The following is a 72,089-nucleotide window of genomic DNA, read 5'->3' on the forward strand; positions in this document are numbered from 1 at the left end:
CTTTTCGACATCATCTTCATCATCGTCATTAACTTCATCTTTCCTTAGATCGAGACATTCTAACCGTTCTTTTTCAGATTCAGGACATAATTGAGCCCAAGCATCTTCCAAATCACCTACTTGCTCCAAAAGCTCTTGTGCTTCATCAATTTGGTCACTTTCTTTTTCATAAAGACATCTGTTGGTCTCAACAATTGATTTTACCGTCTGTAAATCACCGTCAGCATTTCTTACTGAAGCGAGATTATAAAAATCTTCAAATGATTCAAAAGGTGGAGGTTTTAACTGTGAATCTTCACGATATGGCAAGAAAAGTTGCAGAATAGACTCGTAGTATTTTTCTGGATCTTTTGTCGGAGAGAATCTTGGATACCTCACCACTGCGGCTTGTGTTTGGATCCGTTTTTTCACACGTCCCAAATTGTTGTTTAGTTCAAATGTAGATGTAGATTGCTCTGATTTGGACAGCACTCTGTATTCTGAAGTAAATGTGGCAAGACATAAATGTTCAAAATCTTGAGTTTCTGGTCTGCTTTTATATCTGTCTGCAAGACTAATCATCCATATGCTTGAGTCATCATTGGTGTCCTGTGATATTTGGTTCTGCAATACTTTCAAAGGTTTAGTCATTCTAACTGCATCTCCAATAGGAATAAATTGAACTTTACGAGAACATTCCTTCAAATGCATGTTTGTTAGTCTATACACAGCCTCTTGGGCACTAACTTCTCTATTGTGAAGATAAACAGCTCCAAGTTTTTGAAAAGCCTCTTTAGCATTGACATTTCCATCCAGACTTTCTTTTTGTGTTTTATCAAGCAACATTCCCATGTTACGTTCAGATTTTGATATGTAGGTGATTATGTATACAACAACTGCGTATGCATCAGTAATGAATTGAAGGTCCATATTAGCGTTCCAGCTAGATAACAAGTCTCTGTTGTATTGATTTACCCAAGTTCCATTAGGTGAACGTTTCAAAACAACACTCGTCTTGTGAGAAACTCTATTGTATGCCAATTCAAATATTTCTTGATTTATACCAACGTCATCAAATAACTCTTCTGTTGATTCATATTTAGTGTCAGGATTTGATAATGCCGTTTTCACCTTTTCAAGAATATTTAAAGCTTCATCTCTTTTCAAGACAAACTCCTCATCTTTTTTGTGTGAATCATCATTATTATCATCAACATCTTTTTGAACATCCTCTTTGTCACTTTTCTTTTTCTTTGGTCGGCTAATGAATGTTTGACAAGAAATTGGCCTAGGAAAATTAAATCGGCATGTAGTTTTGTTTTTTCTGCACGTCTTTGAATGTCTAGTGCTATGCTTTTGAACACTGTTAACAACCTCATACAATTTTTCATCATTCTCGTCTGGCATCTCACATGTTACATATTTGTCCACAAATGCAACAACGTCTTCATCTGAATCTTTATCTATTTGTGGAGCATCTTTAACCCACAACAAACCATGAACATGTGCACTTCCCCGTTGTTGAAATTCCACACGATAAAAATGATCAGTTACATGTCCAATAGGTGCAGCGGTAGATAATACAACATTCTTTAAATACTCGTGCCATCGATGGTCAAACATTCTTGCTGCTGTGACTGGGTTACGTTTTAGTAAGCCACATTTTTCTAACCAATTAAGTTGTTCCACATCAATCTGCTTTCCTTCTTGAAGCATAAGTGCTTTCAACATTTCTGGCCATCTCATATCTGCAGAACTAAATGAGCAAAACCAGGTAGGAAGACCAAGCTGTCTTAGCATTGCAAAAAGATCTTTTTGTACACACTGCCAAAATGGTGGACTTCCACGAATATTCCGGAGATACTTGTACCCTTCATTGTGATGCAAGATTCTCCTTAATGATTCAGTATCTTTTAACATATCAGCTGTGATATGCACTGGAACCTTTTTGCCATCTCCCTTTCTCATAGCTATAGATACACTAGACACAACTTGTTCCAGTTCTGATATGTATTGAGCGTAAAATATATAATCTACACTATTTGCAAATCTTCCATCAGCATTTAAGATTCTGTTGTTTAGGTACTTTGAAAGTGTTATTCTCATTAGTCTGTCATCATGAAATGTAGGAGCACCTTTTGGAAACAAAACTGGAAAACATTTAGCTTCATTTGTTTTATCCATCAATAGTCTGACGGGATTGTTGCCTTCTGCAGGAGCCACCGATATTACACTGTCAAAGTGCTGATCTAGAATATCTTGTGCCAAGTCAACAGGCTGAAGACAAGTATCAAAACACGCTCCATTCTGTTGTTCTGTATAGGTTAAATCTTCATCATGTTCCGTTTCATCTACATTGCTTGCGTCATCTGCATTTTCAATTGTTTGTTCTCCTTCCTCAATAACATCAGTGTCATTACTTTGACTTAAAGGGTTTATCCAATCTGTATTGATTTCTGTGTCAGCATAGAAGGGATTGTGTTTAATCAGGTATCGCAAGGCATTTTTTACATGATCTGTATGAACATATTCATAATTATAATGTCCTTTATATGTAATTTTGCGTTTCAGTTTTACTCGTATCATCATGTCATCACAATCGTTTCTTGGTAGAACATTTGTCACATGGCTTAAGTTAGAAGGTACACAAACTACTGGTCCATGACATCCGTTTTGACCTCCTTTGGGTAATGCAACTACTTTGAGAAATGGAATATGTTTAGCCGTCAGATGAGTTTCCAAACTATTAAGACATTTTAATTCTGGTGCTATTGGTTCTAGATGTAGATTGTTTAATACACTTTGTTCTGGCATTTTACCCTTTAATATCTTTCTATTGCACGTATGACAAATCCATAGTTTAGCAGCTGATCCTTGTGACATTACACAATTAGGTAAACAGTTACCATTGCATTCATGCAAATATGTGTGAGTAATGCATTTGTCTGCTAAGAATCTGATATCGTCTTTCTCCTCATAGGAATCTTTCTTACACTCAAGGACCTGCTTTCGGAAAAGTTGACGATGGCAGACAGAGCAAACAAATTGAGGGCCTGTACGAATGTTTTTGTGGAATGTTTTAATAGCAACATCAATGTCAGTTTGCTCCAACGTATTTTTTATATAGTTCTCGTGTGCTCTCATATTTACATCTGCTTTGAACTCTGGTTCAGTAGCATATTTGATTTTGATGTTTTTAATTTTGTTAGTAGAATAGACTTCATCATTGTGGTATCGGAAATGATCATCATCAATTTTTGCTTTTTTATGCACTTGATCCGTTTCATATCTGTGTTGTTTATGGTCTAGAATTCTTTGTTTATGCACTTCATCGGTGTCATATCTGTGTTGTTCATAGTCTATTTTAACACTTTTATGCACATCATCTGTTTCATATCTGTGTTGTTTAGAGTCTAGAATTCTTTGTTTATGCACTTCATCTGTGTCATATCTGTGTTGTTCATAGTCTATTTTTGTTTTTTTATGCACTTCATCTGTGTCATATCTGTGGTGTTCATAGTCTATTTTTGTTTTTTTATGCACTTCATCTGTGTCATATCTGTGTTGTTCATAGTCTATTTTTGTTTTTTTATGCACTTCATCTGTGTCATATCTGTGGTGTTCATAGTCTATTTTTGTTTTTTTATGCACTTGATCTGTGTCATATCTGTGTTGTTCATAGTCTATTTTTGTTTTTTTATGCACTTCATCTGTTTCATATCTGTTTTGTTCATAGTCTATTTTTGATTTTTTGAACACTTGATCCTTTTCATATCTGTCTCTTTCTTTCTCGGATTTTGATTTCTTGAAACTTGTGTCATGTGGTCTTTTTCTTAGTTGCACTGTACTTTTTTCGTCTGTATTTGTACATATACCTGCACAACAAATGTGATCATCCTTACTTTTAACACATGTTACAACATCATAATGATTTCCATTAGTGTTGTTTAAATATATTGCTTGAGATCTCTGATTGAGTACGTCAACACTTCTACTTGCATGACAACTGGGGAAAATATTCCATATAACACTATTAAATGTCATAATAGTGGTTTGCAAGAAGTCTGCAGCTGCAAAGATTTCAAGTTCAGTAGCCCATGTTCCTGAATAATTCATTCGTGATTTAGTCAGGTATTGCTGCATCGATCCATAACCTTCTCTCAGATACTGTTGAAATGTTGATGGATTGTTGGAAATATGTTTAAATATAGCATGACGGATTTTTAAATGTTTATTTTCATTACCACAGATCACAAAGGACAATGCTCTGAAGAAGCAGTTCCCGTCACTTTTGATTCCTTTATTCTCACAAGGATTACCCATTGGTGTGAAGTCCATGCTTTGTTCTACAGTTTTCAAACTTTCATTGCTGATATTTAATTGAGAACACAAGATGTCCTGATCCACAGATCCAAGTGGTTTAAAAGACAATTTAGGTGTTACGGCATCAGTAATGACAACATCATCTGTTATTTCACCACTGTCAACATCATGTATGGTAGTAGTATTGTGGTATTGGGAATTATCTTCCATCTTTTGTTCTTTAAATACTTGATCGTTTTCATACCCATCTCTATCATTTTCACATTTTGACTTATTGGGTCTGTTCTGCTTGAAACTTGTGTTGTATGACATTTTATTTTGTTGCATTGTACCATTTTCTCCTGCTGTGTTTTTACATATGCCTGCACAGCTAATTTGATCATGCTTACTTTTAACACATGTTACAACATCATAATGATTTCCATTAGTGTTGTTTAAATATACTGCTTGACAATTGTGAGAAAGTATCACATTTCTTGCATGACAACTGGGGAAAATATTCCATATACCATTATTAAATGTCATAATAGTGGTTCGCAAAAAGTCTGCAGCTGCAAAGATTTCAAGTTCGGTAACCCATGTTCCTGAATAATTCATTCGTGATTTAGTCAGGTATTGCTGCATAGATTCATAACCTTCTCTCAGATACTGTTGAAATGTTGATGGATTGTTGGAAAGATGTTTAAATATAGCATGACGGATTTTTAAATGTTTATTCTCATTACCACAGATCACAAAGGACAATGCTCTGAAGAAGCAGTTCCCGTCACCTTTGATTTCTTTATTCTCACAAGGATTACCCATTGGTGTGAAGTCCATGCTTTGTTCTACAGTTTCAAGACTTTCATTACTGATTTTGAATTGAGAACACAAGACGTTCTGATGCACAGACCTAAGTGGCTTAAAAGACAATTTAGGTGTTATGGTATCAGTAATTATAACATCATCTGTTATTTCACTGTCATCATACATTGTACTAGTAGATGGCTCAATTATCAAATGAGGCTTTGGGGTATTAACCGTTGTACGTGTACTTTTCAACACAGTACTGTAGAGTGGTTGAGTAGTAGAGACACATGTGTTCATAAATGGCTCATGTTCAAAGTATTGTTCTGTGTTGTCATGCATCACAATTGTTTTCACTCCAGTCACTTCAAATGGCTCATAATCTGCCTTTAAGGATTGTGCAACTTGCCAGATGTTTCCAATCAATTCTACAATGTTAGAATGATATACTAAAACACTTTTTCCATTTTCATCAAAAAGCCCTTCACAACTACGTGCATGAGAGTCAATTACAGCATACCAGCCATTCTTTCTGACAATTGCACAAGTAAAGCCCTTCAAGGTTAATAAACATGCATCAAAATCTGAAAAAACTCTTTGTATTGCCTCATCCAATGGAAACAGTACGTCCTGCCATTCTTTATCATATTGGTCAATACCAACACAACCACCAAAGACCTTACCATACTCTATTGATATGGGCATATTCCACAGTACATGTTTCTTAGGCAATTCATCAATTGCAACATACCCACTTTTAGATGAAATTCTACATGCTTGACTCATTGAATCATACAGTGCATTCCCATGACATAGAATGTCATCAAGGTCCTTTGGTTTCCAGGTAAAGATATCTGTAATCTTACTCATGATTATTGCAGTCAGACTGTTTGGAACACATTGCTTTCCAGCATATAGACCAAATTGTTGATGACCTTGATGGAATGAACCATGAACATAAGGTACTTGGGGGGAATCAATGATAGTGCTTTGTAACAACGTACAATCTAAGGAGTCATGATCAGGAGTATAGCCAGAGAGTTGGTCAGGAGTATAGCCAGAGAGTTTGTCAGAGTTTCTATCAGAGTCTTTTCCACAGTTTGTCATCATATCTGGTCCGATATGTAAAGTTGATACATTTTGAGTATGTACAAACTCGGTAACCTGTTTTATCAAGCACGGTTTTGGGACATGAGCTGTTGTACATGTACTTTTCAACATAGCACTGTAGAGTGGTCGACTAGTAGAGGCACTTGTGCTTGCACATGGCTTTTGTTCACAATGTTGTTGTTGTTGTTCTGTGTCATCCATCACACTTGCTTTGACTCCAGTCACTTCAAATGCCTTACCATCTGCACGCAAAGATTGTGCAAGTTTTGAGATGTTTCCAATCAATTCCACAAGGTTAGAATGATATACTAAAACACTTTTTCCATTTCCATCAACAAGCCCTTTATAACTACGTGCATGGGAATCAAATACAGCATACCAGCCATTCCTTCTGACAATTGCACAAGTATAGCCATTCAAGGTTAATAAACATGCATCAAAATCTGAAAAAACTCTTTGGATCGCCTCATCCAATGGAAACTGTACGTCCTGCCATTCTTTATCATATTGGTCAATACCAACCGAACCACAAAAGATCTTACCATACTCGATTGATATGGGCATATTACACAGTACATGTTTCTTAGGCAATTCCTCAATTGCAACATATCCACGTGTACATGAAATTCTACATGCTTGACTCATTGAACCATACAGTGCATTCCCATGACATAGAATCTCATCAAGATCCTTTGGTTTCCAGGTAAAGACATTTCTAATTTCACTCATGATTATTGCAGTCAGACTGTTTGGGACACATTGCTTGCCACCATATGAACCAAATTGTTGATGAGCTTGATGGAATGAACCACAAACATAATGTACTTGAGGATTACTTACTTGAGGATTACTTACTTGAGAATTACTTACTTGACAGTTTTCACCAGAGTTCTTTCCAAAGTTTTCATCAGAGTTTTTCAAGTTTTTCAAGTTTTTCTCAGAGTTTTCATAGTTTTTCATAGTGTTTTCATAGGTTTTTGGTTTTTTTTCTGCGGGTAGCTGCGAACCACTGTGAACCTCGTGAAATTGGTTGTCATGTTTTTTACGCGGTTGGCTAACCTCGTGAACTTTTTGAGGAAGTTCAACCTCAGTCTTGCTAAAGTCAGTAGTCTTCGATGGTTCAATTTTGCGAGGATGCAAATCAACTTTATCAGAAGATGGAACCTCACTAATTGCGGCATCTTTAGTCAGTAAGTCAGTGTCCAAGTCTGTGTCAAAAGAAGAAAAAGAACAAAGATTACGCAATGCTGGAATTGTACAAGGATGCACAACCTCGTGAATATGGTCACGAGGATGAACCTCATTCACAGCATCCTCAGTCAGAGACGTAACGATCAGACTTTTTTGAGATTCACAGTGGAACTTATGAATGTGGTTGTCATGTTTTTTACGCGGTTGGCTAACCTCGTGAACTTGTTGAGGAAGTTCAACCTCAGTCGTGTTAAAGTCAGTAGTCTTCGATGGTTCAATTTCGCGAGGATGCAAATCAACTTTATCAGAAGATGGAACCTCACTAATTGCCGCATCTTTAGTCAGTAAGTCAGTGTCCAGGTCAGTGTCAAAAGAAGAAAGATTACGCAATGCTGGAATTGGACAAGGATGCACAACCTCGTGAATATGGTCACGAGGATGAACCTCATTATTCACAGCATCCTCAGTCAATGGGCAGTCGGCCCCTTTTTTCTTTATCGCATCATACCGCCACTTACCTTTCTTTCTAGGCATCTCTCACTCGCTCTCTCTCGCTCTCTCACTCGCGCTCTCTCTCGCTCTCTCTCTCGCTCTCTCTCGCTCTCTCTCTCGCTCTCTCTCGCTCTCTCTCTCTCGCTCTCTCTCGCTCTCTCTCTCGCTCTCTCTCTCGCTCTCTCTCTCGCTCTGTTGTCTGAAAAACACAAATATAGATTGTTATTTTATCAATTACCTAAATGCATCATACTGAATGTAATTCAGAGTTGAAGGCACTTAAGCACAACTGGCAGGGAGGTGAGGGCATTTGAACATGGGGCCAAATATGTATTTTTTATAGAATTTTAGAGCGATTTAAAAAAATATTTACTATCGTTCTACTACACCCAATGACATTACATCTGGCCACAAAAGATCACAGAATCTACTGAATGTGAAGGAGAAGTCAAACTGACATATTGAGCCTATGGCATCCCCCTATTGTACCCCCTTCACATTCAGTAGATCCTGTGATCTTGTGGCCAGATGTAATTTCCTGGGGTCTAGTAGGAATATAGTAAATAAATAAAAATCGCTATACAATTTTGTAAAATAATTCATATTTATTCCCATGTTTGAATGCCCCCACCCCCTGTAAAAAATTGCTAAAATGAAAGAAAGCAAGAAATGAAAATAAAATAACTGATCTTTTACTTTCTCTAATAACTTAAAACATGAACCTTGGTTGGAAAAAAAAACGTTGTCCTTTAAGTGGCATGCTGGAAAAAAAGCAAATGAAAACCTTCCAACGGCACAGACCTAAATACTAGCTGATGAATCTGAAACGTGATTTGGCCTTTAATTCAGCCTGGAAAATGAGCCGCTGATTATATAGGCCAATACAAAAAATAATCTTATTTTATTTATTTATCTTCCTAAAACGGGCAGCCTGTTTTGGCCTGGATTGGCTGTTCAGGAGTTGTCCTAGATTTCCCATTATTCTGTTAGATTTTATTTAAATCTTAAACTTGAGATATTTCATTCAAATAAATAATAACTTGACATTTTATCATCTACTCAGGCTTATGTGAACACCCCAGACTAACATTGGAAAAATCATAGAATCAAAGTCTCCTTTGATATGCCCATGGTGCACATGGGTCTACTGCAGCTTCAAGTTTGTTTTCATGTGATAAGATCAAACCTGTCCCAAGCCACAGCCCCTGGACTGCATACATGTTTTAATGATGAATGTCATTGGTATGCATTGTGCAACTTTCTTTCCAGCCTTACATGGCAGTACATAAACATCTTTGTTGGAATTAACTCATAGATTAGCAAACACTGCCATCTAGTATTCAAATTTGGACATACATTTGATAGTATTAGTGTTTGGATTTTTTTTACCCATTACACATCATTGGCAAGAAAGGAGTTAAAGGCATAGTTCAGATTTTTTGAACTTAAGATGTATGAAATACTTGCCATTAATATAGTGGTTGCAACTGTATTAATTTATTGCCCGAGTCCCATGGTGGGAGTTCTGCTCTGGTTTTGGTCAATATTAAGTAGTTCCGGTCATTTTGTGGGGGGCACTGGGGCCACGCAGTAAAAGTAAATTAATCCACAAAACGAACGTAATTTGTATTGTTGACCTATTTCTAAAATATTAGCGCGACTTTCGTTCAACTTTGACCCCTCTATCACATGGAACTATTTTTTGGGCGTAGTGATATGGACACAAAAAACATAGTTCTGTGTGATAGAGGGGTAAAAAAAGAACGGAAGTTGCACTAATATTTTAGAAATAGGTCAACAATACAAATGACGTTAGTTTTGTGGATTAATTTACTTTTACTGCGTGGCCCCAGTGCCCCCCACAAAATGACCGGAACTACTTGATATTTCACCAAAACCAGAGCAGAACTCCCACCACGGGACTCGGGCAATCAATGAATACAGTTGCAACCACTATATTAATGGCAAGTATTTCATACAACTTAAGTTCAACAAATCTGAACTATCCCTTTAAGACAAAATGATCATTTCTACAACATCCACAATTGTGGATGTTATGTTGCTTACAAACAAGAACCAACAAAATGATAATTTATACAAGAACCAATTTACACGGTCAAAATCTGTCATAGTTTTAATTTGCAACAATGTAAATTATATAAATTAAGCATAAAATAATCTGGTTTACTACAGTGTGTTTGTATGAAGTGTTACTCAGAGTGTATCTCATCTTATTTTTTTCATTCAACACGGGCAGCTTGAGTCTGAACCACCCTTTTATCTTCAAAATTCAAATATAGCAATAGCCAAATAAATTATGGCAATTTCAATGCTTCAAAACAAGAGCCTACACATCAATGTTACAATTACTGTTACTATGTGATTCATAAAATTAACAACTTCAGGCTGCACTCACATATTTTGTCCATGTTCTGGGTTCTGTCTGTGTTTGATGGCAACATGAATGCATTCCAAAGGAAGTTGTGGTTTGACCAAACATTTGTTTGATGGAGGGAGGGGGGCAGAACACAGCCATCAAGCAAAACAAAAATGTTTGGTGAAGCCATGCTAGTTCCATTGGAAAAGCATTGGGGTGGCTATCAAACACATACAAGACACGACAAAACACATGTTCTTAATCTACTTTTAACATTATAGCTTGAAAGTAGTTAATTCCACAATTCATAGGTGATACTTTACACACATTTGTTCCTACCAAACATATCACTTGTTAGTAGGAGCCAACAGCAAACTTACCTATTCATGCAAAGAATAGCCCTAGTGGTGAGGGGCCTACACTGTAGGCTAAATGGGTATTTGGTGAAATCAAAGACATTATATAACAAGAGAGGATCTCCCATTAGGTCCCATAGTAACAACCAGCTCCCAGTGCCTCCGCCATTTTGGAGTGATGAGGAAACTTCCAGTGTCTTATTTACTTGTTTATTTCTCATATTTATGAACAGATCAAATCAGACATTGGTAACATATTCATTCAAAATGTCAGCATTATGTGCGTGTTTGAGGCATTGCATTAACATTAATTCAGATTATCAGTATGTGCTTATACTGCCATCTTGGAGTGATGCACAATCTAGTGGTGATTCCAAAAGGAATTTCTTGTCTTTGTTATATACTCTCTTTGGTGAACCCATGTGTGAAAGACCCATGTAGCTACCCTTAGCAAAGCCTGAACAAAAGGAACAATTCATGCCGTATGCTGCATGTGGAATGGTATCCAAAAACAAGTAACTTATTTTAAGTTAGTGTCAGTAAAGAATATTGTAATGTTTCTATCTATTAATGAAGAAACTTGGGTTCTTGCAATGTCACTTTATTTGGCAGCATCGAGGTCATATCTAAGGACCTGGAACTGTTTGTAGGTGTGGTCTGGGATATAGCTGTGGCATAGTCATCATTGCCATCTAGTGGCTGTTATAAATCACATCACATCACATCACTCCAAATATTTTTCAAAACAAAGTTATGGAGAATATATGATCAGTCTTGTTTGTAGTGTGAAACTATGCTTACCTCTAGACAAGCAGAATTATCATAGCTGAATGGATAGAGGGGCCACCTGGATATACAAAGGGTCCCAGGTTCAATTCCTGATCACCACATCAAGGTGTTAATGTGGAAGCTCATTTATCCATGTTCATAAATAAATAATGTGAGCTTGTTTCAAGCCAAAACATAACAGTGTAAAAAGTACAAATTCAGTTTATCTGTCTGTGGGTGTAGACTTACCTCTTGTTCATCAGATGATGGGAGCAACTGTTATGGTGATTGAAATGTAAATTTGAGCATCAACATATACTTTGAGCACCAAAGCACAAGTACTCAAACATATAGAAATTAGCAGATCTACATCACAGATGGGCTTTGTATACACCAGACTTTAAAGTTATTGATCTCACTGATATAGCCCACAGGGCGTTCAACAGCCCTCATCAGGCTGACTATACAGTGTCTTCAGATAATTTCAAGATGTAGTTGTTAGGCTGACTTCTACAGTAATTTGTGTAGGCAGTGAAAAAAAATTAGACTTATTACACTATTACACTAAATACACTTATTACACGATTTCAGTTACTAGTATCTCTATTATTGTGATGCCATGTCCTAGTGCCTGATGGGTCAAATGTAATCTACTTCAATATTTATATAGTTGAGTCATCACAAATCTTGCAGCACACAATGGATACACTGAGTTGTCTTTACCGGGATTTGAACACACAACCTTGTGGTCCAACGGCGAGAGCTCTACCAACTGAGCTATGCAGACACAGTCAGTTGACTCATTCTAAACAGTAACATCATTCAGTATAAACTTTAGTGTGTGTGTGTGTGTGTGTGTGCGTGCGCGCGCAATTTTCATTGGCTCATAAAAACTTCATTTTTTCACTTAGAAAAAATGTGCTACGAATATTTGTCCGTATAGGTCCAAAGTTCACGTGTAGAAGTTTTCGTGCATTTTGTGCAAAGATTCTGGGAGGAGTTACATTTGAACTGTTTTTCATATAATTCAAAATGGCGGGTGATCTAAAGGTCAGAGGTCAAAAGTCAGAACACGAAAGTTGTTCGGCATGTGGAGACACATATGTGTACCAAAGTGTCATTGCCAACAGTCAAACGGTTCATGAGATATGCACGTTCAAAGTTTGCAAGTTTGCAAGTTTTGCATCAATTGAGTGCTATAGCGCCACCATTAGGCCAATCGTGATGGGCTTCGCATAGTTAAGTGACATAAGCATATGTGTGTATTAGAGGCAGAAGAAAAAAATTCACAAAACAGCAATTTTCATTGCTTCATAAAAACTGAATCTTTTCACTTAGAAAAAATGTGTTACGATTATTTGTCCGTATAGGTCCAAAGTTCACGTGTAGAAGTTTTCGTGCATTTTGAGCAAAGATTCTGGGAGGAGTTACATTTGAACTGTTTTTCAAATAATTCAAAATGGCGGGTGATCTAAAGGTCAGAGGTCAAAAGTCAGAACTCGGAAGTTGTTCGGCATGAGGAGACACATATGTGTATCAAAGTGTCATTGCCAACGGTCAAACGGTTCATGAGATATGCACGTTCAAAGTTTGCAAGTTTTGCAAGTTTTGCATCAATTGAGTGCTATAGCGCCACCATTTGGCCAATCATGATGGGCTTCACATAGTCACCGTTTGGCATGGTCCTCTATCATGTTGACAAGTTTTGCGCAAACCGACTGCACGGTTCAGTCAGAACAGCTATTTTTGGCAGAAGGAGAATAAAATAAAGTACTGATCATATAATTCAAAATGGCGGGTGATCTAAAGGTCAGAGGTCAAAAGTCAGAACACGAAAGTTGTTCAGCACGAGGAGACGCATATGGGTATCAAAGTGTCATTGCCAACGGTCAAACGGTTCATGAGCTATGCACGTTCAAAGTTAGCATTTTAAATTGAGCGCTATAGCGCCACCATTTGGCCAATCGTCTTGGGCGTCGCATATTCACCGTTTGGCATGGCCCTCTACCAGATTACCGCGTTTCGCGAAAACCGACTGCACCATTCAGTCAGAACAGCTATTTTTGGCGGAAGAAGAAGAAGAAGAAGGAGAAGGAGAAGAAAAATAAACACAAAAACAAAGAGTGACCAAAGTCACTGCGTGACTTCTTGGTCCCTAAATATAGCTGCAAGCAGCGATAAAGCGGGACCAAGATAGAAGAAGAACAATGCGCAATAAGAACAACATGCACAAATGAGACTGACGAGCCGAGTTGTCGGTACCGGGATTTGAACTCACAACCTTGTGGACCGAAGGCGGGAGCTCTACTGACTGACCTACACAGAGACAATCAGTGACTATATTGTAAACAGTAAAACCATGCAGTGATTTGGTAACAAGAAGGGTGTTCTCATTTTAGGCATGTCTTGTGTGTGTGTGCGTGCGTGCGTGCGTGCGTGCGTGCGTGCCTGCCTGCCTGCCTGCCTGCCTGCCTGCCTGCCTGCCTGCCCCTGCCTGCCTGCCTGCCTGCGTGCCTGCCTGCCTGCCTGCCTGCCTGCCTGCCTGCCCCTGCCTGCCTGCCTGCCTGCCTGCCTGCGTGCGTGCGTGCGTGCGTGCGTGCGTGCGTGCGTGCGTGCGTGCGTGCGTGCGTGCGTGGCTGCATGCGTGTGTGTGTTAGGCAGACAATCGTTCATAACCATGGATTTGGATTGAAGATCATCTCTTTAGTTTTTGTGGAGTTTAACATAAGGTGGCTATTATCACACCAGTCTTTAAAGTTATTGATCTCACTGATATGGCCCACAGGGCGTTCAACAATATGCACAAATGAGACTCACAGGCTGAGTTGTTGGTACCTGGATTTGAACCAACAACCTTGCGGTCCAAGGGCAAGAGCTCGACTGACTGAGCTACACGGAGACAATCAGTTACTCCATTGTTAACAGGAAAATCATTCAGTGTTAGTTCAGCATAAGTACTCAGACTTTTAGAAATTAGCAGATCTACATGCTCATAACATGTCCCGGTACGGTACGGTACGGTACAGTACGGTACAGTATGGTACAGTATGGTACAGTACAGTACAGTACAGTACAGTATGGTGCAGTACAGTACAGTACAGTACAGTACAGTACAGTACAGTACAGTACAGTACAGTACCATATGGTACAATACGGTACAGCACAGTATGGTACAGTACAGTACGGTATTACACATTGCACTTATTACACTATTACACTACTATTACACTATTACACTATTACACTAAATACACTTATTACACTATTAAAAAATTTGACTCAATACACTATTTCAATATTACACAATTACACTATTACACTTATTACACTATGAGACTTATTACACTATTTCAGTTACTAGTATCTCTATTATTGTGATGCCATGTCCTAGTGCCTGATGGGTCAAATGTAATCTACTTCAATATTTATATAGTTGAGTCATCACAAATCTTGCAGCACACAATGGATACACTGAGTTGTCTTTACCGGGATTTGAACACACAACCTTGTGGTCCAACGGCGAGAGCTCTACCAACTGAGCTATGCAGACACAGTCAGTTGACTCATTCTAAACAGTAACATCATTCAGTATAAACTTTAGTGTGTGTGTGTGTGTGTGTGCGTGCGCGCGCAATTTTCATTGGCTCATAAAAACTTCATTTTTTCACTTAGAAAAAATGTGCTACGATTATTTGTCCGTATATGTCCAAAGTTCACGTGTAGAAGTTTTCGTGCATTTTGAGCAAAGATTCTGGGAGACGTTACATTTTAACTGTTTTTCATATAATTCAAAATGGCGGGTGATCTAAAGGTCAGAGGTCAAAAGTCAGAACACGAAAGTTGTTCGGCATGAGGAGACACATATGTGTATCAAAGTGTCATTGCCAACGGTCAAACGGTTCATGAGATATGCACGTTCAAAGTTTGCAAGTTTGCAAGTTTTGCATCAATTGAGTGTTATAGCGCCACCATTTGGCCAATCATGATGGGATTCGCATAGTAAAGTGACATAAGCATGTGTGTGTATTAGAGGCAGAAGAATAATTTTCACAAAACAGCAATTTTCATTGGCTCATAAAAACTTAATCTTTTCACTTAGAAAAAATGTGTTACGATTATTTGTCCGTATAGGTCCAAAGTTCACGTGTAGAAGTTTTCGTGCATTTTGAGCAAAGATTCTGGGAGGAGTTACATTTGAACTGTTTTTCATATAATTCAAAATGGCGGGTGATCTAAAGGTCAGAGGTCAAAAGTCAGAACACAAGAGTTGTTCGGCATGAGGTGACACATATGTGTATCAAAGTGTCATAGCCAACGGTCAAACGGTTCATGAGATATGCACGTTCAAAGTTTGCAAGTTTTGCACGTTTTGCATCAATTGAGTGCTATAGCGCCACCATTTGGCCAATCGTCATGGGCTTCGCATAGTCACCGTTTGGCATGGTCCTCTATCATGTTGACAAGTTTTGCGCAAACCGACTGCACGGTTCAGTCAGAACAGCTATTTTTGGCAGAAGGAGAATAAAATAAAGTACTGATCATATAATTCAAAATGGCGGGTGATCTAAAGGTCAGAGGTCAAAAGTCAGAACACGAAAGTTGTTCAGCACGAGGATACGCATATGGGTATCAAAGTGTCATTGCCAACGGTCAAACGGTTCATGAGCTATGCACGTTCAAAGTTAGCATTTTCAATTGAGCGCTATAGCGCCACCATTTGGCCAATCGTCTTGGGCGTCGCATATTCACCGTTTGGCATGGCCCTCTACCAGATTACCGCGTTTCGCGAAAACCGACTGCACCATTCAGTCAGAACAGCTATTTTTGGCGGAAGAAGGAGAAGAAGGAGAAGAAGGAGAAGAAAAATAAACACAAAAACAAGTAGTGACCAAAGTCACTGCGTGACTTCTTGGTCCCTAAATATAGCTGCAAGCAGCGATAAAGCGGGACCAAGATAGAAGAAGAACAATGCGCAATAAGAACAACACGCACAAATGAGACCGACGAGCTGAGTTGTCGGTACCGGGATTTGAACTCACAACCTTGTGGACCGAAGGCGGGAGCTCTACTGACTGACCTACACAGAGACAATCAGTGAATACATTGTAAACTGTAAAACCATTTACTGATTTGGTTACAAGAAGGTGTGTCCTCATTTTGGGCATGTCTTTATCCATTACTACAGTGTGTTTTCACGCACAGTTAAAGTGTGTGTGTGTGTGTGTGTGTGCGTGCCTGCCTGCCTGCCTGCCTGCCTGCCTGCCTGCCTGCCTGCCTGCGTGCGTGCGTGCGTGCGTGCGTGCGTGCGTGCGTACAAACTTCTCTTTGTGTGTGTGTGTGTGTGTGCGCGTGCGTGCGTGCGTGCGTGCGTGCGTGCGTGCGTGCGTGCGTGCGTGCGTGCAAACTTCTCTTTGTGTGTGTGTGTGTGTGCGTGCGTGCGTGCGTGCGTGCGTGCGTGCGTGCGTGCGTGCGTGCGTGCGTGCGTGCGTGCGTGCGTGCGTGCGTGCGTGCGTGCGTGGCTGCATGCGTGTGTGTGTTAGGCAGACATTCGTTCATAACCATGGATTTGGATTGAAGATCATCTCTTTAGTTTTTGTGGTGTTTAACATAAGGTGGCAATTATCACACCAGTCTTTAAAGTTATTGATCTCACTGATATAGCCCACAACAATATGTACAAATAAGACTGACAAGCTGAGTTGTCAGTAGCTGGATTTGAACACACAACCTTGCGGTCCAAGGGCAAGAGCTCGACTGACTGAGCTACACGGAGACAATCAGTTACTCCATTGTTAACAGGAAAATCATTCAGTGTTAGTTCAGCATAAGTACTCAGACTTTTAGAAATTAGCAGATCTACATGCTCATAACATGTCCCGGTACGGTACGGTACGGTACAGTACGGTACAGTATGGTACAGTATGGTACAGTACAGTACAGTACAGTACAGTATGGTTCAGTACAGTACAGTACGGTGCAGTACAGTACAGTACAGTACAGTACAGCACAGTATGGTACAGTACAGTACCATATGGTACAATACGGTACAGCACAGTATGGTACAGTACAGTACGGTATTACACATTGCACTTATTACACTATTACACTACTATTACACTATTACACTATTACACTAAATACACTTATTACACTATTAAAAAATTTGACTCAATACACTATTTCAATATTACACAATTACACTATGAGACTTATTACACTATTTCAGTTACTAGTATCTCTATTATTGTGATGCCATGTCCTAGTGCCTGATGGGTCAAATGTAATCTACTTCAATATTTATATAGTTGAGTCATCACAAATCTTGCAGCACACAATGGATACACTGAGTTGTCTTTACCGGGATTTGAACACACAACCTTGTGGTCCAACGGCGAGAGCTCTACCAACTGAGCTATGCAGACACAGTCAGTTGACTCATTCTAAACAGTAACATCATTCAGTATAAACTTTAGTGTGTGTGTGTGTGTGTGCGTGCGCGCGCAATTTTCATTGGCTCATAAAAACTTAATTTTTTCACTTAGAAAAAATGTGCTACGATTATTTGTCCGTATAGGTCCAAAGTTCACGTGTAGAAGTTTTCGTGCATTTTGAGCAAAGATTCTGGGAGGAGTTACATTTGAACTGTTTTTCATATAATTCAAAATGGCGGGTGATCTAAAGGTCAGAGGTCAAAAGTCAGAACAGGAAAGTTGTTGGGCATGAGGAGACACATATGTGTATCAAAGTTCATTGCCAACGGTCAAACGGTTCATGAGATATGCACGTTCAAAGTTTGCAAGTTTTGCAAGTTTTGCATCAATTGAGTGCTATAGCGCCACCATTTGGCCAATCGTGATGGGCTTCGCATAGTAAAGTGACATAAGCATGTGTGTGTATTAGAGGCAGAAGAATAATTTTCACAAAACAGCAATTTTCATTGGCTCATAAAAACTTCATTTTTTCACTTAACAAAAATGTGCTACGATTTTTTGTCCGTATAGGTCCAAAGTTCACGTGTAGAAGTTTTCGTGCATTTTGAGCAAAGATTCTGGGAGGAGTTACATTTGAACTGTTTTTCAAATAATTCAAAATGGCGGGTGATCTAAAGGTCAGAGGTCAAAAGTCAGAACTCGGAAGTTGTTCGGCATGAGGAGACACATATGTGTATCAAAGTGTCATTGCCAACGGTCAAACGGTTCATGAGATATGCACGTTCAAAGTTTGCAAGTTTTGCAAGTTTTGCATCAATTGAGTGCTATAGCGCCACCATTTGGCCAATCATGATGGGCTTCACATAGTCACCGTTTGGCATGGTCCTCTATCATGTTGACAAGTTTTGCGCAAACCGACTGCACGGTTCAGTCAGAACAGCTATTTTTGGCAGAAGGAGAATAAAATAAAGTACTGATCATATAATTCAAAATGGCGGGTGATCTAAAGGTCAGAGGTCAAAAGTCAGAACACGAAAGTTGTTCAGCATGAGGAGACGCATATGGGTATCAAAGTGTCATTGCCAACGGTCAAACGGTTCATGAGCTATGCACGTTCAAAGTTAGCATTTTAAATTGAGCGCTATAGCGCCACCATTTGGCCAATCGTCTTGGGCTTCGCATATTCACCGTTTGGCATGGCCCTCTACCAGATTACAGCGTTTCGCGAAAACCGACTGCACCATTCAGTCAGAACAGCTATTTTTGGCGGAAGGAGAAGAAGGAGAAGGAGAAGAAGAAGAAAAATAAACACAAAAACAAGTAGTGACCAAAGTCACTGCGTGACTTCTTGGTCCCTAAATATAGCTGCAAGCAGCGATAAAGCGGGACCAAGATAGAAGAAGAACAATGCGCAATAAGAACAACATGCACAAATGAGACTGACGAGCCGAGTTGTCGGTACCGGGATTTGAACTCACAACCTTGTGGACCGAAGGCGGGAGCTCTACTGACTGACCTACACAGAGACAATCAGTGACTATATTGTAAACAGTAAAACCATGCAGTGATTTGGTAACAAGAAGGGTGTTCTCATTTTAGGCATGTCTTGTGTGTGTGTGCGTGCGTGCGTGCGTGCGTGCGTGCGTGCCTGCCTGCCTGCCTGCCTGCCTGCCTGCCTGCCTGCCTGCCCCTGCCTGCCTGCCTGCCTGCGTGCCTGCCTGCCTGCCTGCCTGCCTGCCTGCCTGCCCCTGCCTGCCTGCCTGCCTGCCTGCCTGCGTGCGTGCGTGCGTGCGTGCGTGCGTGCGTGCGTGCGTGCGTGCGTGCGTGCGTGCGTGCGTGCGTGCGTGCGTGGCTGCATGCGTGTGTGTGTTAGGCAGACAATCGTTCATAACCATGGATTTGGATTGAAGATCATCTCTTTAGTTTTTGTGGAGTTTAACATAAGGTGGCTATTATCACACCAGTCTTTAAAGTTATTGATCTCACTGATATGGCCCACAGGGCGTTCAACAATATGCACAAATGAGACTCACAGGCTGAGTTGTTGGTACCTGGATTTGAACCAACAACCTTGCGGTCCAAGGGCAAGAGCTCGACTGACTGAGCTACACGGAGACAATCAGTTACTCCATTGTTAACAGGAAAATCATTCAGTGTTAGTTCAGCATAAGTACTCAGACTTTTAGAAATTAGCAGATCTACATGCTCATAACATGTCCCGGTACGGTACGGTACGGTACAGTACGGTACAGTATGGTACAGTATGGTACAGTACAGTACAGTACAGTACAGTATGGTGCAGTACAGTACAGTACAGTACAGTACAGTACAGTACAGTACAGTACAGTACAGTACCATATGGTACAATACGGTACAGCACAGTATGGTACAGTACAGTACGGTATTACACATTGCACTTATTACACTATTACACTACTATTACACTATTACACTATTACACTAAATACACTTATTACACTATTAAAAAATTTGACTCAATACACTATTTCAATATTACACAATTACACTATTACACTTATTACACTATGAGACTTATTACACTATTTCAGTTACTAGTATCTCTATTATTGTGATGCCATGTCCTAGTGCCTGATGGGTCAAATGTAATCTACTTCAATATTTATATAGTTGAGTCATCACAAATCTTGCAGCACACAATGGATACACTGAGTTGTCTTTACCGGGATTTGAACACACAACCTTGTGGTCCAACGGCGAGAGCTCTACCAACTGAGCTATGCAGACACAGTCAGTTGACTCATTCTAAACAGTAACATCATTCAGTATAAACTTTAGTGTGTGTGTGTGTGTGTGTGCGTGCGCGCGCAATTTTCATTGGCTCATAAAAACTTCATTTTTTCACTTAGAAAAAATGTGCTACGATTATTTGTCCGTATATGTCCAAAGTTCACGTGTAGAAGTTTTCGTGCATTTTGAGCAAAGATTCTGGGAGACGTTACATTTTAACTGTTTTTCATATAATTCAAAATGGCGGGTGATCTAAAGGTCAGAGGTCAAAAGTCAGAACACGAAAGTTGTTCGGCATGAGGAGACACATATGTGTATCAAAGTGTCATTGCCAACGGTCAAACGGTTCATGAGATATGCACGTTCAAAGTTTGCAAGTTTGCAAGTTTTGCATCAATTGAGTGTTATAGCGCCACCATTTGGCCAATCATGATGGGATTCGCATAGTAAAGTGACATAAGCATGTGTGTGTATTAGAGGCAGAAGAATAATTTTCACAAAACAGCAATTTTCATTGGCTCATAAAAACTTAATCTTTTCACTTAGAAAAAATGTGTTACGATTATTTGTCCGTATAGGTCCAAAGTTCACGTGTAGAAGTTTTCGTGCATTTTGAGCAAAGATTCTGGGAGGAGTTACATTTGAACTGTTTTTCATATAATTCAAAATGGCGGGTGATCTAAAGGTCAGAGGTCAAAAGTCAGAACACAAGAGTTGTTCGGCATGAGGTGACACATATGTGTATCAAAGTGTCATAGCCAACGGTCAAACGGTTCATGAGATATGCACGTTCAAAGTTTGCAAGTTTTGCACGTTTTGCATCAATTGAGTGCTATAGCGCCACCATTTGGCCAATCGTCATGGGCTTCGCATAGTCACCGTTTGGCATGGTCCTCTATCATGTTGACAAGTTTTGCGCAAACCGACTGCACGGTTCAGTCAGAACAGCTATTTTTGGCAGAAGGAGAATAAAATAAAGTACTGATCATATAATTCAAAATGGCGGGTGATCTAAAGGTCAGAGGTCAAAAGTCAGAACACGAAAGTTGTTCAGCACGAGGATACGCATATGGGTATCAAAGTGTCATTGCCAACGGTCAAACGGTTCATGAGCTATGCACGTTCAAAGTTAGCATTTTCAATTGAGCGCTATAGCGCCACCATTTGGCCAATCGTCTTGGGCGTCGCATATTCACCGTTTGGCATGGCCCTCTACCAGATTACCGCGTTTCGCGAAAACCGACTGCACCATTCAGTCAGAACAGCTATTTTTGGCGGAAGAAGGAGAAGAAGGAGAAGAAGGAGAAGAAAAATAAACACAAAAACAAGTAGTGACCAAAGTCACTGCGTGACTTCTTGGTCCCTAAATATAGCTGCAAGCAGCGATAAAGCGGGACCAAGATAGAAGAAGAACAATGCGCAATAAGAACAATACGCACAAATGAGACCGACGAGCCGAGTTGTCGGTACCGGGATTTGAACTCACAACCTTGTGGACCGAAGGCGGGAGCTCTACTGACTGAGCTACACAGAGACAATCAGTGATTACATTGTAAACAGTAAAACCATTCAATGATTTGCTAACAAGAAGGTGTGTCCTCATTTTGGGCATGTCTTTATCCATTACTACAGTGTGTTTTCACGCACAGTTAAAGAGTGTGTGCGTGCGAGCGTGCGTGCGTGCGTGCCTGCCTGCCTGCCTGCCTGCCTGCCTGCCTGCCTGCCTGCCTGCCTGCCTGCTTGCCTGCCTGCCTGCCTGCCTGCCTGCCCCTGCTTGCCTGCCCCTGCTTGCCTGCCTGCCTGCGTGCGTGCGTGCGTGCGTGCGTGCGTGCGTGCGTGCGTGCGTGCGTGCGTGCGTGGCTGCATGCGTGTGTGTGTTAGGCAGACAATCGTTCATAACCATGGATTTGGATTGAAGATCATCTCTTTAGTTTTTGTGGTGTTTAACATAAGGTGGCTATTATCACACCAGTCTTTAAAGTTATTGATCTCACTGATATAGCCCACAGGGCGTTCAACAATATGTACAAATAAGACTGACAAGCTGAGTTGTCAGTAGCTGGATTTGAACACACAACCTTGCGGTCCAAGGGCAAGAGCTCGACTGACTGAGCTACACGGAGACAATCAGATACTCCATTGTTAACAGGAAAATCATTCAGTGTTAGTTCAGCATAAGTACTCAAACTTTGGTGTGTGTGTGTGTGTGTGTGTGTGCGTGCGCGCGCAATTTTCATTGGCTCATAAAAACTTCATTTTTTCACTTAGAAAAAATGTGCTACGATTATTTGTCCGTATAGGTCCAAAGTTCACGTGTAGAAGTTTTCGTGCATTTTGAGCAAAGATTCTGGGAGGAGTTACATTTGAACTGTTTTTCATATAATTCAAAATGGCGGGTGATCTAAAGGTCAGAGGTCAAAAGTCAGAACAGGAAAGTTGTTGGGCATGAGGAGACACATATGTGTATCAAAGTGTCATTGCCAACGGTCAAACGGTTCATGAGATATGCACGTTCAAAGTTTGCAAGTTTGCAAGTTTTGCATCAATTGAGTGCTATAGCGCCACCATTTGGCCAATCGTGATGGGCTTCGCATAGTAAAGTGACATAAGCATGTGTGTGTATTAGAGGCAGAAGAATAATTTTCACAAAACAGCAATTTTCATTGGCTCATAAAAACTTCATTTTTTCACTTAACAAAAATGTGCTACGATTTTTTGTCCGTATAGGTCCAAAGTTCACGTGTAGAAGTTTTCGTGCATTTTGAGCAAAGATTCTGGGAGGAGTTACATTTGAACTGTTTTTCAAATAATTCAAAATGGCGGGTGATCTAAAGGTCAGAGGTCAAAAGTCAGAACTCGGAAGTTGTTCGGCATGAGGAGACACATATGTGTATCAAAGTGTCATTGCCAACGGTCAAACGGTTCATGAGATATGCACGTTCAAAGTTTGCAAGTTTTGCAAGTTTTGCATCAATTGAGTGCTATAGCGCCACCATTTGGCCAATCATGATGGGCTTCACATAGTCACCGTTTGGCATGGTCCTCTATCATGTTGACAAGTTTTGCGCAAACCGACTGCACGGTTCAGTCAGAACAGCTATTTTTGGCAGAAGGAGAATAAAATAAAGTACTGATCATATAATTCAAAATGGCGGGTGATCTAAAGGTCAGAGGTCAAAAGTCAGAACACGAAAGTTGTTCAGCATGAGGAGACGCATATGGTTATCAAAGTGTCATTGCCAACGGTCAAACGGTTCATGAGCTATGCACGTTCAAAGTTAGCATTTTAAATTGAGCGCTATAGCGCCACCATTTGGCCAATCGTCTTGGGCTTCGCATATTCACCGTTTGGCATGGCCCTCTACCAGATTACAGCGTTTCGCGAAAACCGACTGCACCATTCAGTCAGAACAGCTATTTTTGGCGGAAGGAGAAGAAGGAGAAGGAGAAGAAGAAGAAAAATAAACACAAAAACAAGTAGTGACCAAAGTCACTGCGTGACTTCTTGGTCCCTAAATATAGCTGCAAGCAGCGATAAAGCGGGACCAAGATAGAAGAAGAACAATGCGCAATAAGAACAACACGCACAAATGAGACTGACGAGCCGAGTTGTCGCTACCGGGATTTGAACTCACAACCTTGTGGACCGAAGGCGGGAGCTCTACTGACTGAGCTACACAGAGACAATCAGTGACTACATTGTAAACAGTAAAACCATTCAGTGATTTGCTAACAAGAAGGTGTGTCCTCATTTTGGGCATGTCTTTATCCATTACTACAGTGTGTTTTCACGCACAGTTAAAGTGTGCGTGCGTGCGTGCGTGCGTGCGTGCATGCATGCGTGCCTGCGTGCCTGCCTGCCTGCCTGCCTGCCTGCCTGCCTGCCTGCCTGCATGCATGCGTGCGTGCGTGCGTACAAACTTCTCTTTGTGTGTGTGTGTGTGTGTGTGTGTGTGCGCGTGCGTGCGTGCGTGCGTGCGTGCTTGCGTGCGTGCGTGCGTGCGTGCGTGCGTGCGTGCGTGCGTGCGTGCGTGCGTGCGTACAAACTTCTCTTTGTGTGTGTGTGTGTGTGTGTGTGTGTGTGTGTGCGTGCGTGCGTGCCTGCCTGCCTGCCTGCCTGCCTGCCTGCCTGCCTGCCTGCCTGCCTGCCTGCCTGCCTGCCGGCCTGCGTGCGTGCGTGCGTGCGTGCGTGCGTGCGTGCGTGCGTGCGTGGCTGCATGCGTGTGGGTGTTAGGCAGACAATCGTTCATAACCATGGATTTGGATTGAAGATCATCTCTTTAGTTTTTGTGGTGTTTAACATAAGGTGGCTATTATCACACCAGTCTTTAAAGTTATTGATCTCACTGATATAGCCCACAGGGCGTTCAACAATATGTACAAATAAGACTGACAAGCTGAGTTGTCAGTAGCTGGATTTGAACACACAACCTTGCTGTCCAAGGGCAAGAGCTCGACTGACTGAGCTACACGGAGACAATCAGTTACTCCATTGTTAACAGGAAAATCATTCAGTGTTAGTTCAGCAAAAGTACTCAAACTTTAGTGTGTGTGTGCATGCGCGCCCGCGCAATTTTCATTGGCTCATAAAAACTTCATTTTTTCACTTAACAAAAATGTGCTACGATTATTTGTCCGTATAGGTCCAAAGTTCACGTGTAGAAGTTTTCGTGCATTTTGAGCAAAGCTTCTGGGAGGAGTTACATTTGAACTGTTTTTCATATAATTCAAAATGGCGGGTGATCTAAAGGTCAGAGGTCAAAAGTCAGAACACAAAAGTTGTTCGGCATGAGGAGACACATATGTGTATCAAAGTGTCATTGCCAACGGTCAAACGGTTCATGAGATATGCACGTTCAAAGTTTGCAAGTTTGCAAGTTTTGCATCAATTGAGTGCTATAGCGCCACCATTTGGCCAATCATGATGGGCTTCGCATAGTCACCGTTTGGCATGGTCCTCTATCATGTTGACAAGTTTTGCGAAAACCGACAGCACGGTTCAGTCAGAACAGCTATTTTTGGCGGAAGGAGAAGGAGAAGAAGTACTGATCATATAATTCAACATGGCGGGTGATCTAAAGGTCAGAGGTCAAAAGTCAGAACACGAAAGTTGTTCAGCATGAGGAGACGCATATGGGTATCAAAGTGTCATTGCCAACTGTCAAACGGTTCATGAGCTATGCACGTTCAAAGTTAGCATTTTCAATTGAGCGCTATAGCGCCACCATTTGGCCAATCGTCTTGGGCTTCGCATATTCACCGTTTGGCATGGCCCTCTACCAGATTACCGCGTTTCGCGAAAACCGACTGCACCATTCAGTCAGAACAGCTATTTTTGGCGGAAGAAGGAGAAGAAGGAGAAGAAAAATAAACACAAAAACAAAGAGTGACCAAAGTCACTGCGTGACTTCTTGGTCCCTAAATATAGCTGCAAGCAGCGATAAAGCGGGACCAAGATGGAAGAAGAACAATGCGCAATAAGAACAATATGCAAAAATGAGACTGACGAGCTGAGTTGTCTGTACCCGGGTTTGAAACAACAACCTTGCGGTCCAAGGGCAAGAGCTCTACTGACTATAGGCTACACGGAGACAATCAGTTACTTGTTCAGCAGTACTCAAACTTTTAGAAATTAGCAGATCTACATGCTCATAACATGTCCCGGTACAGTACAGTACAGTACAGTACAGTACAGTACAGTACAGTACCATATGGTACAGTACGGTACAGCACAGTGTGGTACAGTACAGTACGGTATTACACATTGCACTTATTAAACTATTACACTACTATTACACTATTACACTTATTACACCTATTATACTATTACACTACTATTACACTAATACACTAAATACACTTATTACACTATTACAACATTTGACTCAATACACTATTTCAATATTACACTATTACACTTATTACACTATTACACTACTATTACACTACTATTATACTATTACACTACTATTACACTATTACACTTATTACACTATTACACTATTACACTATTACACTAAACACACTTATTACACTATTACAAAATTAGACTTATTACACTATTACACTAAATACACTTATTACACTATTTCAGTTACTAGTATCTCTATTATTGTGATGCCATGTCCTAGTGCCTGATGGGTCAAATGTAATCTACTTCAATATTTATATAGTTGAGTCATCACAAATCTTGCAGCACACAATGGATACACTGAGTTGTCTTTACCGGGATTTGAACACACAACCTTGTGGTCCAACGGCGAGAGCTCTACCAACTGAGCTATGCAGACACAGTCAGTTGACTCATTCTAAACAGTAACATCATTCAGTATAAACTTTAGTGTGTGTGTGTGTGTGTGTGCGTGCGCGCGCAATTTTCATTGGCTCATAAAAACTTCATTTTTTCACTTAGAAAAAATGTGCTACGATTATTTGTCCGTATATGTCCAAAGTTCACGTGTAGAAGTTTTCGTGCATTTTGAGCAAAGATTCTGGGAGACGTTACATTTTAACTGTTTTTCATATAATTCAAAATGGCGGGTGATCTAAAGGTCAGAGGTCAAAAGTCAGAACACGAAAGTTGTTCGGCATGAGGAGACACATATGTGTATCAAAGTGTCATTGCCAACGGTCAAACGGTTCATGAGATATGCACGTTCAAAGTTTGCAAGTTTGCAAGTTTTGCATCAATTGAGTGTTATAGCGCCACCATTTGGCCAATCATGATGGGATTCGCATAGTAAAGTGACATAAGCATGTGTGTGTATTAGAGGCAGAAGAATAATTTTCACAAAACAGCAATTTTCATTGGCTCATAAAAACTTCATTTTTTCACTTAACAAAAATGTGCTACGATTATTTGTCCGTATAGGTCCAAAGTTCACGTGTAGAAGTTTTCGTGCATTTTGAGCAAAGATTCTGGGAGGAGTTACATTTGAACTGTTTTTCAAATAATTCAAAATGGCGGGTGATCTAAAGGTCAGAGGTCAAAAGTCAGAACTCGGAAGTTGTTCGGCATGAGGAGACACATATGTGTATCAAAGTGTCATTGCCAACGGTCAAACGGTTCATGAGATATGCACGTTCAAAGTTTGCAAGTTTTGCAAGTTTTGCATCAATTGAGTGCTATAGCGCCACCATTTGGCCAATCATGATGGGCTTCACATAGTCACCGTTTGGCATGGTCCTCTATCATGTTGACAAGTTTTGCGCAAACCGACTGCACGGTTCAGTCAGAACAGCTATTTTTGGCAGAAGGAGAATAAAATAAAGTACTGATCATATAATTCAAAATGGCGGGTGATCTAAAGGTCAGAGGTCAAAAGTCAGAACACGAAAGTTGTTCAGCACGAGGATACGCATATGGGTATCAAAGTGTCATTGCCAACGGTCAAACGGTTCATGAGCTATGCACGTTCAAAGTTAGCATTTTCAATTGAGCGCTATAGCGCCACCATTTGGCCAATCGTCTTGGGCGTCGCATATTCACCGTTTGGCATGGCCCTCTACCAGATTACCGCGTTTCGCGAAAACCGACTGCACCATTCAGTCAGAACAGCTATTTTTGGCGGAAGAAGGAGAAGAAGAAGAAAAATAAACACAATAACAAAGAGTGACCAAAGTCACTGCGTGACTTCTTGGTCCCTAAATATAGCTGCAAGCAGCGATAAAGCGGGACCAAGATGGAAGAAGAACAATGCGCAATAAGAACAATATGCAAAAATGAGACTGACGAGCTGAGTTGTCTGTACCCGGGTTTGAAACAACAACCTTGCGGTCCAAGGGCAAGAGCTCTACTGACTATAGGCTACACGGAGACAATCAGTTACTCCATTGTTAACAGGAAAATCATTCAGTGTTAGTTCAGCAGTACTCAAACTTTTAGAAATTAGCAGATCTACATGCTCATAACATGTCCCGGTACAGTACAGTACAGTACAGTACAGTAAGATATGGTACAGTACGGTACAGTATAGTACAGTACAGTACAGTACAGTACAGTAAGATATGGTACAGTACGGTACAGTATAGTACAGTACAGTACGGTACGGTACGGTACAGTACAATAAGATATGGTACAGTATGGTACAGTACAGTACGGTACGGTACGGTACGGTACAGTACAGTACAGTACAGTACAGTACAGTACAGTACAGTACAGTACAGTACAGTACAGTACAGTACAGTACAGTATGGTACAGTACAGTACCATATGGTACAATACGGTACAGCACAGTATGGTACAGTACAGTACGGTATTACACATTGCACTTATTACACTATTACACTACTATTACACTATTACACTATTACACTAAATACACTTATTACACTATTAAAAAAATTGACTCAATACACTATTTCAATATTACACAATTACACTATTACACTTATGACACTATGAGACTTATTACACTATTTCAGTTACTAGTATCTCTATTATTGTGATGCCATGTCCTAGTGCCTGATGGGTCAAATGTAATCTACTTCAATATTTATATAGTTGAGTCATCACAAATCTTGCAGCACACAATGGATACACTGAGTTGTCTTTACCGGGATTTGAACACACAACCTTGTGGTCCAACGGCGAGAGCTCTACCAACTGAGCTATGCAGACACAGTCAGTTGACTCATTCTAAACAGTAACATCATTCAGTATAAACTTTAGTGTGTGTGTGTGTGTGTGCGTGCGCGCGCAATTTTCATTGGCTCATAAAAACTTCATTTTTTCACTTAGAAAAAATGTGCTACGATTATTTGTCCGTATAGGTCCAAAGTTCACGTGTAGAAGTTTTCGTGCATTTTGAGCAAAGATTCTGGGAGGAGTTACATTTGAACTGTTTTTCATATAATTCAAAATGGCGGGTGATCTAAAGGTCAGAGGTCAAAAGTCAGAACAGGAAAGTTGTTGGGCATGAGGAGACACATATGTGTATCAAAGTGTCATTGCCAACGGTCAAACGGTTCATGAGATATGCACGTTCAAAGTTTGCAAGTTTGCAAGTTTTGCATCAATTGAGTGCTATAGCGCCACCATTTGGCCAATCGTGATGGGCTTCGCATAGTAAAGTGACATAAGCATGTGTGTGTATTAGAGGCAGAAGAATAATTTTCACAAAACAGCAATTTTCATTGGCTCATAAAAACTTAATTTTTTCACTTAACAAAAATGTGCTACGATTTTTTGTCCGTATAGGTCCAAAGTTCACGTGTAGAAGTTTTCGTGCATTTTGAGCAAAGATTCTGGGAGGAGTTACATTTGAACTGTTTTTCAAATAATTCAAAATGGCGGGTGATCTAAAGGTCAGAGGTCAAAAGTCAGAACTCGGAAGTTGTTCGGCATGAGGAGACACATATGTGTATCAAAGTGTCATTGCCAACGGTCAAACGGTTCATGAGATATGCACGTTCAAAGTTTGCAAGTTTTGCAAGTTTTGCATCAATTGAGTGCTATAGCGCCACCATTTGGCCAATCATGATGGGCTTCACATAGTCACCGTTTGGCATGGTCCTCTATCATGTTGACAAGTTTTGCGCAAACCGACTGCACCGTTCAGTCAGAACAGCTATTTTTGGCAGAAGGAGAATAAAATAAAGTACTGATCATATAATTCAAAATGGCGGGTGATCTAAAGGTCAGAGGTCAAAAGTCAGAACACGAAAGTTGTTCAGCATGAGGAGACGCATATGGTTATCAAAGTGTCATTGCCAACGGTCAAACGGTTCATGAGCTATGCACGTTCAAAGTTAGCATTTTAAATTGAGCGCTATAGCGCCACCATTTGGCCAATCGTCTTGGGCTTCGCATATTCACCGTTTGGCATGGCCCTCTACCAGATTACAGCGTTTCGCGAAAACCGACTGCACCATTCAGTCAGAACAGCTATTTTTGGCGGAAGGAGAAGAAGGAGAAGGAGAAGAAGAAGAAAAATAAACACAAAAACAAGTAGTGACCAAAGTCACTGCGTGACTTCTTGGTCCCTAATAAACACAAAAACAAAGAGTGACCAAAGTCACTGCGTGACTTCTTGGTCCCTAATAAGTGACCAAAGTCACTGCGTGACTTCTTGGTCCCTAAAAAGTGCCCTTCTGGGCACAGGTCTCCACCAGAAGGATAGGAGTGTGTGTGTGATGTTTGGCAAAATGTTTAGGAGCAATATAAACGTGTGTGTGTGTGTGACGCGGCTTGGCCTGTTGTAGCGCCACCATGAGGCTGATTTGAAAACTGTCAAGTGGCATTTCTTCCAAAGCCTAGTGGGAATATGCATGCACAGTTTCACCACAATCGGACGCTGCGTTGAGTAGTCAATATTTGACATTCAATGTTCTTTTTCTACAAATGAGTCTGACTTGACTTGATTTACTTTCCACAAATACCTTAAACATGATTCAGTGTTTCTATAAAATTCAAGTAAACAAAAACGTTAACAGTATATTTTCTAATATTTGTGTGTGTTGGAAATCTGGCCATCTGCAAAACTCACACTCATGAGAGTACATTTCGATTGATACATTAAACTTCTACTCCACTTGTACCTCAGAGGCAAATGTATTACTCCACTTTTGTTGCTATAGTTGATTGATTGAGTTACTTTGCATATTAATCAAAGTAGCCTATAAATAAAAGATATAGATTATGAATTGCATAAAGAACAGACCTGAATATAAGACCATTACTACTGTGAAAATGCAGTCTAAGTTGTAACTACATGGTTATACGAACAGATGGCAGCAATTCTCTCTAATAGAAAGCAAGGCCAGTCCTACCATGGGAGAAAAGTGTCCACACACACAGGCCTACCTCGTTCTTTTTCATGTCAAGGACCCCCACATTAATATGTATTTGGCCGTGGACCCCCATCTGATAATATTTTGTACTATAGGGAGGGACCCCCATACAAGATTTGTGTTGAAAAAGTATTTAAAAACTATTTTGACCGTTTCATTTTAGTTTCAATATGTTGGGGAACCCCCGAAACCCACAAGTTCACTAGAACTAACATGATGTTACAATGTTAGAGCCTCAGGGTCAGCAGAGAGGTTTTGGGAAGTGACCTGATGTACTTCCACCCCCCTACTCCTCCTCCCCCCTCCCCCTGCGCGTGCACGCACACACGCACACTGTGTACACACGCACACTGTGTTAATGTCTCAGTCAAATGACCTCTTCTATTTACAGGGAAACAGGTCGAAATATAATTTTTTAATTTTGATAATGAATTGTTCCAGCAGCCCGACAATATGAATTCATTTTGATGTTTTTTGTTTTGTAGGCAACTATTGTATATAGCAATATTCCTCACAAGGGTGTGCTTTACCATGATTATTGGCACTTCAGTGATGCTTGGGACCTCGACTACGTCTCGTTCCTGACAGCATCACTGTCGTCACGTGCCAATGTCACGGTAAAGGACACTCTCTCGTGTAATATTGCTTAAGTGAATGGACTGAGGTAACATTAATACTAGTTGAATCAACACATAAATAAGTGCACATGCGCATGCACGTATGCATGCATTCACATTGTTTGATTAAAACATCGTATTGATAATTATCATATCATTTCATTAACTTTTACTTGGTGTTGGTTCTTCATAATGGACAGTCGTGAGGATTGAGTAACTTTCGAGAGATCATGAAAGACTGTGGTCACCTCTAGCCTCCGTTAGTATAGCCTACTCATTGTGCTTAGTGGTGTCATCTCATAACCACAGAACAGGTTGTATACCACAGAGCCTAGCAAAGGAGTGTGTGGGTGTGTGTGTGTGTGTGTGTGTGTGTGTGTGTGTGGCACTGTGTGTGTGTGTGTGTGTGTGTGTGTGTGTGTGTGTGTGTGTGTGTGTGTGTGTGTGTGTGTGTGTGTGTGTGTGTGTGTGTGTGTGTGCATGTGCGTGCATGGGTGTGTGTGCGCACGTGCACGTGGTGTGTGTGTGTGTGTGTGTGTGTGTGTGTGTGTGTGTGTGTGTGTGTACGTATGTCTGTGTGGTTTATTTTCATTGGTGCACAAAGAGTGATCCGTCACATGTGAAAGAAGTGCCATCTACATTTAGGGTAGTAGTGAGGATACAGTATATCTTCAGTGTGTTGTGAAGAGGTCAAATACTTGCAGGAAGAATTAAGTCATAAGGTACAAATGGCTGTAGCGAGGCATTCTGACAACATTGAGGTCCAAGATGAAGACCAAGACGATGCAAACTACGAGAATGAAACCACCGTCACTACAAGAAGAACTGTAGAAATGTCTGAAGAAGGACATTATGAGCGTCTTGATCTGCAAAAGAAAGACGATGCAGTCTATGAAGATCTACGGACCAAGACCAGGAAGCACAAAGGCCTACCGAAGAAGATACGGCAGTCTCGTACAAACTACGAGAATGAAACCACCGTCACTACAAGAAGAACTGTAGAAATGTCTGAAGAAGGACATTATGAGCGTCTTGATCTGCAAAAGAAAGACGATGCAGTCTATGAAGATCTACGGACCAAGACCAGGAAGCACAAAGGCCTACCGAAGAAGATACGGCAGTCTGGTAAGATTACTGAGACAAAAAATACCCCCTAAAAAACGTTTTAACCTTTTAAACAATCATCTTACTTCTTCCATTTAGCAAAGCGATGCGTAGCCTTTCTGTGAGCCAGTTCAGGAAGATGTGTCGCAGGGTCGGGACAACAAAACAATACAAATCTGAAATAGGCCTAATAATTCAAAATTAGATCTTTCAAAATGACATATAATTAAATATATGGGGGAATCCTTGAATAAAGACAACTTTTCAGAAGTAGTGAAAATATCCTAAAAAACGTGGTCGTATTATAATCGGGGACTAAACTATTTGACATTCAATGTTCTTTTTCTACAAATGAGTCTTGAAAAAGATTTACTTTCCACAAATACCTTAAACATGATTCAGTGTTTCTATAAAATTCAAGTAAACAAAAACGTTACAATATATTTTCTAATATTTGTATGTGTTGGAAATCTGGCCATCTGCAAAACTCACTCAGGAGTGTACATTTCTATTGATACATTAAACTTCTACTCCACTTGTACCTCAGAGGCAAATGTACTTTTTACTCCACTTTTGTTGCTATAGTTGATTGAGTTACTTTGCATATTAATCAAAGTAGCCTATAAATAAAAGATACATAGATTATGAATTGCATAAAGAACAGACCTGAATACTAGAAAAAGTGCCCTTCTGGGCACAGTTCTCCACTAGGAGGATAGGAGTGTGTGTGTGATGTTTGGCAAAATGTTTAGGAGCAATATAAATGTGTGTGTGTGTGTGTGTGTGTGTGTGTGTGTGTGTGTGTGTGTGTGTGTGTGTGTGTGTGTGTGTGTGCAGGCCCGCGGGAAGTACTTTACACTCGCAGGGGCTGAGCGCCTAGAGGTGGATCTAGTGCACGCGCATCATGCACGCGCATTTTGCGCATTTTCACGCGCAAACGTGGCCTTTACTTTCCCTCTCCACACGCAAGTTATATGAACGAACTGACACAGGCAATTAACCAGGATAAGGTGCCAATACTGTGATACAGCATATTTATTAGGCCTGGCCTATAGTAACAGAAATACGTTTTGAACATATAAATAAAATGAATACAGATTACAGAATCCTCACGCAGGCTATGGCACAGAATTCACCCATTAGGGGAAAAAAAAAGCATGTTACAATTCCGATTATCAAAATATTATAACAGCCTATAGGCTAAACATTTGCAATCAATGCAGGTGCGGCAATAGAAAGAACACATTACCACAATACGCAGAGGCACAGATACCCATCAACCAAATCAGGGAAACAATTGCATATTTAGGCAATTAGGCTACACTGTACACAGTGTATTTATAGCAAGGTGCCGAATATCACTGCATGGGGGCACGCCAACAGCGGCACAGAACTGACAGAAGACAAAATAACCCATTATAAAAAGGCATAGGCCTATTTAGGGGTGCCGATGTCAAAACAAAAAATATAAATGATAGGCCTAACAGAGGAGCTCAGAGGCATAATATATAGGTCCTATTCAACACTATCCTAATAACATTTGTAGTGAGTTGACAGCGCAGCGCGCTTGGCGAGTCCAGCCCGGGTCAATCATCATCATCATCATATTCTCACTCCCGAGTCCCTGTCACTCCGTCAGAATCTAAGAACAGAACACAATACATATAACATTAAAATGCAGGCTGCAGCAGCAGGCAGCAGTTTAGTTGGCACGGCGGCCTTATAGTAAATAGTACTATATTTTATTATTTGAATGTAATAGTTAATGCTATAGGCCTACCTTGCAAGTTGCAAGCAATAATCCCAAGGGCACCCTATAGGGCACCCTTAGCTACGTCTCCCAATGTTTTTAATTGGCGCTGCAGGCGATCTGTGTCCAGCTGCATGCGCTTGGGGAGGTGAAGTGCTTGTGCGTCAAATGCTGTGCGCTCTCCCTTTGCTGCGTTGATAACAGTCCTCTCTCTATTTACTGCTATATGCATGCTGTCCTGATCAAATCTTCTTGCCAGTTCCGAGTGCACCAAGTCCACAGCTTCATAAAATTCACGTCTCCACTTCAGTTCTCCTGATTCGACGGCCAGCATTTCGGGTTCATTTGTGTGACGAAAGCGCGCTGGGGTTTTGCTCACTCTTTCGTCAGGCCGAGTTTGGAAACATATGCTTTCAGCTCGGCTGTCATATTTCCCATGACGTCGTCATCTCTCAGTGCTGCTACTCGGTTTCGCAGGATATTTGCGCATGCATTCAAATGCACCAAGTGCACTTGCCTGTGGGCTCTGTAAGGTTTTGGCCACTTCCTCACAGGGCCTGAACAATGCGTCACAGCAAAGAAGCGAAAAAAACGTCTTTCCATTCAATTCTTGTTTATGTAGGCCTTTTATTTTTACCTTCGTCTCCCCTCTGACGCTGTTGTCATCCTTAAGTGCGTCAAGTGTGGCTACCAGAGTGCTGTATGAGGAGCAGACACGCGAGATTGCATTTGTGCGCACACACCACCGGGTTGGACACAGGCCTAAGAGGTTGTTTACCACTTCATCCATACCAAAGAGAGATTCAAAAAGTTGTTTGCGTTTTGATGATTCGTTTATGACGACTGCTACACCCCGCACAAAGTTCAGTGCATTCGCCACAAGGCTCACCTCACGCGCAACTTCTTGCAATACCAGGTCCAGAGAATGGTTACAGCAGTGAACATACAACGAGTCTTACTTGCTCCATCAAAACAAAATCCTGCTAGCCGTTCAATGGGGATATTCAACCGCAGAAAAACATCCTTCACACAGTTGAACAGCGTTTCTGCAGTAGAGTCGGGGGCATTGTAGAAGCCCAAGAAATCACAGTGGGACTGCAGCTTCTGGTCCACATATTGTATACTGCATGAGAACTGTTCCATAGTGCTAATGTCGGTTGTGCCATCAGCTGTCAATCCATAGCATGGACAGTCTGACGAGCGTGTCACAATCTCCTTCTGTATAGCATGGCCAAAGATTTGAATGATCTGATTCTGGATAGTATCCGACATCCAGTTATCTCTCTTGCGCACCCATTCATTTTCTTTTTGGAGCTTATATGTGCGTTCCAGCATGAACTCATACAGAACACCGTCACGAGTAGTAGTGTGTGTGTGTGTGTGTGTGTGTGTGTGTGTGTGTGTGTGTGTGTGTGTCGCGGCTTGGCCTGTTGTAGCGCCACCATGAGGCTGATTTGAAAACGGTCAAGTGGCATTTCTTCCAAAGCCTAGTGGGAATATGCATGCACAGTTTCAGCTGTTCACAGACGGACGGACACACGGACGGACGGACGGACGGACACACGGACGGACGGACGGAGTGCAAAACATACTCTCTCACCATGCCTTCGGCCTGGTGGAGACAATAAGGGGTCGCGACCCACGGGTTGAGAACCCCTGATTTAGACAGCTGTTCAGTTATAGTGTAGCAGAGCTTTCAGACTCTAATTCTCTCTCTCTCTCTCTCCCTCCCTCTCCCTCCCTCTCCCTCTCTCTCTCTCTCTCTCTCTCTCCCTCTATCTCTCTCTCTCTCTCTCCCTCTCTCTCTCTCTCGCTGCACACCTAGCTGTACTTTCTGTTTCAGGACAGCGCTCTAAAACAGGGAGAAGGCCTCTGGTTGCTGGGTGTCTGCTGGGGATGCTGTGTCTTATACTCCTGGGTGGGAACATAGCCCAGGCTGTACACTGTGAGTATTGCATGTCACTAAACGACCACATCACTCACTCAGGGAGTTTGTTGCCTGACATTTTTGTAGATGCGACAAGTATTAAGGCCACCACAGTATTAACTTTTCTTTTTCTTTTTAATTTGAGTGTCTTTTTGTGTGTATTATTGGATGCATCTGAAAAGCATGATGAATAAACTGGTGTTGACAATTTAATGCACGTAAATAATAACAACATTGAGTTTTTTCTTCTTCTCAAATCAAAATTTCCACACAGATGCTTAACCTCATCATGAACAGTATAGCAACAACTGTCTTTATCGTCCATTTCTGTCCTTGCAGATCGTTCAGCCAGTAACAGCATGACCAACGACACCCTGGTGCATCATTATAACACGCTGAAGTCCCACAACGATACCCTGACCCTGCAGAATAACCGGCTAAAGTTCCTCAACAGCAACCTGACGCTGGAGAACAAACTGCTAAAGTCTGACAATGACAACCTGAAGCAGAAGAACCAGCTTCTAAGTGAAGTAATCCAGCAGCCAGCAGGTGAGAGAAGATACAAAATACATTGTATACATAGTATCAATGTAAAAACGAGTCAAAACTAACTACAATATTTGCCTCTGAGAAGTAGTGGAGTAGAAGTAGGCCTATCACAATATTGAAATATTGTTATATAAAGTAAAAATACCAGAAACGTGTAATTGAGTAAATGTATGGAGTAGAAAACACCATTGATAAAGTATATGAATAGTTCTACCCTCCACTCCACTATACATCTCTACTACTATTATTATTACAACTATGTGTTTAGAATTGATTGTCAGTACATTGAAAATCCATCAGTAAATCTCCTGTTTGATGTTTGTAGACAAGTCGTGTCCCATTGGATGGAAGAAGTTTGGAGGCAGCTGTTACTACAGAATTACTGGAGGGAAAACATGGCAGCAAAGTAGAGAAGAATGTCAGAGTCAAGGAGCTGATCTGGTGGTCATTAACAGTAGTGAAGAACAGGTTAGTGTGTGTGTGTGTGTGTGTGTGTGTGTGTGTGTGTGTGTGTGTGTGTGTGTGTGTGTGTGTGTGTGTGTGTGTGTGTGTGTGTGTGTGTGTGTGTGTGTGTGTGTGTGTGTGTGTGTGTGTGTGTGCGCGCGCGCGCTCGTGCGCCCATATGTGCGTCAATGATTATAGTGAAGAAGTGTATTGAATAGAATTAATGATGATTCAAACATGTACAAATAATCAGGTATTCATCAGAGGATTGAGGACTGGGGGGTTTAGATTATCATGGATTGGTCTGACCAGGACTGAGGGCAGCTGGACGTGGGTGGATGGAACACCACTGACAACAGAGTGAGACATTTGACATGTTTTTTTTTGTAATCAAAGTCTATCAAAGTCACTTTATTCTAGTGACTGAGTGGATGTGGTTAAATAAATACATTGTTTATTGTGCAGGTACTGGGACAGTGGATATCCTCATAATGATGAAGACAGGAACTGTGCAGCCTACGATCACGGGACTAACCCTGGAACATGGTTTAATGATGGATGTTCAGCTACAGGGTCCTCAATCTGTGAGACTGAGTGATGTTTGTGTTCACTTCATTGATGAAACTGCAGTTCAGTGTTCTTCTGCTACAGCAGTAATTAGTAGTGGAACATTTTAAAAACAAAAAAAACAAACATCTTGAAGTACTACATGTTGTACCTATAACCACTTTAACACAAACCACCAACTATGATGCTTTAGCATGTTATTCATTTGGCTTTCACAACTTGAACCCTAGTGACCCTATTCTGGGGACGAACATTATGCGAAAATAGTAGATCTACAAGCCCACATCGCGTCACAACACGATGCATTGTGAGCTTGTAGATCAGTCCACTTCGCAATTGAACTAGTCACAACTTGCAACCACAATATTATCCCAAAATTGTGCCTACCTGCTATGGGTCAATTCAGAGTCAGACCACTGCAACTTGTTACAACTGGTTGCAAGTTGCAACTGCATGTGTCGGACATGTGACGAACTGGGTTTTAGACCTCTGTGTCTTCCTTCTGTTAAGCCTTGCAGTGGCCAGACGCCAATCTGCCGGTGGCAATTTTTTCTTTTGCCTTCCGCGGACGGGTCTGGCCAAAAAGCCAGGCCTCCCCTTCATTAAATTAAAAGATTATATGCTAAAAATAAATCAAAATGACCCAATATGTCATTCTATTTTGTTATATATGCCATTTGTTTTTGCTTGTTTGCTCATATCATGTCTTTTTGATCTTCTTATATTCGTATTGTTAGTCTTTAACCACATGAACCTTGCATTATTATTCATTATTATTATTCAAGTCATAATAGGTGAACGTTCTGAGAAAATAGTCAGACATTCTTCAAAAATAGCAAATCTACAAGTTCACAACGCGTCACAAGGTGATGAGCTTCTAGAGCTGCTATTTTTGATGAAGCTGGTTTTGGTCTAGCCGCTGTAGAGAGAAAGTAGTGCAATATTATATAGCTGTATTTTAACCCTGTTTGGTCTAGCCGCTGTAGAGAGAAAGTAGTGCAATATTATATAGCTGTATTTTAACCCTGTTTTTTATGAAAGCTTTTAATAAAAACTTTACTTGACAAGAGCATTATTCAACTCTTTATTTAACAATTGTACTGATTAAACTACGTATGTGGAATTGGTGAAAGTGGTGACACAAAGAAATGAGACAAAATTGGAACTGCAAAAGCTGTTACGCTCTCCTGATTGGTTGAAAAATGGCAACTCACCCGAACATGTATTTTCTGTTTATTTAAGAGGTGGAGGGACGGGGAGACTTTTACTGAAGAAAAACTCTATACTGTATAGTGAAAAAGCTACAGTATAGTGAGTGACTAAGTGATGATTAGCCTACTATCAGAGATATAGATAAAACCCTGGTGATTTTTGGCTTATAGGTTAATAAGCCAAAAAAAGCCTAACAGATTCTAGCATGTTCACACTTCACACACTAAGTGTGACGTGCATGTGTTCGCCATTTTAAAACCAGATTTCACACCCCTATATGTCTCAGAAACACTGAGGAAGCTTGTTTCCTTCGACTTCTGTACGTTATTTAAAGTGGTATACATGCATTTGTGAGTGACTTAATGTGATATTGTTGGGTCCTTTTTTGTTCATGTTCCGATCATGCTCTGAAGACTTTTGAGTTGAGAACACCAGAAGAACACTACAATTAATTATATATTAAATGAAAGAAAAGGGAAGACGTTTTTTTTATGAGTGCAGGGCACAGAGCAACTGTGGTTCACAAAGATATAAATGAGAAATTGTAATATTTAGGGGGGTTGATTGTGTATATATATATATATATAGGCAGGAACAGGGGGGGGAATGGTGTTTCTCCCCACAAAGCCAATTGACTGACTTCTATGTAAACCAGAATTCATTAGCCCCTGCTCTAAATAGCCAGCAGCCCCAATTTTCTAAATTAACTCAAACAGTGCTCATAAAATTAAGCATGGCAGTGTCTATTATGTATACATTATGTCTGGTATTAAAAGGCTGAACTGGGAGGACATGCGTGTCCAGTATATGCTTTTTCAAGAACTCCATTAGAGCCTCTAATTCCGACTCTGGTTCAGATACTGTCATCATGTGCATAAATATGTCAGTTTTCTTTAGACAAAACATCTCATATGAAATGTTTTACAGCATATTGTTGTTTTCCCCGTGTTATATTCAGTTCAGGACAGTATATACTGTAGCACATTTGGCTGATTTAAAAACCTATTAAAGGAACCCAACGTGTTTTAGCGTGATGACAGTGAGACATGAGAGTGAAGTGCAGCAAGTGCTCGCCACATCCTCAACCCTTCTCTCTGCAGCAAGCGAGAGGGGAACTCAGGTGACGTAAGAATGGACTTCCCGTCTCTCACACCCAGACCACAGCGCATCACTGTAACAATGACAACCTGCTGCTATGTGTCAGGAGGAGGAAACACGACAAACTGGCCTCATTTAGACATGAAAAAGGTCAGTTTCTGAGGCCTTGTACACACATAGACCAGAGTTAAAAACATTCACTTTGAAAGAATATATATTCAAAGATTTGCGCCACATTTTTATGATTTAAAAAAAATAGCAGACCTACAAGCTCGTAGCGCGCCACTCGGTGGCGCGCTATGAGCTTGTAGATCTGCTATTTTTCAATAGCTAAATTATAACATAATGTTTAAAACACCAAAAGGGGTTCCCGCCCCAAAATGGGATAATATCATTTTGCATTTTTATGACAGGCCTAAACATTCTCCCCTTCCCCCCCCCACACACACACACGGGAACAGTTTTGACGTAGGTTTTGACATATAATAATTTTGGAAATATTAAAATTTGAAACATTTCACAAGATCAGTATCGGTATCGGTACTGGTGGTATAAAAGTGACCTTTATCAGTAAGTACCGTTACTTACAAGAGTGTACACACTAGCTGCGAGCCAGCAAGGTCACAGAGGGAGAGACAGATTTTCTATATAGTGTCTGAGAAAGGGAAGACACGTCAGAATTCTCCATGACAGAACAAGCCTTCTGTCCTGCTTCCAGGGGCCCCGACCGACGAGCTGATATGGAGCGAATATGATACGCGAAATAACAGGTCGTATATATGTTATTCATATTCAAATGCTGTTCTTATTCATTTCAGGGGAATGCCCCCGTGTAATCAATAAATATATGCCGGGCTAGGGCTAATCGGTAACACTGAGTTCTGCCTTTCATTGTACGGTGGAATGATTTAGAAGATCAAAGCTTTGGGTAGTGGGCAATCTCTGTGTGTGTATTTGCCCCCGGACCTCAGGATAAACAGAGCACTCTCACACCGTGTAGCATCAGTACCCATCGGTATCGGGCCGATCATGAGAAAAACAATCGGCGATCGGTCCCAAAAAACCTGATCGGAGCATCCCTAGTTGCTCTCGTCACATTGGGAACATAAGAGTAGCGTAACCACATGTAATTATACATAATAGAACCCATTTTGAAACCTGATTCAAGAGGCATACAGTAGCAGAACAATGGCTCCCTGAAACCCATGATATAGATAGACCTTTGTTACTAAATCCAAGGATAAAGTGTTTTGTGAAAGACACACAATAATTCAAATGCAACCCCAAAAATTGTTTGCACACCAATAAAAGCAAATAGCCGTTTGTATAATTAATTAGTAAATGACAAACAGAAAAGACGTTGCGGGAGAACACGTCGACGGTTTAGGGCATTTCAAACATAGCTTTGACAAGCTTTATAGCTCACTTCTATGAACAACAAGGAAAGCATGGGCTTTTCACACAAGCAGCTAAAAGCAAACATCACCATTGCAATCAAAGTTAATGCCCTGCAGGCTCTGACAACAACTGTACGGGGCTGTGGATTAGCTGCACACCCAGACGCCTTTTTTTTGTAAGGATTCTTAACCCATTTAGGCCCGACGTTGAAATAAATTTAAAAAAAGTTGAAAGAATATATATATTCAAAGATCTGTGCCGCATTTTTACGATTTTTCAAAAATAGCAGACCTACAAGCTCGTAGCGCGCCACTCGGTGGCGCGCTATGAGCTTGTAGATCTGCTATTTTTCAATAGCTAAAGTATAACATAATGCTTAGTTAAAACACCAAAAGGGGTTCCCGCCCAGAATGGGTTTTAAACAGCCCGAGTTTGGTCGGCACTTACAAAAGGGATATTTATTTCACTTTCAAAAAATGTTTTGGGTATTTTCATCGTCTACACTCTGGCTTTTGGGAACACCCGAGACAAGTCGCTTGATTCAGTGTTTAGATATTTGATATTTATTTTAGCGTCCTATACAAACCCATTGCAACTTCAAACTTAAAAATGAAATGAAACAAAGGTTATCGGAACAACACAGCCCCTCATGAGGACGACAATATCCGTCACCAGAACCAAGGATGGGTGTTTTCTAACCCATTTAAACCTGAGCCCGATTCTAAAAATATCTTCTAAATCCTAACGGTTTTAAGAAAAACCTATGTTTCTGTCAGTGGTGCTCAGCCTTTTTCATGTCAACGACCCCCAGAATTATCTGTATTTGGCCACAGACCACCATCTGAAAATATGTAGTTCCAGGGACCTCTCCCAGAAGCACAAACTTCCTCTTCAAAATAAGAGCCACATGTAATGATTAGTCAACACTAGTTTTATTTCTAAGTCTAGTGATGTGATTAACATCACATTTGAGTTCCTTTTGAATGCCTGTCATATTTCTCTACATAACTGTCTCAGCTGTTGGTGCGCAAATGAGCCTTGCATGCCTTTGATGTACGTGCAGAAAACGTTTTGACGACGTATGCAACACAACATGAACATAGTACTCTTATTATGCATGTATTTATTGGGATTAGACCTTCATCAGGACAGACAATGAATGAATGATGAAGGTCTAATTAATCGACCGAAACGATGAAAGTGTCTGACAGTGTGCGGGACCTTTTTTGTTTTTCAAAGATACCCTTTTTAATATATGCTCTATTGCCCTACACACCTGTCACTAGCCTACTGAGGTGTGCATCTGCCTTTTGCTTATGTTACTGCTTAACATAAGTATTTTCTGTGGCAGTGTCGGGTCTGTCTGCAAATGTTGTCTTCTTCTAAATATCAGTTGTGGCATAGTCAGTGTTTCTATAGACCATATTCACACAGTGGCCATTTTGCATTGAAAAAGCAGGGTAGGCAATGGGGCGGCATTTCACTAAATTAATAGCAAGATGGTCGGCGTGTGAATAATGTGTCTATATTGAGGTAAATCGTGGACAATGTTGCTCAGCGTTTCCAGTGGCTGCCTTAACCCATTTTGGGCGGGAACCCCTTTTGGTGTTTTAAACATTGTTATAATTTAGCTATTGAAAAATAGCAGATCTACAAGCTCATAGCGCGCCACCGAGTGGCGCGCTACGAGCTTGTAGGTCTGCTATTTTTGAAAAATCGTGAAAATATTTATTTCAGAAAACTGGAGGATTTAGAAGATTTTTTTTAAATTTCGAGGTCAGGCCTAGCCTGATTTATACTATAGGGTCACTTGCCACAAATAGCCAACCACTGTTGTTCACTAGGGTCTGTGATGCAGAGGCGTATCTACAATAAGGCGAGGACAGGAGTCCGCCTGTCAAAATCCATTTTCTGCCTGTGCCAAAATCCATACACTGAGGACAAAAACAAGACCTGAGAACTATTAGACAGCGGATTGGCTGTTGCGCGTATAGAGCGTGACCCTCAATCACCCATTGGAATGTAAATGCAAGCCTTTCAGCCTTTGTATCCTACTGTCTGGCAGGTATATCTCTTTGAAAACCTTTAGTGCTACCGATTGTGCGCGGGGAGACGACGACAATTAACACATCTTGCCTGCCCAAAATGTAATTCTTGGAAACGCCACTGCTGTGATGGGTCTTGTGAAGGCGCGACGGTATAGGTTGACAGGAAATGGAGAGAGAGAGAGAGAGAGAGAGAGGAGAGATGGGGACTGGGAGGGAGTGACACGAGACTCGAACCTGCAACGTTGCCGTCAGGCTACATACTGTAGAAAGGTGCCTGGACCGCTACGCCAGCCGTCCGGGCTGTGATGGGTCTTTTTTAACACATTCTAGGCGGTTGGGAACCCCTTTTGGTGTTTTAAGCATTTATGTTATACTTTAGCCATTGAAAAATAGCAAATCTACAAGCGAGCTTGTAGATCTGCTTTTTTTTTTTATCGTGAAAATGTAGCGCAAATCTTTGATATATATATTCTTTTTAACTCAAATCTTTGCTTCTGGGGGGGGGGGGGGGTCCCTGGAACAACATATTTTCAGATAGAGGTCGGCGGCCAAATACATATAATTCTGGGGCTCCTTGACATGATAAAGGTTGAGAACCACTGACATAGAAACACAGGTTTCTTTTCAGAAAACTGTCAGGATTTAGAAGACATTAAAGAATCTGATCTCAGGTCTAAATGGGTTAAATGGCACTTTAACCCATTTTGAGCGGGAACCCCTTTTGGTGTTTCAAGCATTCTGTTATACTTTAGCTATTGAAAAATAGCAGATCTACAAGCTCATAGCGTGCCACCGAGTGGCGCGCTGTGAACTTGTAGGTCTGCTATTTTTCTTAAATCGTAAAAATGCGCCACAGATCTTTGAATAGGTATATATTCTTTCAGAGCGAACGTTTTCTTTTTATTTCGACGTCAGGCCTAAATGGGTTAACAAGTCCTGTGTGTGTGTGTGTGTGTGTGTGTGTGTGTGTGTGCGCGTGCGCGCGCGCGCGTCTGTGTGGTTCAACTGTCAGTGGAGAGTTGACACGTAACATTGTGTTGTAACATTTTTGTTTTGAAATATGCTGATTTGAATCTGCTCTATGACAAGCGGAAAGAATTTGCCTCCTGGATACTTGTATGCAGGACAAATGCACGAAGGCATTTTAAATGTCCACCGTGTTGATGCTGAATTAGTTCCTGATGATTTGCTTCGATGCAGGCAAATCATCAGGAACTAATTCAGCATCAACACGGTGGCCATTTAAAATGCCTTTGTGCATTTGTCCTGCATACAAGTATCCAGGAGGCAAATTCTTTCCGCTTGTCATAGAGCAGATTCAAATCAGCATATTTCAAAACAAAAATGTTACAACACAATGTTACGTGTCAACTCTCCACTGACAGTTGAACCACACAGACGCGCGCACGCGCGCGCACACTCACACACACGCGCACACTCACACACACACACACACACACACACACACACACACACACACACACACACACACACACACACACACACACACACACACACACACACACACACACACACACACACACACACACGTTCTTAAAAAAAAACAATGGACCCAAAGTGCAACACTAGCTCAGCAGACATGCAGTAAAAACTGGGACTTTTTATAATGGCTAAATGCTTTTAATTAATTCAAGGATACACGGTGTGTATCGTGTGGTTATGTTGTTATCTCTGAACACCAAAACAATTTCCAAATCCACCGTCATTGTTGTTGTTTGGCAATAAATTATTGAATCTTGAAAAATGCTGTCAACACATTTCATTGTGAATTAATTAAAACATGACCGTGCTCACCCGACTAAATTAGTCAATGTTAGCACACTTGTCTGCACAGTAAAGAAGTCGTGGACATTTCAATTTAGTTTGTGAATATACATCTTTTTTGCCAGGGAGCATTTTCAGCTAGACTTTTCTAATTAATCTGCACTTTAAAACAGCATTACAAATGCAATGGTAATGTAATATTGGCCCAAAAAACAAAGCAAACAAAAGCAAAATGGAGTCTCCACCTGAAGAAAGAAAGTTTCATGTCTCTTACAAGTTGGTTTTCATAATGTACTGAAATGAACGGAATTAATACTGGACAACTCACCTCCGGTGCTTGCCCGTTTGTCCCTCCCGGAATTTTCCCCAGTGAGGGGGATAACTTTGTAATATGCCATTGGCTGTTTCTATTCTTTTTGGAAAATATATAAAAAGATACTCCTATGGAAAGGCTACTGTATATTATTTTACTTATATTGACCCTATAAACAATTTAGTATAATTTAGTATATGTAAGGTTTTGCCCATAAGTGATATGAGGTGATTAGCGGTGATTGTGTGCACCTGCACCATGTCACCACTCCTTTAAAAGGAACCTACATTCAGTCACACAGTACTCCACACTGATGAAGGCTGGATAGCCGAAACGTTTGTCCTTGGTTTCAAATATGAAATAAACTATTTGAACTACAGTCTTGGTGCAGTGTGCGACCCATAGCCTTTATTTTGAAGGCCCACTCAAATGGTACCTCGTCAGATAATCCCAACATCAGCCTACAACAACCTCTGTGGACCGACTTCACTGTAGTAGCCTTTTCATACATTATATTTGTACTTTAGGCTGTCTGCTGTCGTCAAAGTTTATAGTTTACAGCCGTCTGCTATCCAGCCTCTCCCACAAAACGGCCTGGCCTCGCCTCTAGCTGCTGCTGATTGGCCAGGCCGTTTTGTGGCCGGGCATCAAGTCTGCCTGAGAGTTCCCAGATGGGAGCAGGAGGGGGGAACCCAGTGTACTCTCTGCTGCCCCATCTAGCGGAGCCAGGTTATCTCCCACCCCACTCACTGGGGAAAATTCCGGGAGGAAAACAGAAAAGGGGTGAGTTGTCCCGTTACCAACTACGAAGGTCATTTAAACATGGCATCACTATTTGGGGCAAAGTTTTCTTCTGTTATTTTCTCTATCTGTCATAGGATGAAGTATATAGGGCTTAAGTGGTTCATAAATTAATTTTTAAAAGTCATATTATTACAATGTTTGGAATACAGAGCCGATGTCAGCCGAGTCAGTGACCCGCTCACTGATGAGCATGGCAAACGTGGATCAGTTATCACTTTTGCGCAGTGAAAGTAAAAGAATGTGAGGCCATTCAAATATCATATTTTCGTCTTTTAGTCTAGTTTGTAATTGTTGACAAAACTGTCAGTACATTTAGTCTTAGTTTTAGTCATTCAGTAGCTTAGTTTTCATTTAGTTTTCGTCAGTGCAAAAAGGTATTCGACGGACATTCTTCGTCATAAGTTTTAGTCGATGAAATCAACACTGGGGGTGCAGGCATTTGTTTCCGACATACCAAGGGTCTGACAGTCATTAGTTGGACACCAATCTAACCCCAACCGCACGGGGACGCCACGGGTGATTTGTAACCCGCAGTACAGGTGATTTGTAACCCGCAGCACGGGTGATTTGTAACCCGCAGCACGGGTGATTTGTAACGCGCAGCACGGGTGATTTGTAACCCGCAGCACGGGTGATTTGTAACCCGCAGTACGGGTGATTTGTAACCCGCAGTACGGGTGATTTGTAACCCGCAGTACGGGTGATTTGTAACCCGCAGTACGGGTGATTTGTAACCCGCAGCACGGGTGATTTGTAACCCGCAGCACGGGTGATTTGTAACCCGCAGCACGGGTGATTTGTAACCCGCAGCACGGGTGATTTGTAACCCGCAGTACAGGTGATTTGTAACCCGCAGCACGGGTGATTTGTAACCCGCAGCACAGGTGATTTGTAACCAGCAGCACGGGTGATTTGTAACCCGCAGCACAGGTGATTTTTAACCCGCAGCGCATGTCTAACTTCTGGTATGTCGGATAAACGTCTGCACCCCAGCTGTAGTTGTCTCTACTGCAGCGACAACAATTTGCCCCCACATTTCGGCTTCCCTCCCACAAACATGCCCAATTGTGTTCATCGAATGCCTATATCCATGCCGATGCCTACGCTAAACATTAAACAGCTGCACAGTGAAACCCTGGAGGGTTCGAGCGGTAGATGTTTGGTCTCCCATGTGCAGGAGACCCATGTTCAAATCTCAGGTGTTTCCGTCGCAGTTACCCCTCTCCGTGAGGAAAGAAAATGAAACCTGTGGATTGGCCGCTTTAACCCATTTCGGGCGGGAACCCCCCTGGTGTTTTAAGCATTCCGTTCTAATTTAGCTATTGAAAAATAGCAGATCTACAAGCTCGTAGCGCAATTTTTGTAAAATATATTCTTTCAGAGCGAACGTTTTTATTTAAATCGTTGCTTCCGGGGGGGGTGGTCCCGGGAACAACATGTTTTCAGATGGGGGTCTGCGGCCAAATACAGATATTTCTGGGGGTCCTTGACATGAAATATTGAGCACCACTGATAATATCAGTGGTGCTCAATATCTTTCCGTTTTCTGAAATACCCATGTTTCTATAATATAGAAACATGGGCATTTCAGAAAACTGTGAATGATTTAGAAGACATTTTCTAAATAAAAAGCAGGTCTAAATGGGTTAAAACTGAGGATTTCACTGTGTTGCTGCTGCTGTACCTTGAAAACCAGACAGGGAGGAGAGAGAGAGAGACGTGTGTGACCTTTGTAAAAACTACGAGTGTTGGCGGTGTCAGCCATAATGTCAGCCCATCAGGATCCGTAGTGGAGGAGTGTCTGTCCATGAGTCAGGGTGTCCGTGAGTCAGCTCTCAAGACTTTTGGCTATAATGGGACAGCTCCCAGGAGTTTAACCTGTAACGTACGAGTGTGTGTGTGTGTGACACACAAGTCTGCTAAGGAGGAGCATAGCTGAAATACCCAACCGGTTCTCAGCAAGCCTCTCCTGAGAGTCGACACGTCAAAAGATAAAAAACGAAACTTGGAAAACACCAGATGAACGTCATGGTGGATCACATGGAGTTACAAACTTAACACACTTAAACACCACATTTCCTCTTCCACTTCATATAAGCCCTCCACATTAGGCAAAGAAGAGGGAGAAATACCTCCCCCGTGTGGGCAGCAGGGGTTAGTGCAATCTGAACCGAGCTGGCTGGACGGAGAGAACAAACAGCGTGCAGTCAGTCAGCAGTCTCCTTTAGGCTGTAAACAGGGGAATAAACGGGGCAAACAGTACCCCAACGTCTTTGTTTTCACCCCAACGGTGTGTGTGTGTGTGTGTGTGTGTGTGTGTGTGTGTGTGTGTGTGTGTGTGTGTGTGTGTGTGTGTGTGTTGCATGCATCGTTGTTCCCATTGTCACTGCCCTTTGTGTTTAGGACACTTGAAGTGTCTCCCATAAGTTGTGTCTATAGAGCACGTGTGTGGGTTTTTTCTTTCTTTTGAGTGGTGCAAACCACTCCAACAACTGGCTTTGTTAGTACCCGTGTGTGTTTGTGCCTGTACGGGTGAGCATGGTTGCTATGGTTAGTATGTGACGTCACATAAGTCACAAAGTAGTTGCACCACTCAGTTCACACGGGTGTGATTTTTTAAAGACAATCCGCATCAACAAATCAAGTGCTCCTCTTATAAGGTTAACAGCATAAGTAGTATAGCAATCTTCAACGTTTTAATGGGTGGATGTGGGGGGGTGCGACGACGACGAGGGGCGCCACTCATCCAACAGCGTGATTTACTACCAGTGATTCCAGGAGGTCAATAGTCGGCAGCGAAGAAGCGTCTTAATTGGTTGCTATCCAAAACGTTGCGCTTTGTTATCTCGTCACCCAGGAGGCCATTGAAACAGGTCTGGAGTTGTTTGGTAAAACGGCCGGTGTGGCTCATTGTCGTTCTCAATGTCGTCAGTGTGTGCTACCTCAGGAAAGGAGGGGTGGTGGGGGGGGGTTTACACTCAGGATGCGCTTGATGTCGAGTCGTGGGATGACGTGTACAATGACAAGCTCCAGCTGGTTGTGGGTCTTAGGCTGGGGTATAGGAGGAGGAGGAGGAGTGGGGTTTACTTGCAGATGGCTTCCAGGGCATCCAGGGTGCGTTTGATATCTCGTATCTACGCGGCCAGGGTGTGTATGGGCTGCATGGAGCGGTCCAGCTCCTCGCAGCGGGCCATTAGCGTGTACATTCCCTACGGGGACGAGAGGACGGTGAAGAGACAACAGAGACACGACGACACAACAAACACACCTGCAAATCAGTGTTGTTTTCGTCGACTAAAACTGAGTCTAGAAACATTCGTCGACTACCTTTTTTCACTGACAAACTAAATGGAAACTAAATGAAAGCTAAGCTATGATGACTAAATCGAAGACTACATACTGTATACTGAAGTCGCAGCGCGACGCGTTGTGAGCTTGTAGATCGGCTATTTTCAGCAAGTTAAAAATCAGTCATTACCAAGGCCCGCCAAAATACATTTTAGTCGACTAAATTAACTGTAGATTTAGTCGACTAAAATCTTATGATATTCAGTCGACTAAGACCAGACTAACACTAAATCATTCCAGGTGACTAAAATGTGACTAAAACTATATGAAAACTATTCAAGAGACTATGACTAAAACTAAAATCAAATTTTGCTGCCAAAAACAACACTGCTGCAAATACACCTTAGACGTTTGTAGAGTAGTTATTGATTTATTTGTTATTTTGCTATTTCAGAACTTTTTAATGATTTTGTATCATTCATTTAATAATTTGCTATTTGTATGTGAAGCACTTTGGCCTTTGGGCTGTATTTTATTTGTATGAAAGGCTCTATACAAATAGTTTTTTTTGTGGTCCTCGTTGCCGCGCACGCATGCACGCGCGCACGCACGCACGCACACACGCACACATGTACCTTTATGCTCATGTCCACAGCCTCTCCAAGACCGTCTACTGAGTCTCTATAGGTCTGAATGTAGCCCACGCTGAGGGCCGTCATCTGGAACAACACAGAGACACACAATAAGGGTTAGAGAGCGAGAGATGTGTGTGTGTGTGTGTGTGTGTGTGTGTGTGTGTGTGTGTGTGTGTGTGTGTGTGTGTGTGTGTGTGTGTGTGTGTGTGTGTGAGAGAGACACACAAACTGCAGACAGACAGAGATTATATGCTTGTGAGAACGTGCACATGTACAGTATGCTTCAGTGTATTTGTGAGTGCTTGCGAGGTATTCAGTGTGTGTGTTCATTTTCTTTCATTTATTTATTTATTTCGAACATATTAAAACATAAATTAACAGGCAATGGAAATAAAGGAAGAACTAGATTTAAAATAATAATAAAACAAGAAATAAAACAAGGGATATCTAATATCGAAAAAGCGATAGGAAGAAGTTTAGTTAAAAACGTATCGGGTCCTACCCCTTCTTTGTGTATCAAAAAAATAAAATAAAAGTGTGTGTGTACACTGTGCAGAATGTGTGTGTGCGTGCGTGTGTTCATTCTAACATACATTCTGGATGGTTCCGTTGAGGCTACGCATCATCATCTCCACGCTGTGTGCAACTTCCTGGGTGTGTCTCTGGAGGTCCGACAGGACGGCGGGGTCGATGGGCGGGATGTCGGCCGGCCGCCGCGCTGATCCCCGACTCCGCTGGATGGGCCCCGAGCAGTCCGCTGGACGGACGGACACACACACACACACACACACACATTGGAGACTAGTGATGGCCAACCGTTAAACGCTAACTGTTACGAATGGGACATTAACAATAGAGGGTGTGCGCGTGAAGTTATGCGGGAACGCTTACTGAGTGGCAAAAAAATACTTTCTGGCCTTGACAGCCCATACATCCAAACAGAAACGTCCTGTCTGATTGCTGATGGATAATTTTGAGTTATTAGATCTGTAGATCTGTTATTTTTGGTGGATGGTAGTTTCCATGTTCTCAATAACTATGTATTTTTCATGCCCTGTATCCCACTGAGTTTACATATCATTTCTGCCCCAGCGTAAAACAGATAGTATTAAATCTCACTCTCCCCCAGTCAGCGAGTAAGATAAAAGATTGTTTTCTCCTGTTGGACGTCTTGCATTATCTGCCCCTCTGGTGAAAAACATGTTATTCGGCCTTGGTACGGTGCTAGAGCAGACAAATTGTCTCCTAGTTACGTTAGCTGGTTGTCAGTAACTTGGGCTGTGAACTACATTTACTTAAAGAACTACAATTCCCTTCGGTCACTCTTCCGGGATTTTACCGGAAGTATAATTTGCCACGTATCCCAAGTAGGCCTCCCGGCAATAGGTGTCGCCATAATTCACTTTTGGGTTACCCTCTGAACTCAAATACATTACTTCCCCATGTCCAAAGGATGTTATGACTTATGTAGTATAAAATGTTGTCACTGATGATGTGTCAGGGAGAGATCGTTTTAACGCTGTACGGACCTGCCATTTCTCTCCCGAGGTAATTTGTAATATATATCAAATGGAAAATCCATAGCTCTGGTGTGACTTGTCTTCTTCCGTGTCTGGTGTCAAACTCATTCTAAGGTATTCTGGTATACTCTCATACTTTTACTCTCTGCCTAATTCTTTCCTTTTAGTATTGTAGTTTTCCTCTAAAGTATTTATCCTTAAAAGGTATTAATACAGATTTATAAGTTTAACATTATAACAGTAAAGATAAAGTTAATATTCACTTGTTTAAAAGGTTTACAGTCCTTAATTCTGACTTCTTGAGTATTTGTACTCTATTACATTCTTACAAATTCTCCTCAACGGGACTCCTCCAGAGTCCAGATGATTGATTGGTCTTCGATCCTTCCCTTATCTATAAATTATATGCATCAATTGCATTAAACGACATTAAACTCACTTTGCAAAGTCACTTTGACACTCGATTTGCCATTCACTTTATGCATGTGTATACCCTCTATATTATCGAAATATGTCAAAATATGCTTAAAACTCAAAATGCCACTTTTTTTAACCACTTGAATCACAAGCATTCCTATTCTGGGGGGGGACGGGGGGGGGGGGGACTGTCACCAAAAATAGCTGATCTACAAGCTCACAGCGCATTGCGTTGTAGCACGTTGTGAGCTTGTAGATCTGTAATAAATCAGTAAGGCTAACGGATACCGGTTAATAACATTTCTCGGACATATTGCAAAAGGCAGGCGAAGAGGGTGCAACAGATATACAGAGAGACACATGGCATGTACACAAACACGAGCACACAAGAGAGAGATTAAAATAAAGTAGCCTTTTCCCGAAATGGCCATATATAGTATTATGGTAGGTGCTCAGATGAGCAGTTTGAGCACCATTCCTGCTTCCCTGTTCCAAATACAGTCATCCTTCCTATAACGTACTCTGTGCAGAGCCAGCAGACAGGGCCCAGGGACACTGCTGCTGTTATTATACCGCAGGCGCTTATTGCAGAGCCAATGAGGCCCAACGATAACCACTTAACACTTACAGCGCTAGCCTTTTATTGACAAATTATGATATAATTCACGCCAGCATTTTTCCCTGTTTAGCTCTAATTTTGAAAAGCCACATTTCCAGACTTCGGGTACTGATCATAAAGATAGGAAGTTGGACGATGCATGGTCAGGTCCTCTGTAGCAAACGGAGCCAAACGAGTGCAGTGGAAGGGGTTCACAGCGTCGGCTCCCTGCCGTGGAATAAACCTTGTTTTGACCAAAAATGTCATCTTGAAAGAATCCGATTGAAAGAAACAGATAGAAGGGGTGTCTATGGTGATGACGATCTAAGATGGCGCGACCCAGTGTTATGACAACAACAGCTAGCAACCCGATGCTAACGTAAGTGGCATTATGACTTGATCGATCGAATGCACTATAAAAGCGCAATTGCCGTAGGGCTACGCCAATGGCTTTAAGGGTAGCATTAAATAATAGGCTTCAATTCGTTTGCATGTTCTCCCCGTGTCCCCTAGGGCAAATTATTTTGGGGGGTCCCCAAATTATTGCAAGCGGAAAATGGAAATTAAGAATTTACATAGTACAGACACGGCCAAAGCATTTCCGGGGGTCCCCAGCCAAAAACGTTGAGAACCCCTGCCCTAGGGTAGGTACCCTCACAAAAAACATGCAGTAATCCTGGTCTCTAAACTGCCTCTCCCTGGCCAGCCGGAGCACCTGGTGGAGGAGAATGGAACTGTTTGGAATAACGTGTTCCTTCCACGCGCTACGTCCAACCAGGGAAACTCCCCCCTGTCAGGTGTAAAGGAGTGACTTGGACACTCATTCATGAAGGAAGCATGTGTTCAAGTCCGTTGCTCTCCCCAGGTTGGCGGAGGGTGTGTAGAGCCCAGGATCACATTAGAGAATTGACACTGGGTGAAAAAATGAGTTAAAAAATTGTGGAATAAAACATAAAAAAAAAAGAAAAAGATAATTGACACGGGTGAAAAATGGATTACAAAATCGTGGGATAAAAATTATAAGAAGAAATTATAATAATAGGCTTCAATTGACGTACATCTAGGTCAATGGCGCGAAGTGGGTTAATATTATTTATGTTTGAGGGTGATAGTAGAAAAAACAACAACTATTTAACAATAGATTTTGCCAACATAGCAGTGGGGAAATAAATAATGTCTATCTAAACTGCAAAACTGAAGAAAAGAAAAAAATAAAGAAATACGGTGTCATTCTGTACTGTATTGAATTTGCAACAGGGTGGAGGTGAACTCCCTTGAACTGGCTATGGCAGAAGCAACGTCACACTACATTGTGCAAGAGGAGAACAGGGAGAGAGGGCGACCCAACGGGCATGGCCGCAAAATGCCTTCTCAGGCGTGTCGCCGGTTCGACTCCCGGAGGGTCAGACTATTCTAGGGCTGATATTTCCCTCCTCTCTTTCCACCCATGCCGTCTCTCTCTCTCTCTCTCTCTCTCTCACTGTCACTATGGAAACTATTGAGAAACGGCAAAAGGGAAGAAGAGACCACCTCTAACCACTGCCGATTGTTATATTGAAGAAAATAAGTTCCAGATTGCAGCTTAAAGAGCTTTTAAACTATCCAATATGAACGTTATAACAATGTGCTAAGCTAAGCCAATTCTCTACTCGCTGGTCAATAAATGCTATTACAGCTGACAGTGGATAGATTGCAGATTGCAGAGTTTCTGTCGCGGATCCATTCCTGTGAGTCTAATCGACTACAATCCAGGAGCTACATTCATCACATCTAAGGACAAGCAATAATGATAAACCCTACTTTGTCATTTTTTCATAACTTTATTTTTTTCCCGAAATTTATGAAGTGTGGAAAGTTAAAACTAAAAGTCAACTAAGTAGGTAACATTGTAGAATAACAAAAATTAAAGCCCTTTTCAGATGGGCAGTGATTAACAGTTTAGAGAGGCCCAAGACGGAGATCAACGTCAAGTTCAAGTTCATGGTCAAGTGCCCAAGGCGGAGATTGATAAATGGGACGGAGATTAATGATATCAAAACCGATCGCATCACTCCACAGCCTAGGAGCACTTGTTGCCCAATCCTCGGTGTTGCACAACAGTGACACGTCATCGAAAATGTTCCCTGCCTGTTTAGCGGACGAAAACGAAAATCTTAAAGCGTTCATAACTCGCGATCTAAATCATCCCGTCTAATTATGAAAAAATATCCTGTGTTAGACGGCGCTCCGCGGTCCAGTCGCTAGTCGCGATAGATTTATTCTTACCTCCCGTTGTTGTCGATCGACCCTAGAGTGGTGTGGCTATTGTTAGCTGCTACACAGACATTCACAACAACTTCCGGTGCGCCGGTAAAAGTGGTCCGGGCGCTATAAATGATGGGCAACCTTTTATTAATGGATTAAATAGGTCCGGGCCATCAAGGTGTTAACGAGCCTAGTAATTCATTTTCAGACCTGCGTTTGTGTTTTTTTTATGCGCAGAGAAGTCGAGGGGAGACAACGCAAGCGTATTTACGTGGGCACGGTCCCGTGGAATTGTCGTGCGTGCACTCGTTTCATGCACACACGCACACACCGCGACTGACTAGACCTGGATTGGGTTGAGCTTTTCTTTTCTTTTCTTTTTTACGCTTGCGTGGTCACGCCTCTCATCATGAGTCGTTGATCCAGGCGACTGCGTTACTCGATACCTAGCCTCGGAAACCCAGACGTTTTTATTTCCAGGGAGAAGAAAAAAAAGTCTGGGTCCGAGTCCACTTCAATTCGGCATAGAGTAGCGCAAACGTCGATCACTCTCTGCTGATTTCTGATCGCCTGCACCTTTGTTCGTCTGAAAGTACCTTCATGCAGATCTTTGGAATATAATCAAATATGAGCAATGTGGAGGAAGAGGGGCGCCCAGAGACAATGGAAACCATATAATTAGAACACGTGTGGATCCTGGTTAAGAAGACCTGTGCATTTTTGCATAATACACGATGATAAAATACATGAAAACATAAAATCAATCAACTCCACAGAAACAATGCACACAACCCTATACTATGCACACATACAGAAACAGACAAAAACTAGATAAAGTGCCCCTCGGGGCACAGGTCTCCACCAGGCCAGGTCAGGTTGTGGCCTCCTGGTGGCGCTATAATAGGCCAATGTGAAAAGGGTGCCATTTTTTCTTACGCCTTGGATGGCAATTGGATGATTTGAGGCAAAAATCCACCTGTTGGTGGCGCTATGACAGGCCAATGTGAAAAGGGTGGGATATATTCTTTAGCCTAGTAGGAACGTCTGTGAAAGATTTCACGTAAATTTGCACGCTGCTGCACGCGTTCATGATTTGAGGCTTTTTGTTCAAAAAGGGCCAATCCTGTAAACTTTGAAAGCCAATGTTAGCCAATCAGGATGGATTATGACAGATCTGTCTTGAGCACATGACTATAGAGATACTGTGTAACGATTTGCAGGATTTTTGGACAAAATATGTAATATCAAAAAATGTGTTTTACAAAATTCAGCCTCCTGGTGGCGCTATAACAGGCCGTTCTGGAAAATTTGGGGCAGAGGTTCATCGTTGGCATCCAGGGAGTGTGTGTGCAAAGTTTGGAATCGACCGGGTTAACGGTGCCGGAGATTAGCTGGTAACAGACGGACGGACGGACACACACACACACACAACACACACAACAACACTCCACACTGGTGGAGACAACAACATGTACATACTGTAACATGCATGTGTGTACGGCCTCCACACTCTGTACTCACAGTCACTACAGTCCAGGCTAGTTTTGGAGCTCATCTTGATCTTCAGTTCCAGGTTCTTGGCGACGAAGTGGGTCAGATCTCCATCGTGGCTAACTGTACCCTCCAGCTCTAGAGCCGAGGAGATCGTAGCCCTGCGGCCCTCCGACTGACCCCCTCTGCCGCCTCCCCGGGAGCCCAAACCGTGACCTGTTTGCAATCACAATGTTAAAAACAAAAGAAAGAGTTTGCTAAATGATGTGCTTACACGCCCCAGGAATCCGTAATGGAACCTGCGAGTCAGCAATCGAATGACAGCAGTACATGTACAAATTAGGCCTTTTCCATAAAACGTTATTTCGATGCAGTCTGTGTAACGGCAGGAACTCAATGCCGTTGTTACTAAACAGCCAATATTTGATAATCATTCGGACATTCATCATTGCCAAAGATTATCCAACCATACCCATATTATCACATACCAATATAGATTTATTTATTCACCATGACAATGAGAAAACAGCATTTCATCAACACTTCAATCAACATTGAACAAAAAAAACAAAGCAAAACAAAACAAAAAGACATTGTGGTGGACTGGGGATGAGAACACAAGGACTGCTGGCAGGCTTTGCCTTCCCTTGTTGGAGGAACACATCAGCCTTCAGCCACTGAAGGTCACCATTTACTTGCTCTGTGTTGTGGTTCCGTTGCGCCCAAACTCAAGTGTCTCCTCTCAGCCATGAATTCTGCCACACCATCCAAAAATAGTGCCGTCAGCCAATTGTATTGTTTAACATGGCATGTTACTTCCACAGCAAGTGTTGCTCACGGCCACAGTTCAGCATGCGTTGGCACTCTTAACTCGTGCTTATTGGCCAGCTAGCTGTATCAGCCCTAGGGCTTATCACCGTCGGTTGGATAACCTCGGGGCAAAGACGAATGCCCGGGCAATAATTTGCGTGTCGCATATCCACAGTGTTATTTGGTCACAGAGACGATTAAATAGCGTTTAATCAACGCAGCAACCATGTTGGCCACGGTTTGACATGCCGGGTTCTCTCCGCAGCATTCGGCATGGTGTCTCAGGGTGACCGTTTGGCAGGTCGTGGCACTTTATCTTGCACTGATGATCATCTACTGCCGTATCGAGCCGATAACGGCCGATAACAGTTATCAGCCCACCGGCTGATATCAGTTATTATCACCATCTCGGTCCTTTTATCGTGCCGCTCACAGAGGGCACATAAAAGCTGGGTACGTGACATACCTCCACAGGCTTGGCTGATCTCGTCCAGGCTCTTGCTGTCCTGCATGCCCCGGACGATGCGCTCTCTCTCGGGTACATTGCGGACACGGACCTGCGCCATGACGTGGGGAGGACAGGCGATGTTGTCCGAGGAGAGGAGGCGCAGCTGGTGCTGGGACAAGGGGCCGAGGAGGATTAGTGAGATGAGGGCTGAAGAGGACAAGAGAGGGAGAAGAGGTTAGTAAACTGCTCCTAAAACACCACAGTGTCCCCCAAACTAGAGAGGTGCTCCGATCAGGTTTTTTGGGGCCCGATTCCCGGTCACCGATTCGGCGGTGGCTCAGGGGTAGAGTGGCCGGATGGGAACCATCAAGGTTCCCAGTTCGAACCCGGGCTCCCCCAGAGTTAGTGTCGAAGTGTCCTTGAGCAAGACACTGAACCCCTAATTAATGTGCTGGTTGGTGCCTTGCATGGTTTCCTCCTTGGATAAAGGTGCTATATATAAATTTACCATTTACCGATTGTTTTGTACTCGATCGGCCGATACCGATAACCAAAATTATTATGTCAAAGGTTTAGGTGTGTCAAAAATATGAAAAACGATATTATACTATATATCTGATAGATTTTTATACCACTTAAATGGTATAAAAGATGTGTTTCTCCAGTGAAAATCGATCAATCGGAGCACCTCTACCCCAAACAAATAAAAGGCATAAGGCCTACATCAAAACACACTAATAGACCGTGTCAAGTGCATCAGGGTTCAACATGAACTTCCTTCCTTATTTCTCAGTCAAGGAAGTGGATTGGATTGAAAAAGGACAATGCTGTTGTCAATCGGAAAACATATTTACAGATATAATTGTTTTAAATCAAGCGAAAATGGTCTCACCTGAGTCACCTCATCATCCTCTGGGCTTCCTGCATCATGTTGCTTCCATCTCTGTTTCTCTCTCTTCTCGTCATCCTCCTCATCTTGTTTCTCCTTCTATCCGTCTCCATCCATCTCTTCCCTGGCGCTAACCTCTACGGTCTCTACGGTGTCTGCCTGCTGTCTGTCTGCAGCACCGACGGGGTCTGCTCGTTGAGGCGAGTCTTTGGATTCCGTGTGCTGCGGTGAGTCCCCTCGTGGAGATGCGCCCGGGGACTCACCGGAACGAGGAGAGACCTCCGGGGGAATCTCTGTGTCTTTGGGGCCTATTTCTGTGCCTCCTCCGGTGCACGTGGCTGTGGGAGCGGAGGGGCCAAGTGCATGCGGCGAAGGCAGCGACGTTGTGTGTGGCCGAGCGTCCAAATCGTGAGTCACGGAACTGTCTAGTTCTGCATCTAAGCGTCCCTCCCCGTCACAAACTCCCTTCTCCACATGATCCACGTGGTTCTCGGTGTCTCCCAGGGGTCCGTCCTCTGATCCCTGTCCAGGACAGGGCACTAGTCTGCTCCCTCCACATTTAAATGAGCCTGGGACAACAACGTGGGCGTGTGGCGGCGGGCCGTTCTCACTACAGGGTTCTGGAGAAATATCTGTCAAGACCGCATTGGCTGCTTCCGGCACCTCTGTGCCAATCACAGGGGAGAGACTCATCCCTCCACCTGCTACGGGGAGTACTGGAGAAGAATGTCATTGATCAACAACAATTACAAATACTTAAAACTTCAAGAAAACGTGTGTATAATTGTATGAACAACAAGCCAAATAGTATGTACGTGTTAGTCTGCTTTGCTAGTAAAGGGATTCTAATTATTTACTTACAAAGCACTTGTTTAGTGTTTAGTAGTAGTAGTTTATAAAGAGCTTTACATTAATATATAACAATTAAGAAGCCATAGATCAGGTGTATTCAACTGGCGGCCCGTGGCCGCATCCCTGGAAGAATTTTTGAAAAAAAAGAAAAGAAAAGAAGAAGAAAAACAGCTTGTGTGTGTGTGTCCAGCTGGTGCTCGTTGACGGTCGTTAATGTCAAATAGGTCTACATCTATTCCAGGGTAGCATATATACATGTATAGCTCATTACTGTGAACAAATGTAGATACATCTTCGTGTTTGAGCACAAAATCCATTTTGAGAACCCAAACATTTTCCGCATGCCCACACAGCGTGCAGGCTGTGTAGCCCCCCTACACACAATCATTCTACAGTTGTGGCCCCCGGCCTAATCTAGTTGAATACCCCTGCCATAGATTGAGAAGGTGTATGTCTAGCTCCAAGTCCTGAAATTTCTAACTGCTCACACCATGTTAATAGCATGTCAGAGTTTGGAAAATAAATGGTAAATGTTGCATTTACATAGATTGTGCATAACATTCACACATTCGTACATTGATGGCGGAGGTAACCATGCAAGGCACCAACAAACATGTGTGGTGTATTTTCACACCCAATTAACCTAAACTCACTAAAGTAGAGAAAACTGTAGAGTAGTGAAAAACCTCGTCAAAAAGCATCGGATCGGATCGGAGAAACGCAGGCAGAGAGAGATTTCCTCGGAGTGTGATGTACCATTTATTGAGATTAAAGACAGAGTCCAGAATGACAAAATAGCATAGCTTCCCCGTAGGCCTTGGTCGGCCCACGGGAGCTCCCAGCAGACTGACCGTGGTGGCCAGCCAGCTAACACTGATTAACTTTACACATTGACAATTGACATGATATACTTTTACATAGACAGAGTTGAATTCAGAGGTGGAGTTAAAATTAACATACAGATCAACAGATGGCCTTTTGGTTAGCAGATGGCTGTCCCACTGTGTGTTTTGATTCACACCTGTGACAATATAGAACAAAAGGCTTAACCCCAGGGTACTTCATGAGAACTCCTATGTGTTTGCTTCTCAAGAGACCAAACTATTCTGACCAGACAATACGTCTCCACTTAACCTGTAGTACCAAAATGTAGTGTAGTTATTGACAGAATATAGCATTATGGCTATATGGACTATATTTACGAGACCACACATGCACATCGGGAGCAATTCACCATTTGTCAGCCTTCTGATTGGTCCCTGACTGACTAAACCAGCAGGCTCTTTCTGCCTTGTCCTGCCCTGGTTCCACCTTGTTAATGTTGAATTTGCTAAAACATCTTTTTTGGAAAAAAACTAAAAACAAACATGATATGCCCAGTCACCATGCACCTGTAATGTTCCTTTTTACTGACACAAAGTTTAAAATAAGAATTGAGTGCACAGAATATCCATATGAAGCAACTGAAATGGTAGTGGATGGAGAGAGAGGATTTTTGTCCAACCATGAAACGGCAACCAATGGGTGCAAAGAGGGGCACAACCATGGGCGGGACTTGACAAAGGGTGAATTAGGGGTTCAGAGTCTTGCTCGAGGACACCTCGACACCAACTCTGGGGGAGCCCACAGGGATCGAACTGGGGACCTTGGCGGTTCCCATCCGGCCGCTATATCAGCCACTCTACCCCAGTATTTTCATAGTTTTGAGGGAAATTGATGCTATTTGTCCCAACATTTGTTTCAAAAAGCTTTAGACCCTGTATACAAATAATGAAAATGGCATATCTACAAGCTCACAATGCGCCAATATACAAGATGTGAACTGGTATATTGGCTAATTTCGTGGTATATTTCACTTTACGTTTTTATTCAAAGATTTGGCTTATATATGTAATATACTATGTTTTATTTAAAGCATTATAAACACATCTACTCATTAGGATACCCGAGTTAGATTCCACCAATAATACATTGTTTTCATTTGTCTAATGCTGTTAAATGTGATAAACACAGTTTTGTATAGCTTTTTTTTATTAGGCTATATTCGTTTTTATAAATATGAATTAAAATACTCTATATTCTCTAGCATCCAAAGAGCTCAAAAAAATAAGAAAGCTGAAAAAAAATCATGATCACTGATTATCAATCAATCAATCAATCTTTATTTCAGACCCAGGAGGATCCATATCACAAACAATACAATATAACAGTAAATACTAGAGCTGGGACTCGATTAAAAATTTTAATCTAATTAATCAGAGGCTTTGTAGTTAATTAATCTCGATTAATCGCATTTTAATCGCATATCATTATTTGACCCGAGAACAGTGAGAAAGCTATTTTTTTAAATGGATTTTGGTATACTAGTGAATCAATGAATAGTGAATACATAAGTTTAAGCAATAAAACATTGTTTTTGTAGTAATAATAGGGGTAATAAATTATAATAATATCTCAAATTTAATAATTTATATAGAGCTTTTCTGAGTACCCAAAAATGCTTTACAAGGGGGAAATGATAAATCAAAACCAACTTTATTAGAGGAAAAACACTAAGGAATTAAATAGATGAAATAGCTGGGGAAAGCAATATTGAAGGTTTGGATGGTGGGGGCATGTTTCTGAGAGTTTGGGGAATGCATTCCACAGGGTTGGGGGGGGCTTGGTGCAGCAAATATGTGACATGACCATAAGAAAGCACCTCTGTGTTTCTTCCGTGGACATACAGTAACAGCCATTCACAGATTTTACATTTTATTTGGCCATAACCGTTTAGTTAGAAACCATGTCATCTGGTCGGGTCCTTGAATTGCTACTGGTAGTTGGAATAACGTTAGCTCTGATCCATAGTGTTAGAAGGAGGAAAGTAGGCTTTCACATATTTTTTTGTGCTAAAAACGAGGGGCTGCACAGCCTGCACTTCCGTGGGTGTGAGGGGAAAGGATCAAATTAAGTACCATAGAACTCCTCCTGAGTCCTAACTACGCTAAGGACCAGAGCTACTGTTGTTGACGTTAGCTTCCAGGCTAGGCAACATGCAACATGTTTCGCATCGAGCCGATACTGGAGGCTTGACGAGGTGCGGTCTTCGGTGATATGCGAATTCTTTATTGAATAATTGCACACAACTGTGCTGTAATCCACGCTATCATCGGATAGCCTTTTAAATCCTATTTCCAATCCACGGGGACAAGCAAAGTGATCTCAGTGGCTTCCCCCGGTCTGGTGAACTGTCTGGTGGTGTTATTGTTCCCCCAATGCTGCTGGGGCATACCATTCTAAAGGGGGGTGGTTTCCACTCCCTGTAACAACGGACACTTCACTCGGTGAACTGGGTGGTGCGCCGGTCCATCTGAAAACTGTCCAGTGACAACGTTCCGCGGTGAAAAAAATAGTGCGATTAAAATGCGTTAATTTTTTTAACGCGTTAATTTTTCTGTAGTTAATTAATCTCAATTAACGCGTTAAAGTCCCGGCCCTAGTAAATACAAAAATAAAAATAAGTAAAAAGGTACATATATGCACATATCCCACACTGTTCAGTTTCTGACATACAGACATGTGTGCCAGTGGTTCCACAGTCTCGATGAGAACCTGAGTGAACTGCGTTTAGGGTCCGTTATTACAGCAATGATGTCGTTTATTGACTCAGATGCCCTACACATGAATCTGTACATAAGGTTACGTAGTACAGCAGAGCAGGTAGGTACTCCGACACTAACAAACATCTGGCTAGCACTGGAGCTTCTTGGCACTCTCAACAGCAGCCTCATACAATCATTATAGGCCACTGTGAGTCTTCTGATGCTGCTTTGTCTATAGCGGCACCATAGGTGTGCAGTATACAGCGGTGTACAGAAGGATCTAAAGAGAGATATATTCACAGGAACCGAGCACATGCTAAATTTGCGACACAGCATGTTTGCTTGGGCATACAGCTTTCGTCGCTGTCTATAGATGTCCTTGTCATCTGAGAGATCATCAGAGATGATATGGCCCAAATAAGTGTACTCGCTGCACACACTAAGAGCAGTGCCAGCCAAATGGAAGTAAGGAAAGGCTGAATGTCTGTCTTCCCTACTTAGGATTATCATTATTTTACTTTTCTTAGCATTGTATTTTATATTAAAATCAAGACCATACTGTGAGCATACTTCCAGTATACCACACACCAGATCAGTGGATTACAATTACAATTTACAATTTAGGCATTTAGCAGACGCTCTTAGTCCAGAGCGACTTACATTTAGCAAGAACAAAAGCATGGGAATACATCACATATATAAAAAGCATTTATCAAGAAACATGCGTAAGCTAAGAACGTAGCTAGAACATATCTATATAATGACACTGTACATATAAACTATACATATATACTATACTATGTTGTACATATATACTATGAAGTGCTATGACTACATACAATGCAATTATTGTGCTGTCTACATAACATGCTAAAAGTCTGTATCAAATGCTATCTAAGTCTAAAAAGTGCTGTCTAAGGGGGTAGGGTAAGTGCTATGGGCCATGGTGGATCTCTCTCTCTCTCTCTCTCTCTCTCTCTCTCTCTCTTTCTGCCCCCACACAAAATGCCTTTGTGTGACCATTAGTTAGAACATTAGCTCTCATCTGCCATCTCCTGGTGACAGCATGGAACAAAGTGGTACCACCAAAGACGTGGTGCCAGGGAGGTGCCAGGGAGGCACCACCAGTGACACTTTGGAGTGCTCACCACTGTATGGCCAGGGCAGGTCTTTTATATAGTCTGTGGGGAGACAGTGGCCAGGTGTCTCCCATTCCCCTGAACACCTCCGACTCCACCCTCCAACCAGCACTGTCTGCAACATTCAACAGGATTTAAACAAAAAATTCTATATAGTTTCAGCGGCAGTAGAATTTTACTATGCATTGTTATTATTATTTTGAGATAAATATATGTAATAATCTACAGACACCATGACTGATAATGTCATGAGGTGGGGCACTGCTCCAGAACCCAATTCAGACTACTCTCCCCCCACCTTTTGTCTCCACCAGGCCGAAGGCATGAGGAGAGAGTATGTTTTGCTCTGTGTCCGTCCATCCGTCCGTACGTCCGAGTTAGACTTTAATATATTAGCGCCCCTCACTTCACACAGGTGTGATTTTTGGATATTACTCCTCCAGATTCTGTCCAAAAATCCCCCAAATCTTTACACAGTATCTCTATAGTCATGTGTTCAAGACGGATCTGTCCGATATTTCATATTCCATCCGAATTGGCTAACATTTGAACAAAAATCCTAACATCATGAACGCAGCTTGCAATTTACGTGGAATCTTTCACAGACTTTCCTACTGGGCTGAGGAATATATCCCACCCTTTTCACATTGGCCTGTTATAGCGCCACCAACAGGTGGAGTTTTGCAAAACACATTTTCGGAACAAAATGCCTCAAATCATTCAATTGCCATGCGTAAGAAGAAATGGCACCCTTTTCACATTGGCCTATTATAGCGCCACCAGGAGGCCACAACCTGACCTGGCCTGGTGGAGACCTTTGCCCCAAGAGGGCACAGGTCTCACAGAGTTAAAGACGTGCAAGTGTCCGTCAGGAGTTTGAGAAACAATGGTTTAGAGTCTAAACCATTGTTTCACTGGTCTAAACTTTAGACCAAAGTTTGTGTTAGCTGGGGCTACTGCCCCTCAAAAATATAATGATAACAAAAGTGAAAACAGTAAAGCAGGGATATACTGCTAAACATGAGTACATCAATGCAAACACAAGGGAATCTACCAAATGAAACAATTAATGCTCTCTGTGGGGCCTGCATGCCCCAGGCAGCAACATGGTCCAGATGTAAAGATGAAATGCACCTATGGCCAGGGCAGGTCTTTTATATAGTCTGTGGGGAGACAGTGGCCAGGTGTCTCCCATTCCCCTGATCACCTCCGACTCCACCCTCCAACCAGCACTGTCTGCAACATTCAACAGGGTTTAAACAAAAAATTCTATATAGTTTCAGTGGCAGTAGAATTTTACTATGCATTGTTATTATTATTTTGAGATAAATATATGTAATAATCTACAGACACCATGACTGATAATGTCTTTACAGTTGTGGGGAGTTATATATCGGCTGATCGTGGCATTTCCTTCAGTGGGAGGAAGCTCATTGTAGAGGTCACATGCTGAGTGCTCGTCACTCCACCAATCACCTCGGGGAAGGTCTGAGACAAGAGCCAATCGCCACCCTAGCAGGGTGTCACCTGATATGGGCGAGTGTAAGCACAGAAATTACTGGTCAATGCGGGATAATTCTCACAGGAGAAGCTAGAAGGTGCACTTTCACAGCATCTCTAGTGGATGTGGTCCCACTGACTTGGAATCGTTCACGGCTGGCAGTTGAGTCCGATGTATGAGGTGGGGCACTGCTCCAGAACCCAATACAGACTACTCTCCCCCACCTTTTGTCTCCACCAGGCCGAAGGCATGAGGAGAGAGTATGTTTTGCACTGTGTGTCCGTTCGTCCGTCCGTCCGAGTTAGACATTAATATATTAGCGCCCCTCACTTCACACGGGTGTGATTTTTGGATATTACTCCTCCAGATTCTGTCCAAAAATCCCGCTAATCTTTTTTTTTTTTTCACAGTTTTGTTTATTCAAGATTTCAGGGTATACAGAAAATCAAATAATATGACAGTATATGTGACACACCCATATGGAACATACCAAAGAGATAACATGTATATAAATGTCGTGACCACTATATGCAAAATATTGTGGTAGCATAAAAGCAATTGTATCCGCTAATCTTTACACAGTATCTCTATAGTCATGTGTTCAAGACGGATCTGTCCGATATTTCATATTCCATCCGAATTGGCTAACATTGGCTTTCAAAGTTTGCAGGATTGGCCCATTTGAACAAAAACCCTCAAATCATGAACGCAGCGTGCAATTTAGGTGGAATCTTTCACAGACTTTCCTACTGGGCTGAGGAATATATCCCACCCTTTTCACAGGTCTCACAGAGTTAAAGACGTGAAAGTGTCCGTTAGGAGTTTGAGAAACAATAGTTTAGAGTCTAAACCATTGTTTCACTGGTCTAAACTTTAGACCAAAGTTTGTGTTAGCTGCTTCGGGCTACTACCCTGACTCCGCCAGATGGGGCAGCAGGAACGGCCTGGCCAATCAGCGGCAGCTAGAGGCGGGATCAAGGCATACACAGTGCTGCCTTGATCCCGCCTCTAGCTGCCGCTGATTGGCCAGGCCGTTTTGTGGCCGGGCATCAAGTCTGCCTGAGAGTTCCCAGATGGGAGCAGGAGGGGGGAACCCAGTGTACTCTCTGCTGCCCCACCTGGCGGAGTCAGGTTATGGGGCAACTGCCCCTCAAAATATAATAATGATAACAAAAGTGAAAACAGTAAAGCAGGGATATACTGCTAAACATGACTACATCAATGCAAACACAAGTGAAACTACAAAATGAAACAATTAATGCTCTCTGTGGGGCCTGCATGCCCCAGGCAGCATCATGGTCCAGATGTAAAGATAAAATGCACCTATGGCCAGGGCAGGTCTTTTATATAGTCTGTGGGGAGACAGTGGCCAGGTGTCTCCCATTCCCCTGATCACCTCCAACTCCACCCTCCAACCAGCACTGTCTGCAACATTCAACAGGATTTAAACAAAGAATTCTATATAGTTTCAGCGGCAGTAGAATTGTACTATGCATTGTTATTATTATTTTAAGATAAAATATGTAATAATCTACAGACACCATGACTGATAATGTCTTTACAGTTGAGGGGAGTTATATATCGGCTGATCGTGGCATTTCCTTCAGTGGGAGGAAGCTCATTGTAGAGGTCACATGCTGAGTGCTCGTCACTCCACCAATCACCTCGGGGAAGGTCTGAGACAAGAGCCAATCGCCACCCTAGCGGGGTGTCACCTGATACGGGAGAGTGTAAGCACAGAAATTACTGGTCAATGCGGGATAATTCTCACAGGAGAAGCTAGAAGGTGCACTTTCACAGCATCTCTAGTGGATGTTGTCCCACTGACTTGGAATCGTTCACGGCTGGCAGTTGAGTCCGATGTATGAGGTGGGGCACTGCTCCAGAACCCAATACAGACTACTCTCCCCCACCTTTTGTCTCCACCAGGCCGAAGGCATGAGGAGAGAGTATGTTTTGCACTGTGTGTCCGTTCGTCCGTCCGTCCGAGTTAGACATTAATATATTAGCGCCCCTCACTTCACACGGGTGTGATTTTTGGATATTACTCCTCCAGATTCTGTCCAAAAATCCCGCTAATCTTTTTTTTTTTTTCACAGTTTTGTTTATTCAAGATTTCAGGGTATACAGAAAATCAAATAATATGACAGTATATGTGACACACCCATATGGAACATACCAAAGAGATAACATGTATATAAATGTCGTGACCACTATATGCAAAATATTGTGGTAGCATAAAAGCAATTGTATCCGCTAATCTTTACACAGTATCTCTATAGTCATGTGTTCAAGACGGATCTGTCCGATATTTCATATTCCATCCGAATTGGCTAACATTGGCTTTCAAAGTTTGCAGGATTGGCCCATTTGAACAAAAACCCTCAAATCATGAACGCAGCGTGCAATTTAGGTGGAATCTTTCACAGACTTTCCTACTGGGCTGAGGAATATATCCCACCCTTTTCACAGGTCTCACAGAGTTAAAGACGTGAAAGTGTCCGTTAGGAGTTTGAGAAACAATAGTTTAGAGTCTAAACCATTGTTTCACTGGTCTAAACTTTAGACCAAAGTTTGTGTTAGCTGCTTCGGGCTACTACCCTGACTCCGCCAGATGGGGCAGCAGGAACGGCCTGGCCAATCAGCGGCAGCTAGAGGCGGGATCAAGGCATACACAGTGCTGCCTTGATCCCGCCTCTAGCTGCCGCTGATTGGCCAGGCCGTTTTGTGGCCGGGCATCAAGTCTGCCTGAGAGTTCCCAGATGGGAGCAGGAGGGGGGAACCCAGTGTACTCTCTGCTGCCCCACCTGGCGGAGTCAGGTTATGGGGCAACTGCCCCTCAAAATATAATAATGATAACAAAAGTGAAAACAGTAAAGCAGGGATATACTGCTAAACATGACTACATCAATGCAAACACAAGTGAAACTACAAAATGAAACAATTAATGCTCTCTGTGGGGCCTGCATGCCCCAGGCAGCATCATGGTCCAGATGTAAAGATAAAATGCACCTATGGCCAGGGCAGGTCTTTTATATAGTCTGTGGGGAGACAGTGGCCAGGTGTCTCCCATTCCCCTGATCACCTCCAACTCCACCCTCCAACCAGCACTGTCTGCAACATTCAACAGGATTTAAACAAAGAATTCTATATAGTTTCAGCGGCAGTAGAATTGTACTATGCATTGTTATTATTATTTTAAGATAAAATATGTAATAATCTACAGACACCATGACTGATAATGTCTTTACAGTTGTGGGGAGTTATATATCGGCTGATCGTGGCATTTCCTTCAGTGGGAGGAAGCTCATTGTAGAGGTCACATGCTGAGTGCTCGTCACTCAACCAATCACCTCGGGGAAGGTCTGAGACAAGAGCCAATCGCCACCCTAGCGGGGTGTCACCTGATACGGGCGAGTGTAAGCACAGAAATTACTGGTCAATGTGGGATAATTCTCACAGGAGAAGCTAGATGGTGCACTTTCACAGCATCTCTAGTGGATGTGGTCCCACCGACTTGGAATCGTTCACGGCTGGCAGTTGAGTCCGATGTATGAGGTGGGGCACTGCTCCAGAACCCAATTCAGACTACTCTCCCCCCACCTTTTGTCTCCACCAGGCCGAAGGCATGGGGAGAGAGTATGTTTTGCACTGTGTGTGTCCGTTCGTCCGAGTTAGACTTTAATATATTAGCGCCCCTCACTTCACACGGGTGTGATTTTTGGATATTACTCCTCCAGATTCTGTCCAAAAATCCCGCTAATCTTTACACAGTATCTCTATAGTCATGTGTTCAAGACGGATTTGTCCGATATTTCATATTCCATCCGAATTTGCTAACATTGGCTTTCAAAGTTTGCAGGTTTGGCCCATTTGAACAAAAACCCTCAAATCATGAACGCAGCGTGCAATTTAGGTGGAATCTTTCACAGACTTTCCTACTGGGCTGAGGAATATCCCACCCTTTTCACATTGGCCTGTTATGGCGCCACCAACAGGTGGATTTTTGCAAAACACATTTTTGGAACAAAATGCCTCAAATCATTCAATTGCCATGCGTAAGAAGAAATGGCACCCTTTTCACATTGGCCTATAGCGCCACCAGGAGGCCACAACCTGACCTGGCCTGGTGGAGACCTGTGCCCCGAGAGGGCACAGGTCTCACAGAGTTAAAGACGTGCAAGTGTCCGTTAGGAGTTTGAGAAACAATGGTTTAGAGTCTAAACCATTGTTTCACTGGTCTAAACTTTAGACCAAAGTTTGTGTAGCTGCATGGGGCTACTGCCCCTCAAAATATAATAATGATAACAAAAGTGAAAACAGTAAAGCAGGGATATACTGCTAAACATGAGTACATCCAGGGCCGGATTTAGCCAGCCCCACTCAGGTGGGCAGACAGAATTGTAAGGGGGGTGACTCCGCCGGCGGGGGTGGGGTGTCAAACCCACATTGGGTGGGCAGGACGCACCTAGAACCGGCCCTGCCTCACAGACAATCCCATGGAATACTGGACAACTCAAGTACGGTTCATGTTTTAGGTTGTTATTAGAGAAAGTAAAAGATGAGTGTTAATTTGTTTTCATTTGCTGCTGTGGTATCTGGTGGAACCACATTTCATCAATATAGCCTAAATCATGTTAAACTAGACAGACTAAATTCACATCTAAAATTGTTAACGACTGAATAATACTAAGCCATAGTGAGAGGCTACAGGACCAACAGGGTAGACGTTTAGGCCCCATTCTTCACAGCTGGCACCTATGCTAAATAGCTAGGCCTACTTTGAACTAGGAGCATTCAGACCAGAGGTCTCCTGTTGTGCTTCCTGTGACCTGTCCAGACATTTGTTTGGGTGTTAACGACTGTCTGTTTCAAATGTGTATTGGGATTTGAGCTTGTATAAAACTCCACTCAAATGTTAAATCTGTAGTAGTGTGTCCTGCCGTCAGGCTGGGTGCATGCATGGCTCCGGCCATGCATCTGATGCTGTATTGAACTCTGCAAATAAACCTGGACTCCGAAACCTTCATTCATCTGTCTGCCTCCGCGTTTATCCTGAGTACTTTTGCCTAAGTATTAGAGGTTTGTTCATGGGCTTTATAGAGGGAAAAGCAGTCTCTCTTTGGAGTTTTTATACTTCAATTGGTGCGTAGAAACCGGTGTCTTTGATGCATTTTTTTTGCGTCAGGCAGAAGGGAACCGGCGGGCTTTGGAGGTTTTCAGTCTAATTGATATTTCGGTCGGCGATTTTTGGACGGAGGGGAATGACGGCGATGATGTGCGCGGCGCTGCACATGACCGGCGGCGTTCAACACGGTGACGGGTGGCGGAGTTCACCACGACGGGGATGGCCTGCTCTGGTGAACAGCGGCCTGGACTCGGCGATCGACAGGAGGGAGAGGCCCTCTACAGCGCGTCAACGGGGACCGTGCTTCTCTTCACGTCTCGGCGGGGAGCGGCGGATCTCCAACCCGAGGGGCGGCGATGCTCTGCGGCGATTCGAGGGGGATCCTTGGCTTCATCTGCTCGGCGATCGGCGGTCGAAGGGGGGCGGAGGACCCGCTTCGTCGGCTCTGCTCTGCGGTTCTCGTGAATTCGCTTTTGTCAGTCATGTGCTGTGAGTCATGACTGAAGGGAGGAGGTGTGTAGAATTCATTTCGAAATGGACAAGAGGACAGTGTCAA

The 72,089-nt window shown here is 42.2% G+C and overlaps 2 protein-coding genes across 2 annotated transcripts; one reads left to right on the plus strand and one right to left on the minus strand.

Moving 5' to 3' along the window:
- Positions 1–32,718: 32,718 nt before the first annotated feature.
- Positions 32,719–39,356, plus strand: LOC306933598 (uncharacterized protein; the record flags this gene model as incomplete). Its single annotated transcript, XM_079515893.1, has 6 exons — positions 32,719–33,115; positions 36,670–36,789; positions 37,111–37,320; positions 37,646–37,788; positions 38,018–38,124; positions 38,230–39,356. The coding sequence occupies 6 exons, from the start codon at positions 32,719–32,721 to the stop codon at positions 38,360–38,362; spliced, it is 1,110 nt and encodes a 369-aa protein (XP_079372019.1). The 3' UTR covers positions 38,363–39,356.
- A 9,998-nt stretch (positions 39,357–49,354) lies between these two features.
- LOC306939205 (BLOC-1-related complex subunit 6-like) lies at positions 49,355–58,580 on the minus strand. Its single transcript, XM_079523747.1, has 5 exons — positions 58,459–58,580; positions 57,213–57,398; positions 51,506–51,669; positions 50,913–50,996; positions 49,355–50,198 (listed from the first exon to the last, which is right to left on the minus strand). Exons 1-5 carry the CDS (start codon positions 58,556–58,558, stop codon positions 50,124–50,126), a joined length of 609 nt encoding a protein of 202 aa, XP_079379873.1. The 5' UTR covers positions 58,559–58,580; the 3' UTR covers positions 49,355–50,123.
- Positions 58,581–72,089: the final 13,509 nt, after the last annotated feature.

Source organism: Electrona antarctica, assembly GCF_951216825.1.
Source record: "Electrona antarctica genome assembly, chromosome: 2".
Classification (NCBI taxonomy): Eukaryota; Metazoa; Chordata; class Actinopteri; order Myctophiformes; family Myctophidae; genus Electrona; species Electrona antarctica.

Excerpts from the sequence above, each read along its gene's own strand:
- LOC306939205 (XM_079523747.1), bottom strand. The coding sequence starts at position 58,558 with ATGGCGCAGGTCCGTGTCCGCAATGTACCCGAGAGAGAGCGCATCGTC. Across the intron at positions 51,670-57,212 it reads TAGCCTGGACTGTAGTGACT|CGGACTGCTCGGGGCCCATC; the intron begins GTGAGTACAGAG and ends CCGTCCGTCCAG. Across the intron at positions 50,199-50,912 it reads CTGTGGACATGAGCATAAAG|GGAATGTACACGCTAATGGC; the intron begins GTACATGTGTGC and ends TCGTCCCCGTAG.